The following is a 72,089-nucleotide window of genomic DNA, read 5'->3' on the forward strand; positions in this document are numbered from 1 at the left end:
ATTCAATTTCCCCTTCTTCTCACTCCTGTCCAGGTCTGGCGCCGGAACACCGTTCATATCCCCAAGCAGGATTAGTTTGTGAGCTTCCAGTTCTAGTAGCATGCTTTCAAGTTTCTCAAAGAACTCTGCTCTATTTGTATTCGGAGCGTATACCGTCACAACATTAATCCCCCCCCCCGGAAATTTAATTGAATCCCTAGGATTCTTCCTTCCTCATCTTTACAGATCAGAGTCGGTTCCCACTTCTCTTTAACATATATTACTACTCCTTTTTTTTATTAACTTCCGAATTAATAAACTCTACTCCAAGTTTTTTATTCACCAGGATATGTTTGTGTTTCTTAGCAATATGAGTTTCCTGAAGGCAGATTACGTCATACTTCTTATTTTTCACAACTTTCTCAATTTTATTCCTCTTGGCTTTCTCGTTCAGCCCATTTACATTCCAGGATAAAAATTTTAGTGTGTGTGTTATTGTTTACCTTTATCTGTTTCTGTACCTTTGACCGGATTCACAAACTATAATCTATCGCCTTTGTTTCCTGAGAGCTCCTCCTCTTCTGCCGTCTCCACTCCCACTACGGCCTCATCGTCATCCTCATCTGATTCCACTACCCCCTCCCCTACTCCCCTCTCCACCTCCTGTCTACTCCTTATTTCCCCTTCCTCCTCCTCCTCTCTACTCCTTGGTCTATTCTCTGCCTTTCCCAAATCTTTTTCATATCTTCTCAAAAACTTATCCGCCTCCTGTGTGTCCAACAATCTGAATTTTTTCTCTTTATAGAAGAAACCAATCCCTTCCGGGAACTCCCATCGAAATGGTATCCCGTTTCTCTTCAAAGCTGCTGCCACTTGTTTATATCCATCTCTTTTGCGAAGTAGCCTAACCGGTATTTCTTTGTAAATAATAATAGGCCTTCCATCAATTCTTAATCTATTATTATAGCTCTTTCTCAAAATTAGATTTTTCATTTCCAGAGAGTTGAAGATCACCAAGCAATCCCCCAAGAATTTACTCGTTTTCAAATGTTTGGGCCTTGTCATCCTAAATACATTATCTACGGAAGATGCCATCTCTTCCTCACTTAGACCTAGCCAATTAGAGAGTTCTTTGATCATTTTCCCTCTTATGTCTTCATTTCTTTCATCTTTATAGCTGCAATTCGACCCAACAAGGAAAGTTTCAATCTTGACCAAATTTCTAAGTCCTTTTTAATTTCTGACCAACATTTTTCATAGTTATCTTTAAATATTTTTCGCAGTCAAGTTAACCCCTAGGTATTTCACTTTTTTAACCACATTTAAGTCTGTCTCTTTCTGAAACCTTTCTGATTCCAAAGGTGTCAATTTTTTCTCCAAAACCTTAGTTTTTTGCTTGTTCAATTTGAATCCCACCACCCGACCAAACTCATGAATCAATTCCAAAACTCTTTTCGTACTAGATTCCGGCTCCTGTAATGTTAAAACCAGGTCATCTGCAAAAGCTTTAAGTTTATACTGTTTCACTCCGACCTGTATTCCTTCCACCAACCGGTCCTCCCTAATCATGTTCAAAAGCACCTCCAGGACTGAGATGAATAACAAAGGGGATATAGAGCAACCTTGTCGTGTTCCTTTTTCAGTTTTAAACTCTTCTGTCACCACATTATTAACTATCAATTTAGCTTTTTGTTCTGAATAGATTGCCTCTATCCCATTTTCGAACCCCCGTCCCACTCCCATCCCTTTAAGATTTTTCTTCATAAACTTCCAAGATATATTGTCGAAGGCCTTCTCCGCATCTATAAAAATTAACACTGCTTTAGCATTCATATTTGTTTGCAAAAGCTCCAAAATGTCAATAATGTCCCTAGTATTGTCAGATAAATGTCTACCTGGGAGAAAGCCTGCCTGGTCCTTATGAATTACTTCATTCAAGACTTTTTTAAATCTACCTGCCAAAATATCTGCAAAAATTTTGTAATCCACATTTAGGAGTGAGATGGGACGGTAGTTCTTGAGTTGAGTCTTTTCAGTTTCCAGTTTGGGAATCAATGTGATGTATGCTTCTTTCCACGATTCCGGTGCCTTCTTCCCCTCCATAATCTGATTACAAACCTCCATTAATGGTTGTATCAAATAGTCTTTCAATGTCTTGTAGTACTTGGAGGTAAGTCCATCAGGCCCTGGAGATTTGCCTAATTGCATGTTCTGAATGGCACCTTCAATTTCTTGTTGTGTTATTTTGTAATTCAGGATTGTTCTCTTGTCCTGGGGTAATTTTGGTAGTCCATTAATTTTTAAGAATCGGTCTATCTCAGTCTCTTTTTGCGGCCCTTGCGTGTAAAGTTGTTGATGTTGGTTTCTGCTCTCTTCACTGTGCAGCGAAGTGCTTGTCACAAGACAATGTTTACATTCCACAGTCAGAGTACTGTTGGGTTTTCCCACGGGAATGGGAGACTGGATGTGACGTACACTGGTTTCCTGTTTTTCACTGTTCTCTCGGTGTTCTTTTGTTCCGAGGAGAAGGACGGTTGCTTCTCTGCTCCCGCAGAGGCAAGATGCATGTTTGTAATTTCTCAACATTGAACTGTAAATAAAGCAAGTTAAGCATGTGGCACGTACTGCTCATCATTCCGCAGTGTAAAGGACTCTGCAAATACAACATTTTTGGTTCCGGGCCCAGAAAGACGCAATCAAACTGAAGAATGGAGACTCCAGAAGCCGAGTCGGAATGCCGGCAGAGGGACAGAGAAACGGATCGGCGTTATCTGCTCTGCGCGTCAAGTTTGATTGATGAGAAGGTATGTGCTCATGCTCCGGGCAGCCTGCCAGCTCCTAGGTTATGGTTTTATGGCTGGACTTTGAACTTTTAAAGCCGTTTTGCCGCGATACAGGCAAAGGCTCTAAGGCACAAGCTCACAGGCTTGGGAGGCTTGAAAACCAAAAGTACCTTTACAAGCGCTTTTGGAAGCAGCTGTACACAGACACAGCTTGTTTAAAGCAGCAATGATGGCTAATGCAAAGCTGGCTGATGCTTTTGGGATTCCTAAGCTCAATAAGAAAAACTATACGGACTGGGTACTCTATGCAGAGGCAATTCTGCGGAAAGAAGGTCTGTTTAATGTTATTACCGACAACCCCCCAGCTCCAATTACAGCTGAATGGGCTACTAAGGATTCCAAAGCAAGGGGAACACTTACATTGATAGTATCCCCAGAAGAGCTCTGTCTGTTGCGTGGAAAGACCACAGCCAGAGAAATTTGGGACACTTTAAGAGAGGCTCACTTGAGGACAGAAGCTGGTTCCTCAATGTACTACTATGCCAAGCTGCATGGTATGGCTCTTGCTGAAGGTGGAGATGTGCGTACACACCTGATGGAGATGCAAAATCTGAGACATGAGTTGCAACAGAGAGGACTCACCTTTCCAGAGGCTGTGTATTCCTTCATGATAATACATTCTTTGGGTCCACGTTGGGAGTCCGTTGCCACTCAGATTGCTGTTCAGCCAACTGCTCAGCTCACAGTAGCCTATGTTACTGCCGTGATCCAGAATGAAGCTGATCGCCGGGGTGCTAGCTGCATGGGAAAGGGGGAGTCTTCACAGACGTCATCCCTGAGTGCAGTGGAACCACCAGAGGGCGCCAAAGCTTTGAAGGCAGTGAAATGCTACTTGTGTGGATGTCTAGGCCATATGAAGAGGGAATGCAGATATCCCAGGGCCAAGACAGAGCAGCGCAGCAGAAGTTCATCGCGTGGAAAAGGCCAAAGCAAAGGCAAAGGTCCGGTCTCCAGGACAACGCAGCACAAGGCAATGGTCTCACGCTTCACTCCAAACGTCGCAAAGGTCCAGAAGACGTCTAGATCTTTCTTCGTTGTTGATTCAGCAGCTACCCACCACATGTGCAACGATAAGCGACTGTTCGTGTCTTTTACACCGCAGGAAGGTGCGATTCACCAGGCGGATGACCACACGATCCCCAGTCAAGGCTACGGAACTGTTGTTCTTCACAGTTTGGACTTATCGATACAAGATGTGCTTTACGTACCAGATGCAACACACAATCTACTCAGTGTTATGCAGCTGAATGAACGGAACATTGACGTTTCCTTCAAGAACAAGAAATGCACCATCACAAAGAAAGACGATTATGTATTGCATGCTGAATGCGTTGATCATTTGTTTGTTTTGTATTATGATGATGTTGTGCAGAATGAGACTTGTTGCATTGCAGGTTCTAACAAAAGTTTGCATGCAGGATGTATTCACGATTTTCACAGGAAATTTGGTCATTTGCATTTTGAGGCAGTATCTAAAATGCCTGCCTTGGTTGAAGGTATGACTATTAAACCCTGCAAGTACCACATGAAGTGCAAGGCATGCGCAGCAAACAAGGTGAAAATGGCTGCGAAAGGTAAGGTGTCTAGTAGGCAGGCTACAGAACCATACCAGGTTGTTCATGCTGATTTAGTTGGTCCACTATCACCCTCTTTGGGTGGAAATAGGTACTTCATGGTTCTCATTGATGCATTTTCCAGGTATATTTATGTGTACAATCTCAAGCAGAAATCAGAGGCTTTTCCAAGGTTCAAGGAATTCTGTGCTTGGTTGGAAAATGTGCATGGTAAAAAGATAAAGACTCTTTTCACTGATCGCGGGGGAGAATTCACTTCTCAGCAGTTTGAAGCTTTTCTGACTGAGAAAGGAATTCAACACGATTTGTCCAGTCCTCGCTCGCCATGGCAGAATGGACTTTGCGAAAGGGCAAATCAGACATTGCTTCAAGGGTTAAAAACCTTGCTGCATGATGCCAATCTTCCAGAGAGTTTTTGGGCCGAATCTCTCTCGTGTTTTGTTTACAGTTACAATCGCAGGTTATCTTCAGCGATTGGTTGTACCCCCTATGAGAAGATGTTTGGCAAGAAACCATACATCAAACACATGAAAATTTTTGGTTCTGACATGTGGGTTCACTCACCACAAAGCTCCAAGTTAGGCAAGCGTGGATTGCATGGTATCTTTCTAGGTTATCAGAAAGGTTCTTACAGAATAATGATGACTGACTCCAAGACTGACTGACTGACTCCAAGAGTGCTCTGATGGTGTTTCCTGCTTGGCAGGGGGTTGGACTCGATGGCCCTTGTGGTCTCTTCCAACTCTATGATTCTATGATTCTATGACAATTAAGCTCACAAGAAGTGTTGAGTATAATGCCAAGTGGGGGGAGAATGTGGGAATTTTCCAATGTTATCCTGATGACAGTGATGAAACTGAGGATAAGCAACAGCAAAAGCAGCCGCAACAACCCACACCCACAGATAAAAGTTCTGATTCTGAGTCTGAAACTGAATCGGATAATTCAGAGGATTTCAAGATTGCGAAAGCCTCTATGCGACCCTCTGAAAGCTCTGATCAAGAATTGGAAGAACCATTGTTCACAATAGGCCACTTTTCTCCTAAGAAGGAAGAGGAAAGTGTTGAAGACCAAAGGCTGATTCGCAGGTCACAAAGAGCCACAAAAGGCAGACCTCCAAAGAGATTTGCTGATGAATTTGCTAAGACAGCAGTAGCAGCTGTTAAAAGCTCCAAGAAGGTATTTGAACCTTCAAGTTTCCAAGAAATCCAGGATTTGGATTCTAAGGAAGCTGAGCCATGGTTAAATGCCATGAAGGCTGAGCTTGATTCCTTAGAAAGGAACAAAACATGGGAGCTAGTTCCAGTAGTTCCAGGAATGAAACTGCTTGGAAGCAAATGGGTCTTCAAAACGAAGACAGATCAAAATGGCAAGATAGTCAGACACAAAGCCAGATTGGTAGCCAGAGGTTTTGCACAGGTACCAGGTGAAGACTATCACGAGACCTACTCACCCACTGTGAGGTATGAGAGCATTAGGCTTATGCTCAAGCTAGCTGCAGAGGAGAATCTACACATTAGTCACCACGATGTGAATACAGCATTTTTGTACGGCTCTCTAGGTGAATCACTTTATATGCTTCCACCTGATGGCGTACAGGTAAAACAGGGATTTGTTTGTGCTCTAAAGAAGTCCCTTTATGGTCTCAAACAAAGTGCACGGTGTTGGCACACAAAACTCACTGCAGTATTGTTTTCTCTAGGTTTTCAACAAGGGAAAGCTGATCCATGTGTATTTGTCAAAGAGGAGGGGCAAAAGAAGCGGTATTGTTTGTTTTATGTTGATGATATTTTATTCTTTTGGAAAGATGTCACAATGTACAATAACGCCCTAGCTCAAATGAAAGAGCACTTTGACATGAAAGATCTTGGTGAGGTAAACAACTACCTATCTCTGGAAATAGAGAGAAATCAAAGTGGTAACATTCTAGTACACCAGTCACGGAAAATTGCTGATGTGTTAGACAAACTGAACCTGATGGATGCTAACCCTGTAGACACACCGATGACAACAGGTTATCAGGTAGAAGACACTGAAGAAGCATTTTCTGACACTACACTGTACAGAAGTGTGCTAGGCAAGCTAAACTTCATTGCCAGATAGAATCATAGAATCATAGAATCATAGAGTTGGAAGAGACCACAAGGGCCATCGAGTCCAACCCCCTGCCAAGCAGGAAACACCATCAGAGCACTCCTGACATATGGTTGTCAAGCCTCTGCTTAAAGACCTCCAAAGTAGGAGACTCCACCACACTCCTTGGCAGCAAATTCCACTGTCGAACAGCTCTTACTGTCAGGAAGTTCTTCCTAATGTTTAGGTGGAATCTTCTTTCTTGTAGTTTGGATCCATTGCTCCGTGTCCGCTTCTCTGGAGCAGCAGAAAACAACCTTTCTCCCTCCTCTATGTGACATCCTTTTATATATTTGAACATGGCTATCATATCACCCCTTAACCTCCTCTTCTCCAGGCTAAACATGTCCAGCTCCCTTAGCCGTTCCTCATAAGGCATCGTTTCCAGGCCTTTGACCATTTTGGCTGCCCTCCTCTGGACACGTTCCAGTTTGTCAGTGTCCTTCTTGAATTGTGGTGCCCAGAACTGGACACAGTACTCCAGGTGAGGTCTGACCAGAGCAGAATACAGTGGCACTATTACTTCCCTTGATCTAGATGCGATACTCCTATTGATGCAGCCCAGAATTGCATTGGCTTTTTTAGCTGCCGCGTCACACTGTTGGCTCATGTCAAGTTTGTGGTCAACCAAGACTCCTAGATCCTTTTCACATGTACTGCTCTCAAGCCAGGCGTCACCCATCTTGTATTTGTGCCTCTCTTTTTTTTTGCCCAAGTGCAATACTTTACATTTCTCCCTGTTAAAATTCATCTTGTTTGTTTTTGCCCAGTTCTCTAATCTGTCAAGGTCGTTTTGAAGTGTGATCCTGTCCTCTGGGGTGTTAGCCACCCCTCCCAGTTTGGTGTCATCTGCAAATTTGATCAGGATGCCCTTGATGTTCAAGACCTGACATTGCTGTTAGCTGTAATTTGCTAAGCAGACAAGTTAACAACCCCACTGTTAAGGATTGGAAAGCTCTGAAACGCTTAGCACGCTATTTGAAAGGCACTATGCATTACAGACTGAGATTTAATAATCAGAAGTCTGGTGGTCTTGAGATTTTTGCAGATGCAAGTTTTGGAAGTGACACTACAGACAGGAAAAGTATGTCTGGAGTTTGCTACATGTACAATCAGGGTCTATTTGATTGGTCATGCAAGAAGCAAACAACAATTAGCTTAAGTACTTGTGAAGCTGAATTGAATGCACTGTCTTATTCACTTAAGGATTGTGAATGGTTGTTACAATTGTACAAAGACATGAAAATTCCTGTCAAATGTCCAATCCAGGTTTACCAGGACAACAAAGCATGTTTGGCTTTGCTGAATTCGGAAGGTTGTAAGCAAAGCACGAAGCACTTGCAATTGAAGTTGCATCATGCTAGGGAACATATTCAGAAGGGACTCGTAACGGTGTCCTATATGCCAGGTAATGAAATTCCTGCTGATGTATTGTCCAAGATTGCATCAAGGGATCAACACTGTACCTATGTACAGAAGTTGGGTTTGTACTGATATTGTACGAACACGCTGCCCAGTGATGTTCACAGAAAGGGGGAGGATGTTGGTTTCTGCTCTCTTCACTGTGCAGCGAAGTGCTTGTCACAAGACAATGTTTACATTCCACAGTCAGAGTACTGTTGGGTTTTCCCACGGGAATGGGAGACTGGATGTGACGTACACTGGTTTCCTGTTTTTCACTGTTCTCTCGGTGTTCTTTTGTTCCGAGGAGAAGGACGGTTGCTTCTCTGCTCCCACAGAGGCAAGATGCATGTTTGTAATTTCTCAACATTGAACTGTAAATAAAGCAAGTTAAGCATGTGGCACGTACTGCTCATCATTCCGCTGAGTACAGGACTCTGCAAATACAACAGTTTAAAGTATCTCTGGAAGCATTTTCTAATTTCCTCAGGGTTCTGGATGTTTCTCCCTTCATTCTCTAAGTTTGTAACCGTATTCAGTTTTTGTCTCTTTTTCAACTGCCATGCTAGCAGTTTCCCACATTTATTTGCTGATTCAAATGACCTTTGTTTCATTAATTTAATTTTCCACTCAACTTCTTGATTTATCAATTTAGCATATTGTGCTTGGTGGAATTTGATTTCTCTCAGAACCTCCTGTGATTTTGGTTTTGATCTTAATTTTTTCTCAGCATCTCTTATCTTCTCCAAGATCTTATCCTTTTTCCCATTCCAAAGTCTTTTCTTTATCGTATTCTGTTGTATCAGAAACCCCCTCATAACAGCTTTGCTTGCATCCCAGATTACCGTATTTTTCGCACCATAGGACGCACTTTTTCCCTCCTAAAAAGCAAGGGAAAATGTGTGTGCGTCCTATGGAGCGAATGCAGGCTTTCGCTGAAGCCTGGAGAGTGAGAGGGGTCGGTGCGCACCGACTCCTCTCGCTCTCCAGGCTTCAGGAAGCTATCTGCTAGCAGAGGGAGACCCAGCTCTCCCACCGCTAGCGGAGCGCTGCATTAATCCCGAAGCTTGGGGCGTGCGGAGCTCAGCACGCCCCAAGCTTCTGGGTGCCGGCAAGGTCTCCGCTAGCCCTGGGAGAGCCCCGCGACGTCGCACGGCTCTCCCAGGGCTAGCGGACCACTGCGCTAATCCCGAAGTTTGGGGCGTGCGGAGCTGAGCGCGCCCCAAGCTTCTGGGTGCCGGCAAGGTCTCCGCTAGCCCTGGGAGAGCCCCGCGACGTCGCGCGGCTCTCCCAGGGCTAGCGGACCACTGCGCTAATCCCGAAGCTTGGGGCTTGCGGAGCTCAGCACGCCCCAAGCTTCTGGGTGCCGGCAAGGTCTCCGCTAGCCCTGGGAGAGCCCCGCGACGTCGCACGGCTCTCCCAGGGCTAGCGGACCACTGCGCTAATCCCGAAGTTTGGGGCGTGCGGAGCTGAGCGCGCCCCAAGCTTCTGGGTGCCGGCAAGGTCTCCGCTAGCCCTGGGAGAGCCCCGCGACGTCGCGCGGCTCTCCCAGGGCTAGCGGACCACTGCGCTAATCCCGAAGTTTGGGGCGTGCGGAGCTGAGCGCGCCCCAAGCTTCTGGGTGCCGGCAAGGTCTCCGCTAGCCCTGGGAGAGCCCCGCGACGTCGCGCGGCTCTCCCAGGGCTAGCGGACCACTGCGCTAATCCCGAAGCTTGGGGCGTGCGGAGCTCAGCACGCCCCAAGCTTCTGGGTGCCGGCAAGGTCTCCGCTAGCCCTGGGAGAGCCCCGCGACGTCGCGCGGCTCTCCCAGGGCTAGCGGACCACTGCGCTAATCCCGAAGCTTGGGGCGTGCGGAGCTCAGCACGCCCCAAGCTTCTGGGTGCCGGCAAGGTCTCCGCTAGCCCTGGGAGAGCCCCGCGACGTCGCACGGCTCTCCCAGGGCTAGCGGACCACTGCGCTAATCCCGAAGTTTGGGGCGTGCGGAGCTGAGCGCGCCCCAAGCTTCTGGGTGCCGGCAAGGTCTCCGCTAGCCCTGGGAGAGCCCCGCGACGTCGCGCGGCTCTCCCAGGGCTAGCGGACCACTGCGCTAATCCCGAAGTTTGGGGCGTGCGGAGCTGAGCGCGCCCCAAGCTTCTGGGTGCCGGCAAGGTCTCCGCTAGCCCTGGGAGAGCCCCGCGACGTCGCACGGCTCTCCCAGGGCTAGCGGACCACTGCGCTAATCCCGAAGCTTGGGGCGTGCGGAGCTCAGCACGCCCCAAGCTTCTGGGTGCCGGCAAGGTCTCCGCTAGCCCTGGGAGAGCCCCGCGACGTCGCGCGGCTCTCCCAGGGCTAGCGGACCACTGCGCTAATCCCGAAGCTTGGGGCGTGCGGAGCTCAGCGCGCCCTAAGCTTCTGGGTGCTGGCAAGGTCTCCGCTAGCCCTGGGAGAGCCCCGCGACGTCGCGGGGCTCTCCCAGGGCTAGCGGAGACCTTGCCGGCGCCCAGAAGCTTGGGGCACGCTGAGCTCCGCACGCCCCAAGCTTCGGGATTAGCGCTCCGCTAGCCGTGTCTAGGCTGCGGATAGCAGCCTGCTTCCCGGAGCGTCGGGCGCCCTGAAAGCAGAGCTCCCGGCGCTTTGGGAACACATCCGCAGCATGGGGACCCTTGCAGGAGCTCCCCGCAAGCTTCCCCACGCTGCGGATAGCAGCCTGCCGCCCGGCGGGTGGGGCACCCTGAAGCAGAGCGCCCCTCGCGCCAGGCATACATCCGCAGCGTGGGGAGCCCTGCAGCAGTTCCCCACAAGGCTCCCCAAGCTGCGGATAGCAGCCTGCCGCCCGGCGGGTAGGGCGCCCTGAAGCAGAGCGCCCCGCGCGCTAGGCAGACATCAGCCAGCCCCACAAGCTCGGGGGACAGCAGGGAGGCGCAGCGCCACTATCCCGCTGTTCCTCGACCTGGTTCGGTTTCCCTGACCTGCTTTTGGGGGGGAAATAAAGGGAAAATTTTTTTCCTTTATTTCCCCCCAAAAAAACTAGGCGCGTCCTATGGTCCGGTGCGTCCAATCGTGCGAAAAATACGGTACTCTTTTTTCCACTGTAGTATTCAAATTTATTTCAAAACAGTCTTTTAGAGTCTTTTGGGCCTTCTTCACAATCTCCTGATCTCTTAACAAGGTGTCATTCATTTCCATCTGAAGGAACCGATTGGAATTAGTCTCATTTCCATTTTCATAGCGTTATGGTCGGAGCAGGTTTTTGGGCAGATTTCCACTTTTCTAGTCTTAGGTGCCAGTCCTCTAGTTATCCATATTTGGTCAATTCTTGTCCATGTCAGATGTGCTTCAGAAAAGAATGTTCCTTCTTTTCCTAGGGGGTTCTTTGTCCTCCAGATGTCAATCAAGTCCAAATTGTCAGTTAGCTCAAAAAAAGTTTTAGGTAGTCTGCCGTCTTTCGTCAAATTTTGATTTTGTGACTTATCCATGTTTGTAGAGACCACCCCATTCATATCTCCCATCATAATGATGTTGGTATAGTCCAGATAGTCCAGCATTGTCTCATGCAGCTTCCTATAAAATTCTGATTTCCCCTCATTCGGTGCATAGATTCCTAATATTAATTTTTTTTCTCCTTGAGTCTGTATCTCGATTGCCAAGATTCTTCCTTGCTCATCTTTAAATAAGAATTTTGGTGACAGGCTCTCCTTTGCATAAATCACCACTCCTCTTTTCTTGACTCTGTCCGATGAAATAAATTCTTGGCCTAGTCTTTTATTAATTAGCACTTTTCTATGGAGCCTAGTCACATGCGTTTCCTGCAAGCAAATAATGTCCAACTGTTCTTTTTTCAATACATGAAATATTCTTCTTCTTTTTTCCGGGGAATTCCCACCATTAATATTCCAGCTAAGGAGCTGCAGAGACATCCTGGATCAGTCTGCTATTCCTTTGGTGGTGGCGTCTCTTTCTTTTGATCCTCTGGTCCCAAAGGTGCAGGAGCAGGTACAGGTACAGGTGGAGGTGGTGGCCAAGACCCAGGTCCTGCTATTCCTTTCTGAAGGTCCTCTCCGTGGTCGTTCAAAAACTTGTCTTGATCTTCTGCTGTTTTAATTTTCATTTTCTTTCCTTTAAAGCTAAAGGATAGTCCTTGAGGAAATTCCCACCTAAAGGGAATTGAATTACCTTTCAGTAATCTTGTTAATTCTGTATATATAGATCTAAGGTCCAAGAGTTGCTTCGGAATATCCTTGTAAATTTCTGCTCTAATGCCTTGAATAACCAGTGATTTTTCAAAATGAAGGCTTAATATTTTATCTCTCTCTTGCTTGGATCTCAAAATAATCAAACAGTCTCTGGATCTATCTTTCTTCACCAATCTTCCCAGTCTGAAAGCACTTACGATTTTAAAGTCCTTGTCTTCTCCAATAGCCCAAAACTTTGAAAATTCTGATGTCAGATAGCCTATTAAGTCCCCCTGTTCAAGTTCTGGGATGGCTCTCAGTCTGAGATTATTCTCCCTATTTCTCAGTTCGATCATAGACATCATAGACAGGTAGGCCTGCTGTTCACTTATCTGTTTGTGCAGAGGTTTTACCTCCACCTGTACTGCTTCGGCCTTTCGATTGGCTTCCGCGGCTTTTTGATTCGCTTCCTCAGCTAATTTACGGTTTTCTGCAGTTACTTCCTGTAAATTCCCAATTGCTTGTGTATGTTGAGCAACTTGTTCAGTCAATTTACTGATACTGGCTGTAGCTTGATCAATTTTGGCTGAATGCTCGTCTGCTTTCTTATTTAAACTTTCCAATTGTTCTAAAATTTGTTCTAAAACAGCTGCAGATCCTCCTGTAGCCATATCTTCTAATGATGTCTGCTCGGTTTCTCCTTCATGTATCTCTAAAACAGCTGGGACAGATGATCTGCGTGGCTGAGAAGTCAAAGTTGTTTGCACTAAATGTTTAGCTTTCGCTTTAGCCAATCTTGTTTTGCCCGTACCACTCATTCCAGTCCTGTCTACGTGCCAAGGTCAAGCTGTGTAAAGTCCCATGGGAATCACAATTCCAGAGAGTAAACAACAAAGTATGGGAGTTGGAACTTAAGAGGTTAAGTTGTTCCCATGATGCCTCAGCATTCTGACGTCACTTTTGGAAGCTGGGAGGAGTTTTCCTGTCTGTTCCTCTCCAGTCGTTGAGAGAGAGAGAGACGCAGTTCGTCATGGCTGCGAGGAGTCCTGGAAATTTCTGAGAAAATGATGAAATAAAGAGCTGTAAATGGACATTACTGTGCTCTGTGTGTTTGTGGGAAACTAAGTGACAGTTTGCTGCTGTGTTTTACTCTGCTGAGGCTTGACTGAAAGAAGGAGCAGATCGCGCAGAGGAAGTGTGCCGGACCTGCCGAAGCTGCCATAAAGAGCTAATTGCGGATAATAAAACAATTAGCACGTCAAGGACTAAGCAAATTCTACAGGTTATGGACCCTAAATCACCGCTTGTAAACCTGTCACTAGAGGCTGCCGGAATGCTTTGAAGTTGCGTTCGGATGGCAGTGGAGTTGGCGAAAGCGGAGGCCTGTCTTTGAGGCAAGCAGCTAGCTGAAAGACGCAAAGGTTTGCCTGTGCTGAATGTAGCAGAGCTGAGAACAGCGGAAATCGTTTCTCCACGCAGCAGGAGCCGAAAGAGCTCGTGTTTTTGTAAGTACAGCTTGGGGCCCCTTGGGAGAACGGGAGACCATGGCAGAAGGCCACGATTCATATTCCGTACCTTTCGAAAAATTGGACGGAAAGAATTGGCAAGAATATAGCAGGAGGCTGAAGGCTTGGCTGGTGGCGAAGGGTCTGTGGGAGGCCGTGCAGGGACCGCCACTTCCTACACCAGGGGCTGGAGCTACAGCAGCTGAGATAGCAGACGCCCGTAATTCCCAGAGGAGGAACCAGAGGGCCCTGGGAGCAATCGTGCTTAGCCTGGATGGTTCGCAGCTACCTTTGGTTGAGGGCCTGGAAAATGCTTGTGAGGCTTATCAGGCGTTGGAACGGGTGCACCACAGAACCACAGCTGGGGCAAAGATCCACACCACCAGACGCTTGTTTGAGATGAAGTTACGTCCTGGGGATAGCATCAGGAAGCATGTAACTGATATGCTGGCCGTGTTTAACCAGCTGAGACTGTTGGGTATTGATTTTCCAGAGGAGCAGAAAGTGTACATTTTGCTCAGCTCTCTGGACAAGAGTTATGACAATCTGTGTCTAACTCTGGAGTCTATGGATCCGCAACAGCTGACGCTTCATTACGTGACAGGACGCTTGCAGGACGAACAAGAGAAACGCCAGAAAGAGGGCAGGGCTGGCACCGGGAGCTCTGGGTGTAAGGGCGGAACCAAGCCAGCGGAATGCACGGTTCAGGCGTTTTCCACTGTTCGTCGGTGCTACGTTTGTAATTCAACAGATCATCTGCGTCGAAATTGCCCCCACCGGAGCAGAGAGGCAAGGCAGGATGTTTTCAAGGACACTTCCCATGGGAATCAGTCGGGTTTCCATGGCAACCAGCCTGGAAAAACAACCAGGCGTGGGACTGAGGCTGGTGGACGTGCCAGGTGCCAGGAGGAGACGTATCAGATCACGGCTAGTCTGGCGTTGACTGAAGACAGCTGTGGGACAGAGCTAAGTTTCATTATTGACTCTGCAGCTAATCGCAACTTGATTCCAGAGACCCCTGCTGTCGAAATGTGGAATTGCAGGGCAATTCCGGCCGGGAAAACTGTACTGTTTGCAAATGGACAGAAAAAATATGTGACTAACGTTACAAATCTCTTTGTGTCTATTTTACAGGAAACGTTGGAGTGTTGTACCGTTCCTGGGATGCACCACTGTCTTTTATCTGTGCCTTATTTGTTAAAAAAGGGATTTAAGGTTTCTTTTGAGGATGACGTCTGCACAATCTCCAAAGGAGGGAGGATGCTTGCCAAGGTTAAAAAGGGGCAGAATGATCTTTTCATTCTTAAAACGTCTCTGGAGGGTGAGGGGAAGGTTGAGAAAGCACAAGCCCTGTGTGCTAAAATTCCCGCTCATGTGCAATGTGCCCATGTCTGGCATGCTAGGACGGCTCATGGTTCTGTAGAAGAACTACAGATTCTACCCGAGGTCGCTAACGGTTGCCACATTGTAGAATGTGGATGTGCAATGGATTGTGAAGCATGCAGACATGCAAAGGTAAAAGGGTGCAGTTACCCAAAAGTGGATAGGGTGACCGAAAAACCTTTTGAGCTGATTCACATAGATCTGTTGGGTCCTGTAAAGGAACCAAGTCTGGGAGGGTCAAGGTTTCTGCTCTCGATGCAGGATAATTTTACGCAGAATTCCTGGACCCATGGTCTCAAATCCAAGGATGATGCAGCACAGCTGATCAAAGGGTGGATTGAGGGGGTGGAACAAAGGTTTTCCACCAAAGTGCAAGCTGTCACAAGTGACAGAGGTGCTCAATTTACAGGTTCTGCTTTGCAGAAGTTCTTTCGCAAGAAAGGGATACGTCACACAGTGACTTCACCCAATCAGAGGGGGGAGGCAGAGCTCAAGTGTCAGGCTCTGGTTAAAACTGCACAGGTGTTGCTGAAGGATTCTGGGTTGCCACCAAAGTTTTGGCTGGAGGCAATCAGGTATGTGAGCTTCACCTGGAATCGGACCTACAATCCAGTGGTAGGTGACACACCGTTTAGTTTGTTGCATGGCAGGAAACCCCAGGTTCATTTTTTGCGCAGGTTTGGATCGCATGCATCTGTGCCAGTGCCTAAAGTTTTGCAAGGGCCAGATGGATCCAAGTTCCGGAAAATGATCTTCTGTGGGTATGAGCCAGCAGCGCGTGCATGGAGGTTTGCGTTCCCATCAGGTGATCAGAGTAAACTGCTGATCAGCAAACACGCTGAGTTCTATGAGGAGGATGGAAGGTCAAAGACTCCTGTCAAGCGTGATGTTCTTTCAGAATGTCTTTCTGATTCAGAACAGGAAGATTCTGAGGGGGAGGAAGGAGAGGCTGAGTCTGATGATGACGATCAGGTCACTGACCAAAGTCTGGAGCAGGGTGGGGCATCTCCACAAGGTGTAAAAAGAGAGGTTAAAAGTGAACCTAGTTCTCCTGTGAGTGTAATGGAGAGGATTCAAAAACGTGTTAAGTCAGAGGGGGAATCCAGAGATGCTGAGGACACACATGATAGTGATGGTGAGCCAGGAGAAGCATCTGGGTTTGTGCCCAGGCGATCCAGTCGCACAACGAAGGGTGTTCCACCGGAAAGATACCAAGCCACAGGTGCGTTGGTAAGTTTCGCACAGTGTGAACCTGAGAGTTACGTGGATGTTCCACAGGTATTGTCAGAATGTGTGGCAGAGGGGGTATGGGAGTTGGAACTTAAGAGGTTAAGTTGTTCCCATGATGCCTCAGCATTCTGACGTCACTTTTGGAAGCTGGGAGGAGTTTTCCTGTCTGTTCCTCTCCAGTCGTTGAGAGAGAGAGAGACGCAGTTCGTCATGGCTGCGAGGAGTCCTGGAAATTTCTGAGAAAATGATGAAATAAAGAGCTGTAAATGGACATTACTGTGCTCTGTGTGTTTGTGGGAAACTAAGTGACAGTTTGCTGCTGTGTTTTACTCTGCTGAGGCTTGACTGAAAGAAGGAGCAGATCGCGCAGAGGAAGTGTGCCGGAGCTGCCGAAGCTGCCATAAAGAGCTAATTGCGGATAATAAAACAATTAGCACGTCAAGGACTAAGCAAATTCTACACAAAGCAGTAGAGAATAAAAACAAAAAGCAGGTCTCAGACAGCTGTAAGTCCAAAATCCTCTAGGGGGAGTGTAATGATGCCTCAGAAAAGAAAATAGAGTTGTTCCGCCATTAAAATCCAAACAGTTTTAAACCGCAATGAAAGGATCCTTCAGCTCCCTTTTAGCATGCAGAGCTTTCCCAAAATTGAAACAAAGTCTCTAAAGAGGTGCGAGAAACAGTTTTCCCATTTGTATCCCGACTATAACGCTCCAATGTAACACTTTCAGTAGTTAAACAGTCTCAGCAGTTTGACAGTTCTTTTTTAAACTGGCAGCCCGTGAATTTGGGCTTCTCCGTCATTTATAAATCCACAAAAGGGGGAGGAAAGTCCAGTCCAAAGCCAACAAAAGTAGAACAAAAGTTAACTCTCTTAATCTCTTAGAAACCAGTTCAAATGTTGCACAAAAGTCCAAACTTCTAAAGTCACTTTAAAAAGATTCCAGCTTGTCAAATTCTTTGCTTTAATTCTTTAAGCACTGCAGGGAGACGGACTTCCTGGTTGCGTCTCCTGCTTTCACCAAATTTAGTCACTTTAGTCCCGAAATTCTTAAATTCCCCTTACTCACGGGTTTGTAGTTTTGAATCAAATGTTCCAGGAAAAAAGGTCGGCGCTCATCGGCAGCAGCTGCACGGCTTCACTTCTGCAGAAAGAGCGATGAACTCACAGCACCGCGCCAGCCCTTCCACGTTCCGGAGCCCCTTACGGGGTTCCTTCTTCGTTTTGGGGGGCGCTTCTGGTGCCCGCCGAGTCCCACGGCCACAGGATCACTCTACCTGTGGTTTTTCTTTATGGGTCTCCGCTTCGCCGTAGCGGACGACCCTTTTCTGCGGAGCTCCCCTTCACAGCGCAAAGGGGACCGCCATTACCGTTTTGCGCCGCCTCCAGAAGTCCATCCGTAGTCATTTTTTAAATTACGCATTTCATAATTTATATTGACATTATTTGACTCCTTACTTCCATTTCTCTTTAGACAATACTCCTACATTTTTCACAGTGCTCTTTTAAACCCCACTAGCATTATCTGTCCTTCACTTATATTTTCCAGATGTTCCACAAATTTCCCCCAGTCCTCAATGAACCTCTGGTCTCTTAAGTATCTAATTTTTCCCGTCAATCTATCCAACTCCGCGTAATCTAACAGTTTCATTCTCCATTCCTCAACTGTCGGTATTTTCTGTTGTTTCCAGTTTTGGGCCAGGAGGACTCTTGTTGCAGTCGTTGCATATTGAAACAATTTACAATCGTTACTCTTTATCTCCCTTCCTAATATTCCTAACAGGAAGGCCTCGGGTTTTTTTTTCAAATGTATACCTTAAAATTTTCTTCATTTCATTATATACACTTTCCCAAAAACCTTTTACCTTTTTGCATTCCCACCACATGTGGTAGAAAGACCCCTCTTTTTCCCTGCATTTCCAGCATTTATTACAAGTTTTTTACATTTTTGCCAATTTTGCAGGGGTTATATACCATCGGTAAAAATCTTCATTATATTCTCCTTCAGCGTCATACAAGCCGTAAATTTTAGGGTTTTTTTCCAAAAAATTTCCCACTCTTCAAAATGTATATTATGTCCGATGTCCCTGGCCCAATGTATCATGACCGACTTTACTTCCTCATCTATCAGATTCCACTCTAGCAGCAAATTGTACATTTTGGATAAAATTTTATAATCGTTATTTATTATTTCAATCTGGAATTTGGAGTCTTTATCATAGAATCATAGAATCATAGAGTTGGAAGAGACCACAAGGGCCATCGAGTCCAACCCCCTGCCAAGCAGGAAACACCATCAGAGCACTCCTGACATATGGTTGTCAAGCCTCTGCTTAAAGACCTCCAAAGTAGGAGACTCCACCACACTCCTTGGCAGCAAATTCCACTGTCGAACAGCTCTTACTGTCAGGAAGTTCTTCCTAATGTTTAGGTGGAATCTTCTTTCTTGTAGTTTGGATCCATTGCTCCGTGTCCGCTTCTCTGGAGCAGCAGAAAACAACCTTTCTCCCTCCTCTATGCGACATCCTTTTATATATTTGAACATGGCTATCATATCACCCCTTAACCTCCTCTTCTCCAGGCTAAACATGCCCAGCTCCCTTAGCCGTTCCTCATAAGGCATCGTTTCCAGGCCTTTGACCATTTTGGTTGCCCTCCTCTGGACACGTTCCAGTTTGTCAGTGTCCTTCTTGAATTGTGGTGCCCAGAACTGGACACAGTACTCCAGGTGAGGTCTGACCAGAGCAGAATACAGTGGCACTATTACTTCCCTTGATCTAGATGCTATACTCCTATTGATGCAGCCCAGAATTGCATTGGCTTTTTTAGCTGCCGCGTCACACTGTTGGCTCATGTCAAGTTTGTGGTCAACCAAGACTCCTAGATCCTTTTCACATGTACTGCTCTCAAGCCAGGTGTCCCCCATCTTGTATTTGTGCCTCTCATTTTTTTTTTGCCCAAGTGCAATACTTTACATTTCTCCCTGTTAAAATTCATTTTGTTTGTTTTTGCCCAGTTCTCTAATTTGTCAAGGTCGTTTTGAAGTGTGATCCTGTCCTCTGGGGTGTTAGCCACCCCTCCCAGTTTGGTGTCATCTGCAAATTTGATCAGGATGCCCTTGAGTCCATCATCCAAGTCGTTGATAAAGATGTTGAATAAGACCGGGCCCAAGACAGAACCCTGTGGCACCCCACTAGTCACTCTTCTCCAGGATGAAGAGGAACCATTGATGAGCACCCTTTGGGTTCGGTCAGTCAGCCAGTTACAAATCCACTGAGTGGTAGCATAGTCAAGACCACATTTTACCAGCTTCTTTACAAGAATATCATGGGGCACCTTGTCAAATGCCTTGCTGAAATCAAGGTAGGCTACATCCACTGCGTTCCCTTCATCTACCAGGCTTGTAATTCTGTCAAAAAACGAGATCAGGTTAGTCTGACATGACTTATTTTTCAGAAATCCATGCTGACTATTGGTGATCACAGCATTCCTTTCTAGGTGCTCACAGACTTTTTGCTTAATGATCTGCTCCAGAATCTTCCCTGCTATTGATGTCAGACTGACTGGGCGGTAATTATTTGGGTCCTCTCTTTTCCCCTTTTTGAACATAGGGACAATCAAACACATTTTCTTTAACCTGTTCGTACGGTTTCATTTTCCATTTCCCCCCTTCTTTGAATAACAATTGATCGTAAGTAATCCAGTTGCCTCTCATATTGATCTTCTTGACGCTCATAACTTCTAGTGGGGATAGCCAGTGTGGAATTTTAGGTTCTAATAAATATCTATTCCTTTTCCACACTTCAATCAGGGGACCTCTAAAGATGTGGCTTTCGAAACCCTTATGGATTTTCTTCTTCTCATGCCATAAGTACGCATGCCACCCAAACCTGTTGTCGAATCCCTCCAGGTCTAACAGTTCCTTCTTTTCCAATTTTATCCATGCTTTCAACCAGCAAAGGCACGAAGCCTCATAATATAGTTTCAAATCTGGCAGGGCAAAACCTCCTCTTTCTTTTGCGTCTGTTAAAAGCTTAAACTGAATTCTCGGCCTTTTGCCCTGCCAGATATATTTTGAGATTTCTCTTTGCCATTATTTGAATATCTTAGTTCCCTTAATTACAGGGATAGTCTGAAATAAAAACAACATTTTTGGGAGCACATTCATCTTAATTGTAGATATCCTACCCCAAAATGACAGTTTCAACTTTCCCCACACCTCGAGGTCCTTTCTTATTCCTTTCCATGCCGGCTCGTAGTTATTCTTGAATAAATCTATATTTTTCGGGGTTATCCATATTCCTAAATATTTCACCTTTTTGACCACCTCTATCTCTGTTTGTTGTTGCACTTCTTCAATTACACTTAAGTCTGTATTCTTCGTCATTATTTTAGTCTTTTTCTTATTTAATTTGAAGCCTGCCACTTTACCAAATTGTTCGAATTCTTCCAGTACCTCATTTATTGAACTCGTCGGGTCTTCTATCGTTATTACCAAATCATCTGCGAACGCTTTGACTTTATATTCATTTTGGCCAATTGTTATTCCTTTTATCTTCTTATTTTGTCTTATTGAATTCAGGAGGACTTCCAACACCGTTATAAACAACAATGGGGAAAGTGGGCATCCCTGTCTTGTTCCTTTTGCTATCTTTATTTCTTCTGATACCACATTGTTTATAATCAGTTTTGCTTTTTGTTCTGTGTAAATTGCCTTTACTCCGTTGAAAAATTCTTTACCAACCTCCATATATTCCAGATGCTTTAACATAAAGTCCCAAATTATATTGTCGAATGCCTTCTCTGCATCCACGAACATCATTATAGCTTGCTTCTCACTCCTGGCAGACAGATATTCTACTATATTATGTTTCTTATATTATCTTTCATTTACCTGCCAGGTAAGAAGCCCGCTTGATCCCCGTGGATGCTTTCTAACAATATGTTTTTCATTCTTTTCGCCAGAATTCCTGCAAAAATTTTATAATCTATATTTAATAGTGAGATTGGCCTATAATTTTTAACTTGCAATAAATCTGAGTCCTGTTTCGGAATTAATGTAATAAATGCATCTTTCCATGTTTCTGGTATTTCTCTTTCTTTTAAGATGTTATTCATTACTTCTTTCAATGGTGTCATCAATGCGAATTTCATTTCTTTGTAGTAGTTAGCGGTGAATCCGTCTGGACCTGGAGCTTTCCCCCTTTTTAATTCTTTTATTACTTCTTTTATTTCTTCTATCTCTATTGGGGTATTCAGTTGTTCTTTTTTATCTATCGGAATCATCTGCATCTTTTTTTCTTTCAGAAATCTTTCTATTTTCCTCAAGTTGTTTTTCTCTCTGTTTTTATATAATCCTCTGTAATAATCCAAGAAACCCTTCCTTATTTCCTTAGGGTTTCATTTCATTTCATTTATTTATTTACGGCTATTAGCCCATAAAATATGTACAAACATAAAAAAAGCACAAAGGCTTAAAAACCGAAATATCTGACAACAGAAGGTGAACACTGCGATGCAAGGGTGGGCCATTGGGCAAAGCCAAATAACAGGATGTGGCCCGGGGAGCTCCAAGGGACGGTTCACAGAAAAAGGAAAACTGGAGACGAGATCCGACATGCACTCTCATCATAACTGTCCGATTAGATTTTGATGTTGTTGTTTTTTGGTGGTTTTTGCATGTGAGATAACCGCATTCAGGAATCTCGCCACCTGCAGAGTAACAGAAGGATCTGTATCCTGCAAAAGCAGTGCGGCGTGTGACTCAACAGGCCTGCTAACCAAGCGCAGTAAAGCAGGGCCCAGGAATTTAGTCCTGGCTATGCTATGTAGGGGACAGTTGAACATTATATGTGGAAGAGATTCAACTGTTTTCCCATCACACACGCATAGCGGAGACACCAAACCCTTGGAAAATCTGTGGCTCAGCAGGTTCGATGGAAGGACATTGAACCTTGCACGAATAAATGCAAGTCGGTGTGGTACTGATGAAAGAGATGACATGTATGATGGAAGGTCAAGTGGTGGGGTTATTCCGTGATACCTGGGGGAGCAGACACCCCCACCTCTGGCAAGGTTGTGTTGATTTTCAATGTCTGCTAATCTTTGCTCAATGAGGCTTTTAGCTGAGCGTAAGTTCATCTTTAGGGAGTCCGCTGGGGAAATTCCGATGCTCAGAAGTTTGGCATGGATTTTTCCTACCCACGGATTAACAAATTCGTCCCGCCAGAGGCACTGAAAAAGGTAATGGTCGGGAAGCCTATGCCAGCTGGACAGCCAATAGCCAAAGACTCGCTTCCAGATGACAGTCTCCAATGTTGCAATCCTTAACTCCAGACGCATGGCTGCGTTGCTCACACACATGGGGAGTTTCAGGAGGCGACGGAGAAACTGATTCTGCAATGTCTCCAGCGATGTTAAATTGGACCCAGGGGCCCAGAGCGGGGCAGCATAGCAGAGGGTGGAAACCACTTTTGCGTGGTATACCTTCAATGCAGAGGGGATGTGGGAGGCTCCGTCAGCCGCAAAAAATTGGAGTAGAGCATAAAGTATTGTTTTCCCTTTGTTTAGTAAATACTGTATCTGCGGCTTCCAGCTTAGGTTGTAGTGAAAAAAGACTCCCAGGTATTTAAATTTGAAAACCTGTTCTAATTGGACTCCATCTAACTTCCAGCTGTAAGTTTTCCGAGACCTGGTAAAGACCAGGACTTTAGATTTCCCATGATTAATTGTCAGATGGTTGAGTTTACAATAAGCCGCAAAAATCTTTAGAGCTCTGCATAAACCGACTCTAGAGTAGGAAAGGATCGCTGCATCATCGGCGTATAGGAGCAAAGGGCAGCGAAAATCGGCTAGGCGGGGGGCATGAATGTTGGCTTGAGACTCATTCAGAAAGAGCTTCATATCGCTAATAAACAGGTTGAAGAGGAGTGGGGCCAAAATGCAGCCTTGGCGCACACCTCTATTTATTGGGACCTCGTTGGATAGGTTTCCCGCAGGTGTGAGTCTCACTCTAGCCGACGACCCGTGGTGTAATTGGGTTATAAGCCATAACAGTCTCCTATCTATGCCCCATCTCTCTAGTTTCTTCCATAGACAGTTTCTTGGGATACTATCGAAGGCGGCCTTTAGGTCTATGAAAGCGACACATAGGCGCCCCCGCCTCGGGGCAGAATATTTTCTGGCAAGATGATACATAATTACCATATGGTCAGAGGTCGAGTAATTGTTCCTAAAGCCCGCTTGCTCATGGCCAATCAGATTTGAGTCGTTTGCCCAATGAGACAGCTTAGACAGCAAAAATTTTGCATAGATTTTCCCGATGATAGACAAAAGGCTGATGTTCCGATAGTTCTCCGGGTCAGCAGGGGGACCCTTTTTATGGACTGGCACGATCACAGCCTCCTTCCATGACCTAGGGATAAGCCCCGTAGAATTAATTGCGTCAAAGACTTTGGCCAGAATTTCAGCCCACCACCTCGGTTGCGCAACAATAGCCTCAGCAGGGACTAGATCCGGCCCGGGGGCTTTGCCCGTTTTCAAATCTAATATCAAGTCCATTATCAGGTCTGGGTCGGTAGAGGGCCACAAAGGTAGGTGGTCGGCTCGGAATTCCGTGGATGAGTTGGATTCCTCTGCCAAGGAGAAATATTTACTCAAGAATTTTTCCCATGTGGGCGCAGGGATAATCGTCAGTGGGTACTTCCTTCCTCTTATGTTTATCAGAGCCCAAAATTCCTGTGGTCTGCGGGATCTAGAGGCCGCTATCAAGGCTCGCCAACGCTTTTGATGCCACTCGCGTTTGGCCAGCTTTAAAGTCTGTTTGTATGCTCTTTTGACTTGTAAATAGGAGGATGGTAGAGCTTGAGCATTAGAGTTTTTGTATTCATTATAGATGGAACGAAGAAGGGATCTTGCTTGTTTGCAAGAGGTGTTAAACCAAGGGGCCCCAGCACTGCAATGCGCCACTTTCGCCTTTTGAGGAGGTGATGTAAAAAAAGTGGTAAGGTTTGTTGTAAGAAGGTTAAAAAGTTTCAAAACCGAATTGGAATCTTGTAAATCAGTAGTTATTTGAGGTAGATAGGCAGTGATTTCCCTATGGAAAAAATCCTGGTATTTTTGGGCCACAGCCTCCGACCATTTGATCCCTCTTATTTGGACCGATGATGAGGTTTCCAGAAGGACTGAGTGTTTATAGTCCTTCTGGCGCCGGAACAATGACAAAGTGGTCACTACTGGGAGGTGATCACTGAAATGTTGATTTTCAACTTGGAAGGAAAGTACATTAACGGCCAAATTTGCGGAGATCAAGAAGTAATCGATAACACTGTTAGATGTTGGTCCCAGGTGAGTGAACTCCCCCGGTATATCGGGGGGGAAGGTGCCGTTCAAGAATACTAGATTCAAGCGAATGGCCATTTGGTAAAGGGTCACTCCTGCTTTGTTTACTCTGTTGTCCTTTGAAGTTCTAATTCTGGTGTATTCCAAGTCAAAGTTGTCCAAACATGGGGGAGTCCACCATTTGGACTTGGTTAGTAGGTCCCAATTAGTGGCAATACGAGCATTAAAATCTCCCCCAATTAAGGAATACGAGTTAGGGCATTTGGTATGACATGACAATAGGTGATTTTCAAATGATTCCCATCTCCAATCAAGATCAGGTGCTGAGCCTTCGGGGGGGAGATAAACATTAGTAATTAGTAATGAGGACTTCCCTTCTGTGATCAGTCCAGATAGAGCAAAAGGCGGGGAAGCCCGTACCAGAGTGAATTTGGCGCGAAGTTGGAGTGAGATCCCAATCAAAAGACCCCCTTTGGGGCGACCTCCTTTCAAGGAAGGGGAGGCCGGAAGTGTTAGAAGATCGAAGCCATCTATGATAATCTCTTCCTCATCCCACGTTTCTTGGAATAGAATGATATTAAATGAGTTTATGTACTTCCTGAATTCGGGGTCTGATTTTTTGGTTCTCCAACCAGCGATGTTCCAGCTAAGTATTGATAATGTCGGGTCCTTGTGCTGTCCCGGTAATTGTCACTTTGAGTTGTTTAATGGGTTCTTGGAGGTAGAACGAGGACCTATAAGAAAATCGGTAATTTTAGTTTGTGTGGATAAGGTCTTCTTCTGTGTCGATTGAATCCATGATTTGGTAACATTAACAGGCAGGAAGGGTTTTGCCGGGGAGGAAGAATTAGGCAAAATTGGTGAGGTTGGATGCTGTTCATTGAGGTGAGTAGTAGCAAGTCTTTGATGGGCTCTACTAGTAGATCCGTCGGAGTTGTCAGTCTTAACCAGGGTAGCGCTAAGAGGTGTTCCAGCCTTCACTTGTAGTTGCTGCGCAGATGGGGAAGAATTATCACGCAGATGTATAGAAGGACGTGAACGTGGGGATGGTGCATGTGTAGTCATTTCCTGGTGATCTTCAGGCAGGGATGATTCTAGCTCAGGCATTGAGGCAAAGGAATCATCAACCTCCATATTTTGAATGGACATAAGGTCTGAAACGGGAGTATTGAGTTTATCAACTTCCTCCACGGTAGAATGGTGCTGTCGGTCAACAGGTGACTGCTGATTCAGATCAGTAGGGGGTAACAAGGTAACAGGTTGAGAGATTATCAAGGTATTTGATGGAGACGCCTTGTGGGACGTGGAGCACCTGCTCTCCTCTCTCATCGGCATAGAGGGGTCTCCTTGCGATAGGAGTCTTTGTTTGAGTAGATCCAATCGATCGAGAATAGCCTGCTGTTCTTCCGAAGGGAGTTTTCCATAAGAGGAGATAAGATTTCTCTCTTCCGGGATATTCCAATCTCCGCTTGCAATTGGATCACTCCTCAGCTTAGCTAGATGGTCACTTGCGGTCGCAGGTGGAACAGGGGGTACCCGGCTAGGTGTTTTTCCCTTTATTATAGGGACAGAGGAAGGAAACGGGCGTTCATTGCCGGTTAAAATGTTGGGAAAAAGAGGTTTAACACTCGTGTCCTTAAAGACTCTTGTTGTTACAATCTCCCAGGGTGCCAGCCGATCTTTTTGTCTTGCAAGAAGATGTGGGATCCTTGCAGACTGGAAGGAGAGCATAAATTTCCTTGGCCAGGGCGTGGCATTTAGGGGTACTACAGACAGAAGATCTATCCGGGAAAAAGGAATATTTAACAAATCACGTAGGTACCCTTTAGCCATCATCAGGTTATTCCACCTAAGTCTGGGGGCGTCACGGGAAAAAATGGATAAACATATTTTATTAGGTTGAAGAATCAAGGATTGCTTATTCCTTTGGGGCAGTGGTAGCCTGCATATTGAGCCCTTAAGGAGAGATTTCTGGTCAAGTTGTCTCTTTAAGGTACTCACAAGCTGCACAGGAGATTGATGTAAATTAGATAGCTCAGTTGAGGAAGGTAGGTGAGCTAGAAAGGCCCGTGTAAGTTTATTCAATGACGAAGAAATCCCCTCCAATTCCTTGAAGATGAAGCTTAAAGGTTTCCAGGCCTTTGACCATTTTGGTTGCCCTCCTCTGGACACATTCCAGTTTGTCAGTGTCCTTCTTGAATTGTGGTGCCCAGAACTGGACACAGTACTCTAGGTGAGGTCTGACCAGCCGCTAGGGAAACTCATTTTCCTTAGCCGCTAGGGCAACTCACTTTCCTTTCTCCGCTCTGCAAATCACTTTGCGTCCGTGCTGATTCCGGATAATAGCTGAACTCCGCAATATTCTTGTTTTTTCCTCCGGGTTTCTTTTATTCTTTTATTAATCGCCAATTTCAGTTTATTCCCGGATTTCTTTTATTTTGAGAGCAAGGCGCTTTCTCTGCAAGACTTCGCTACTTGGGGGTAGATAATGGCTTCCCTCGACCTGCCGCTCCGCTCCTCCGTTCTCTTCACTTCTTTCGGAAGCTACCTGACAGCCGGGCGAGCCGCTTCTGGTCCCGCTGGGATCCTGACGTTCCGGACACCCACCAGAGGTATTTTGAGGGGCCTCCACGCCCTTTAGCACACCCTTTCCCCCCGAAGTAGCTCAGGATTTCCCTCACGGAAAAATCCCCTCTTGCGATGAGATCACGCTCCACCGGAAGTCTCAACCCCAACCCTAACCCTAACCCTAACCCTAACCCTAACCCTAACCCTAACCCTAACCCTAACCCTAACCCTAACCCTAACCCTAACAGAAACCCTAGCAAAGCGAAGTGTAATAAGCCTAAACAAAGCCAAACAGGTTGTTTTGTGTTCCAGCTACATAGAAAGAAGATGATAAAAGTCTGATTGGGCTTATTTCAAAATGGTGTTTTGGGGTTAGAATGCACATTCACTCAAAAATCGCAGTGACATGTTTGTTATCAGCCCAAATCAAGCATAGTTGTTTTGGTTCCATCTCAATAGAAAGAGGACGAATAAACTTGGATTGTTCTTTCGGTGGTCATTCACCCTAACCCTAACCCTAACCCTAACCCTAACCCTAACCCAGTGTTTCCCAACCTTTTTTGGGCAAAGGCACACTTGTTTGATGAAAAAAATCTCGAGGCACACCACCATTACAGCCCCGTGACGTCAGCGCGCAGCGTCACGCCGGGAGGGACGCACGAAAGTGTAAGTTTCAATTTTTTCCCCTCCCCCTTGCCGGGGAACCTCCAAGCTTTGGGGGTGGGGGGGGGAGGAGGCAGCAAAGCGAGGGACTGAGGGACTCCTCCAACGACAAGGGTTGGGGAAGAAGAGAAAGGGCTATTCCGCTCCAGTCCTTTCTGAAGGAGCTGAGGGTGGGGGTCCTCCGGCGCCTTCGGCGAAACGGCGCCGGCCCAGAGCGCTTCTAGGAGGCTGCCTTTGTGCGCGACGTAAAGCCCTCTTTCCCTCCCTCCAGCCCCGTGTCACCTGTGGAAAAGGGGGCTGGATCCAGTGACGCAACTCGGAAAACTGTTAGGGAAGCCAGAGCAGGAAAGTGAGTGGGGGGCGGCGGCGCCGCTTTAACCCACGTTTCCTTTTTGAAAGAGAAACTTAAAACTAGATGACCCTTGAGACCCCTGCCAACTCTACAGTTCTATGGCCCTTTGTGGAGGGGGGGCAGCACCTGGAAAGACGGGCTAGGGGATAATTGGGGCGGCCGCCTTAGGCACACCAGAAGCGAAGCACGTCCTGAGCTACAAAAACAAACCCAATTCCTGCCTCGTTTTTTGCAGTTTCTGCAAAGCGAGGGAGTCTCCCCCGCCTCCATTCCTCGGTGCCTCCTCCTCCCCCTGCTCCCCACTACGGGTCTCCCCTGCACTTGGCCAGGCCGCCTCACCCTCCTTCCTTTCCCAGAGCAGTGGCTCAGAGCGCCTCCTTGCACCGCAGGTACACTCCGTGGGGAGGGGAGGGAGCGGAAGCCCAGACCAGCCCCCAACCTGCTTAGTCCGACCCCTCAAACCTTCCCAAAATAAGAACACTGCGTTCTACAACGTCACCCCCCAGCGGGGCCCCCTTTATTCCCGGTGAGAGGGGGGCGGCGGAGGGAAAAAGCTGCTTCCCACACTGACCCGCTGCCATCTTGACTTCCCGCAATGAGCCGGATGCGGCGCCTAAGCTCCCTGCCGTCGCTTCTCCGCCTCCTCTACTTTGCACAAGGCTTCAGGGTCGCTGGCCGATTCATCCATCGGCCGCTCTTTCAAGCCCACTCGGAGGAGGAATGAGTCAAAAGAGCCAGAGACGCAGCCGCAGTGGAAGCCCCGTCCCTCCCTTCCAGTCTCGGGGCGGGGCAGAGGCCACCAGGCTGGCAAGCAGAGCGCCAAGAGCGAAGAAGCTGATGCAACGCGGAGGCAGACCCCGGCTGGCGTGTGTTTCCCAACCTTTTTTGGACTCGCCCGCCTCCCTCCAGGCAACATCTCGCGGCACACCAGGCAACATCTCGCGGCACACTAGTGTGCCGCGGAACACCGGTTGGGAAACACTGCCATAACCCTAACCCTAACCCTAACCCTAACCCTAACCCTAACCCTAAACGCAACCCCAACCCTAACCCTAACCGTAGCAAAGTGAAGTGTAATAAGCCTAAACAAAGCCAAACAGGTTGGTGTTGTGAGAGCTGCCCGAGGTCCCAGCTCACAAAGGACCAACGCCAGTTCGTTGTTATGTAAAAAAGTCTTTATTGAAGTTCAGTTTTTCTTTCATAGCCGCGGCGCACAGCTCTACGTCTGAAACTCTAGACCGCCGAAGCTCCGTCTGAGTCCCCTCCCCCCAGACACCAGTTTAAGACCCTAGCCTTGCTCCACCTCTTCCTTTGCTCTTTCCTCCTCTGGCTCCGCCTGTCAGCTGGGGTCCCACTCTTCCGAGACTCATCTGACGCTGAGTCCCCTGAGTCTTCCCCCTGCCTCCGGCGGGCTTTAGGACCTGGTTCCCAATCCGGGTTTTCTGCTGTCCCACGTGCCTCTACATTTGAACTTGGCGCGCGCGCCCAGCCGGCAACCTTCCTCCTGACCGTTTCACTGCTCCTGTCACTGCTTCCCCCTTCGGGGAGGCTAGCTAGACCTGACCTCCCCTCCGTTCCCCCACTCTCCGATGGAGGTGTGGTCAGCCCAGACTCATCTTCTCCTCCTGCTGGAGGAGACGCTGGCCCTGACACATGGGACTCTTCCCCCCCACTCTGCTCTGGTGGGGAAGCTGGTCCTGATTTCCAGCTGCTGCTTTGGGAGTCCCCACTGGCCCCTTGTTTCTGGTGTGTCTCCCCTGGGACCCCCCTTGCCCTGACCATCGGCGCCTCCTTCTGGGAATCTTCTGATTCGCTGGAGAAGCTCATGGAATCTCTCGGGTCACTGTCATACTCCCCTACGCTGCCCTCAGATTCTTCCCCTTCGCTCTCCATTTCCTCTCTCCCCTGTACCTCTGTTCCTGAGCCCCTGACAGGTGTTAATGCACATTGACCTAGAAATCGCAAAGTGTGTGTAATGAAACCAAAATAACACAATACCGTCTTTCGCTTCCATATGCGTAGAAAGAAGACGCATAAGCTTTGATTGGTATTATTTCAATTTGCATGGTGTTTTTTGGGTGTGCACCAGAATCACCCCCAACGAAAGCAAAAAAAATTTTTGGGTTCCATCTTCATAAAAAGAAGATGATAAAGCTCTGATTGGGTTATTTCAAATTGGTGGTTTTTTGGTTAGAATGCACATTCACCCAAAAATCGCAGTGACATGTTTTTTATCAGCCTAAATCAAGCTAGGTGTTTTGGTTCCACCTCAATAGAAAGAGGACAAATAAGCTTGGATTCACCCTGACCCTAACCCTAACCCTAACCCTAACCCTAACCCTAACCCTAACCCTAACCCTAACCTTAACCCTAACCCTAGCAAAGCGATGTGTAATAAGCCTAAACAAAGCCAAACAGGTTGTTTTGTGTTCCAGCTACATAGAAAGAAGAATCTTGGATTTCACTTACTTCAAGTCGTGTTCTTTGGTGTTAATGCACATTGACCCAGAAATCGCAAAGTGTGTGTAATGAAACGAAAATAACGCAACACCGTTTTTCCGCTTCCATATGCGTAGAAAGAAGCCGAATAAGCTTTCATTGAATCATAGAATCATAGAGTTGGAAGAGACCACAAGGGCCATCGAGTCCAACCCCCTGCCAAGCAGGAAACACCATCAGAGCACTCCTGACATATGGTTGTCAAGCCTCTGCTTAAAGACCTCCAAAGTAGGAGACTCCACCACACTCCTTGGCAGCAAATTCCACTGTCGAACAGCTCTTACTGTCAGGAAGTTCTTCCTAATGTTTAGGTGGAATCTTCTTTCTTGAAGTTTGGATCCATTGCTCCGTGTCCGCTTCTCTGGAGCAGCAGAAAACAACCTTTCTCCCTCCTCTATGTGACATCCTTTTATATATTTGAACATGGCTATCATATCACCCCTTAACCTCCTCTTCTCCAGGCTAAACATGCCCAGCTCACTTAGCAGTTCCTCATAAGGCATCGTTTCCAGGACTTTGACCATTTTGGTTGTCCTCCTCTGGAAACGTTCCAGTTTGTGAGTGTCCTTCTTGAATTGTGGTGCCCAGAACTGGACACAGTACTCCAGGTGAGGTCTGACCAGAGCAGAATACAGTGGCACTATTACTTCGCTTGATCTAGATGCTATACTCCTATTGATGCAGCCCAGAATTGCATTGGCTTTTTAAGCTGCCGCGTCACACTGTTGGCTCATGTCAAGTTTGTTGTCAACTCGGAGGACAGATGAGATGACAATTTGTGCATTTAGTTGCTTCAATTTCCTGCCGAGAGCCTCGTAGTCTCTTTCGATCTTCTGGAAGCTATTGCTTGCAGTGTCATTGGTTCCCACATGAACCAAGAGGAAGGGGTATTTGTCAGTGGGTTTTATGATTCCTTGCAGTCGTTCAGTTACATATTGGATCTTAGCCCCGGGGAGACAGCACAGTTCCCGTGACATCTTGTCAGGCCCACAGATCACTGCTTCTGTTCCCTCAGTAGGGAACCCCCTATCACCACTACACGCCTCCTCTTGGGTTTGGTCGGGGTTCTTCCGTGAGCTGTCCATTCCAAGGTCGCCTGCACATTCCCTGAGGACTGACTTTGCTTCTCATCTTCATATACCTGATCGACTGTAATGAGGGAGAGATCCTCAAATGGAGTCTGCTCTTCGTCTTCCATGCTAGGGGAGAGTACCTCAAAGCGATTGTGTATTTCTAAACAATCAGAGCGAACCCTGGGCCTCCTTCTTCTTTGAGTCACATTTCTCCATATATCTGGCTCCTGTGTTGGTGAACTAGCCTCCTTCTCAGGGGAGTCCCCTGTCTCCTCCTTGGTGGAGACGGTGTGCTCTGTTGCTTCCAAGAAGAGCTCCAGCTCTCTAATTCTTTGGAGCGTAGCTACACGTTCCTCCAGTTGCTGGACTTTGTCTTTTAAGAGGGCAATCAACATGCAATTGCTGCAGGTAAAGCTGCCTGCAACCTTTGGCAAGATGGCAAACATTGTGCAGGAACTGCAGGCGACTGCAGCTGTTCCCTCCCCCTCCATCTTGAGAATGTGTCGTTGGGGGTGGCTACAGCGGTCCTCCATCATAAAAAGCGTGAAGACAGGACAAATAACAACTAATCAGCCACAAAGAAACACACACAAACAAGAAAACGCTTTTTGCTCCTTCAACTGCTGCCCTGCTAGCTCTGATAAGCTCCTCCCACAGCTAATCCCCTGCCTCAACAGAAACCCTGCCCCCTCTGACCTTTGCACAGGGAGAACAGTTAATCAGCCACAAAGAAAGACACACACACAAGAAAACCCTTTTTACTCCTTCTTCAACTGCTGCCCTGCTAGGTCTGATAAGCTCCTCCCACAGCTAATCACCTGCCTCAACAGAAACCCTGCCCCCTCTGACCTTTGCACAGGGAGAACAGCTAATCAGCCACAAAGAAACACACACACACAAACACGAAAACCCTTTTTGCTCCTTCTTCAACTGCTGCCCTGCTAGCTCTGATAAGCTCCTCCCACAGCTAATCACCTGCCTCAACAGAAACCCTGCCCCCTCTGACCTTTGCACAGGGAGAACAGCTAATCAGCCACAAAGAAACACACATACACAAGTAAACCCTTTTTGCTCCTTCTTTAACTGCTGCCCTGCTAGCTCTGATAAGCTCCATCCACAGCTAATCACCTGCCTCAACAGAAACCCTGCCCCCTCTGACCTTTGCACAGGGAGAACAGCTAGTCAGCCACAAAGAAACACACACACACACAAGAAAACCCTTTTTGCTCCTTTGTCAACTGCTGCCCTGCTAGATCTGATAAGCTCCTCCCACAGCTAATCACCTGCCTCAACAGAAACCCTGCCCCCTCTGACCTTTGCACAGGGAGAACAGCTAATCAGCCACAAAGAAACACACAGACACAAGAAAACCCTTTTTGCTCTTTCTTCAACTGCTGCACTGCTAGCTCTAATAAGCTCCTCCCAGAGCTAATCACCTGCGTCAAGAAAAACCCTGCCCCCTCTGACCTTTGCACAGGGAGAACAGCTAGTCAGCCACAAAGAAACACACACACACACACGAAAACCCTTTTTGCTCCTTCTTCAACTGCTGCCCTGCTAGCTCTGATAAGCTCCTCCCACAGCTAATCACCTGCCTCAACAGAAACCCTGCCCCCTCTGACCTTTGCACAGGGAGAACAGCTAGTCAGCCACAAAGAAACACACACACACAAGAAAACCCTTTTTGCTCCTTCTTCAACTGCTGCACTGCTAGCTCTGATAAGCTCCTCCCAGAGCTAATCACCTGCCTCAACAGAAACCCTGCCCCCTCTGACGTTTGCACTGGGAGAACAGCAACAAAGAAACACACACACACACACACACACACACACACAAGAAAACCCTTTCTGCTCCTTCTTCAACTGCTGCCCTGCTAGCTCTGATAAGCTCCTCCCAGAGCTAATCACCTGCCTCAACAAAAACCCTGCCCCCTCAGACGTTTGCACAGGGAGAACAGCTAATCAGCCACAAAGAAACACACACAAACAAGAAAACCCTGTTTGCTCCTTCTTCAACTGCTGCCCTGCTAGCTCTGGTAAGCTCCTCCCACAGCTAATCACCTGCCTCAACAGAAACCCTGCCCCCTCTGACCTTTGCACAGGGAGAACAGCTAGTCAGCCACAAAGAAACACACACACACACACAAGAAAACCCTTTTTGCTCCTTCGTCAACTGCTGCCCTGCTAGATCTGATAAGCTCCTCCCACAGCTAATCACCTGCCTCAACAGAAACCCTGCCCCCTCTGACCTTTGCACAGGGAGAACAGCTAATCAGCCACAAAGAAACACACAGACACAAGAAAACCCTTTTTGCTCTTTCTTCAACTGCTGCACTGCTAGCTCTAATAAGCTCCTCCCAGAGCTAATCACCTGCGTCAAGAAAAACCCTGCCCCCTCTGACCTTTGCACAGGGAGAACAGCTAGTCAGCCACAAAGAAACACACATACACGAAAACCCTTTTTGCTCCTTCTTCAACTGCTGCCCTGCTAGCTCTGATAAGCTCCTCCCACAGCTAATCACCTGCCTCAACAGAAACCCTGCCCCCTCTGACCTTTGCACAGGGAGAACAGCTAATCAGCCACAAAGAAACACACAGACACAAGAAAACCCTTTTTGCTCTTTCTTCAACTGCTGCACTGCTAGCTCTAATAAGCTCCTCCCAGAGCTAATCACCTGCGTCAAGAAAAACCCTGCCCCCTCTGACCTTTGCACAGGGAGAACAGCTAGTCAGCCACAAAGAAACACACACACACACACGAAAACCCTTTTTGCTCCTTCTTCAACTGCTGCCCTGCTAGCTCTGATAAGCTCCTCCCACAGCTAATCACCTGCCTCAACAGAAACCCTGCCCCCTCTGACCTTTGCACAGGGAGAACAGCTAGTCAGCCACAAAGAAACACACACACACAAGAAAACCCTTTTTGCTCCTTCTTCAACTGCTGCACTGCTAGCTCTGATAAGCTCCTCCCAGAGCTAATCACCTGCCTCAACAGAAACCCTGCCCCCTCTGACGTTTGCACTGGGAGAACAGCAACAAAGAAACACACACACACACACACACACACACACACACACACACACACACACAAGAAAACCCTTTCTGCTCCTTCTTCAACTGCTGCCCTGCTAGCTCTGATAAGCTCCTCCCAGAGCTAATCACCTGCCTCAACAAAAACCCTGCCCCCTCAGACGTTTGCACAGGGAGAACAGCTAATCAGCCACAAAGAAACACACACAAACAAGAAAACCCTGTTTGCTCCTTCTTCAACTGCTGCCCTGCTAGCTCTGGTAAGCTCCTCCCACAGCTAATCACCTGCCTCAACAGAAACCCTGCCCCCTCTGACCTTTGCACAGGGAGAACAGCCACAAAGAAACACACACACACACAGACACACACACAAGAAAACCCTTTTTGCTCCTTCTTCAACTGCTGCCCTGCTAGCTCTGATAAGCTCCTCCCACAGCTAAATCACCTGCGTCAACAAAAACCCTGCCCCCTCTGACCTTTGCACAGGGAGAACAGCTAGTCAGCCACAAAGGAACACACACACACAAGAAAACCGTTTTTGCAAATTATTTCAAATTGGTGTTTTTGTTGCACATTCACTCAAAAATCGCAGAGTGACATTTTTGTTATCACCCCAAATCAAAGATGTTTTGTTTCCATCGCAATAGAAGGAGGACAAATAAGCTTGGATTGTTCTTTCGGTGGTAATTCACTTTTACTCTAACCCTACCCCTACCCCTAACTCTAACCCTAACCCCAACGCTGACCCTAACTGTAACCCTAAACCTAACCCTGACCCTAACCCTAACCCTGACCCTGACCCTGACCCTAACCCGAACCCGAACCCGAACCCGAACCCGAACCCTAACTATAACCATAACCCAAACCCAAACCCGAACCTTTGATTGGTCTTATTTCAATTCGCATCGTGTTTTTTGGATGTTTTTTCGGAATCACCCCCGACCAAAGCAAAAAGGTCCTCTGCCATCTACATAAAAAGAAGATGATAAAGCTCTGATTGGGCTTATTTCAAATTGGGTTTTTTGGGGTTAGAATGCACAATCACCCAAAAATCGCAGTGACATGATTTTTATCAGCCCAAATCAAGCATACGTTGTTTGGTTCCATCTCAATAGGCAGAGGACGAATAAGCTTGGATTGTTCTTTCTTTGGTCATTCACCCCGACCCTAACCCTAACCCTAACCCTAACGCTAACCCCAACCCCAACCCCAACCCCAACCCTACCCCTAACCCTAACCCCAACCCTAACTGTAACCCTAACCCTAACACAAGCAAAGTGTAGTGTAATAAGCCTAAACAAAGGCAAAGAGGTTGTTTTGTGTTCCTGCTACATAGAAAGAAGAATCTTGGATATCGCAACCAAAATGGTCAAAGGCCTGGAAACGATGCCTTATGAGGAACGGCTAAGGGAGCTGGGCATGTTTAGCCTGGAGAAGAGGAGGTTAAGGGGTGATATGATAGCCATGTTCAAATATATAAAAGGATGTCACATAGAGGAGGGAGAAAGGTTGTTTTCTGCTGCTCCAGAGAAGCGGACACGGAGCAGTGGATCCAAACTACAAGAAAGAAGATTCTACCTAAACATTAGGAAGAACTTCCTGACAGTAACAGCTGTTCGACAGTGGAATTTGCTGCCAAGGAGTGTGGTGGAGTCTCCTTCTTTGGAGGTCTTTAAGCAGAGGCTTGACAACCATATGTCAGGAGTGCTCTGATGGTGTTTCCTGCTTGGCAGGGGGTTGGACTCGATGGCCCTTGTGGTCTCTTCCAACTCTATGATTCTATGATTCTATGATTCTATGATTCTATGATCGCTTATTTCAAGTCGTGTTCTTTGGTGTTCATGCACATTGACCCAGAAATCGCAAAGTGTGTGTAATGAAACGAAAATAACACAAGACCGTCTTTTCGCTTCCATATGCGTAGAAAGAAGCCGAATAATCTTTGATTGGTCTTATTTCAATTCACATGGTGTTTTTTGGGAATCACCCCCAACCAAAGCAAAAAGGTGTTTTGGGTTCCATCTACATAAAAAGAAGATGATAAAGCTCTGATTGGGCTTATTTCAAATTGGTGTTTTTGGGTCTAGAATGCACATTCATTCAAAAATCGCAGAGTGACATTTTCGTTATCAGCCCAAATCAAGGATAGGTGTTTTGGTTCCATCTCAATAGAAAGAGGACGAATAAACTTGGATTTTTCTTTCGATGGTCATTCACCCTGACCCTAACCCTAATCCTAGCAAAGCGAAGTGTAATAAGCCTAAACAAAGCCAAACAGGTTGTTTTGTGTTCCAGCTAAATAGAAAGAAGAATCTTGGATTTCGCTTATTTCAAGTCGTGTTCTTTGGTGTTAATGCACATTGACCCAGAAATCGCAAAGTGTGTGTAATGAGACCAACATAACACAACACCGTCTTTTCGCTTCCATATGCGTAGAAAGAAGCCGAATAAGCTTTGATTGGTCTTATTTCAATTCGCATGGTGTTTTTTGGGTGTGCACTGGAATCACCCCCAACCAAAGCAAAAAGGTGTTTTGGGTGCTGTCAGGGGTACAGGGACAGAGGCACAGGGAAGGCAGGAAATGGAGAGCGATGGAGAGGAATCCCAGGAGAGCGAGGAAGAGGATAGCAATGACGCAGGGGATTCCATGAGTCTCTCCAGCGAATCAGAGAACAGGTTGGCGTTGGTCTTTTGTGAGCTGAGACCTGAGGCAGCCCTGACAGTAAGTACCCTCCCAAAAGTACTCAAATTTTTTTTTTTTGCGAAGCTCACGAAGTTTGGCGGCCATGAGTATGGAGGAGCAGATAGCTGATCTACGCAACGCAGTCTCCCAGCTTACCACTGCGGTAGTGGTCTCCCAGAAGAAGGGGGAAGAGGCGGAAAAGCGATGCCAGGATCTGCAAGCCAGGTGGGATCATGCATGCCAAGTGGGATTCCCGGGGTCCAGATCTGCAGGCGTAGGACTGGGCAGAAGGGGAGGCAACTTGGTAGCCCACTTTGATGGGAACCTGAAGCAGTACCCCAGTTTTCGAGCAGACGTCGAATATGCGTTGCATTTGCTTCGCGACGACTTTAAAGATGAGGAGGAGAAGGTGGGGTTCATTGTGTCCCACTTGCATGGGGAAGCGAGGGCTTGGCTGCGCAATCTGTGGCGCGAAGATTGTCCTGCTCGAAGGGACTCAGATGAATTTATCAAAGCCATGGACGCTTGCTTCCAATCTACCGTGGATGTGGATATAGCACGCAAGGAGCTGCATGGTTTAAGGCAAGGCAAGGCTACAGTACGTCAGTATCATGCTAGGTTTTTTGCCTTGCTGAATGTACTGAAATGGGAGAAAGATTCCCTGGCAGTAAGAGACTTGTTTTGGGAGGGGTTGTCTGGCCCTGTAAAAGATGAATTGGCAAGGGGGGTCAGACCTCAAACCCTAGCAGAACTTGTGCAGCGGGCGCTCGCCATTGGAGTGCGCCACGAAGAACGCCCTTGGCGCAATGAGGAGGGTCGCCAGCTTCACACACCCTCTAGAGCGCCTCCTTTCCTTCCCAGGGATCTAGGACGTACGCGTCCCTCACCTCAGCTGCAGGCAGGGGAGGAACCAATGGAACTTGGTGGTGCACAGGCTCAGTCAGCTGCCGGAGCCCCAGCGTCCGGAGCAGTCAAGACGAAGCCTCCTAGAGGGAACAGGAAGTGTTACATCTGTGACAGTGCGATGCACATGGCCAAAGAGTGTCCCCAGAGGCTCCAAAAGCACACTGCAGCCTTAGCAACAGTAACTGCAGCAGCACTACCTGAAGAGCAATTTCAGGGAAACGACAATGCCTGGCTGGAAGCAGAAATGCTGGGGCACAGCCAGGCGAGTCAGTAGGACAGTCCCCAGCGCTTTTGCAGCATACAAACCCCCTGCCACCCAAGCCAGTGGTGCAGCTCACTGCAACTCTCCAGCTACCTAATGGACGCACCCTGGAAGTCCCCATTACAATTGACAGTGGGAGCAACGCAGACTTCGTGGGGGTGCACTTCGTCAAGCAGCATCGCATAGAGCTCCTACCAGCCACGCTGCCATTGAACGTCGTCACAGTGGATGGCAGGAAGCTGCTGGGTGGGCAGGTGGTACAACAGACGCCACCCATGGTAATGCAGATTGGCAATCACCGAGAAGTCATCAGTTTCAACGTCACCCGCCTGTCAGACACACCTATAGTGTTAGGCATGAGTTGGCTGGATAGGCACAGCCCAACCATGGCGTGGTACCAGCGGCAGCTCACTTTCGGCTCGTCCTATTGCGCGCAGCATTGCATCCAGACCGGTCAGGAGGAGGAGGGCCAAGAGGAGGGGCAGCAGCTAAGTCTCAGCATGGCGCAAGCAGTACCCCTCAAGTACAAGGGGTTTTTGGAGGTCTTCTGCGAAAAGGAGGCTGACCAGTTGCCACCCCACCGGCCCTACGATTGCGCAATTGACCTCTTGCCAGGGACAACGCTGCCGCCTGTGAAGCTGTATTCCATGTCCGAGGATGAGCTGCAGGAGCTCAGGGAGTTCATAGATCACAACCTGCAGCGGGGATTCATCCGAGAATCAAAGGCTGTAGGGGGCAGTCCTGTGTTTTTCGTGAAGAAGAAGGACACGCCCCAAAAGAGGCTGATCGTAGACTTTAGATTCATAAACTCGAAGACAAAGCCCGCGGCCTTTCCCATGCCCAAGATTGACGACCTGCTCGCGACGGTGCGGAAAGGGAAGATCTTCACCAAGTTGGATCTCCGCGGAGCTTACAATCTCATACGCGTGCGAGAGGGTGATGAGTGGAAGACGGCCATGTTCACGCCGTTGGGCACCTATGAATACAGAGTTATGCCGTTTGGTCTCCAGAATGGCTCCCACTATTTCCAAGCTTTTATGCACCACGTGCTAGCGGGACTCCTCTACAAGAAGTGCGTATGTTTCCTCGACGAAATTCTGATCTTCTCGGAATCGCCGGAGGCTCACGAGAGCGACGTTAAGGAGGTCCTGCAGAGGCTACGGGAGCACAGGCTTTACGCCAAGCTGGAGAAGTGCCAATTCGACGTGACGGAGGTGGATTTTCTGGGCTATAGGCTGTCCGACAGGGGACTAGCCATGGAGAGCGCCAAGGTCCGCGCGGTGTTGAACTGAAAAAGCCTGCGAAATCGGAAGGAGGTCCAGAGGTTCGTCGGCTTCGCCAACTTTTACCGCAAGTTCATCAGGGGTTTCACCAGGGAGACGGCAGCTATCACGGACACTCTCAGCTCCAAGAAGAAGAAGTTCACCTGGACGGACCAGGCGGAGCAGTCCTTCAGGAGACTTAAGAGTCTCTTCGCGTCCGAAGAACAGCTGCTACACGTGAATCCCGGCAGGCCCATGAGGGTTGAGACTGACGCATCTGACAGAGCGGTGGGGGCCGTCCTTTTACAGGAAGACCCGCAGGGGAACTGGAGGCCCTGCGCTTTCTACTCCCGGAAGCTCAGCAAGTCGGAACAGAACTACACCATCTGGGACAGGGAGTTGCTGGCCATCCACGCGGCTTTCAAGGCGTGGAGGCACTTCCTCATTGGAGCCAAGCACACCGTGCAGGTCCGCACGAACTACAAGAACCTAGAGTACTGGCGCACGGCGAAGCTACAGAGCCAGAGGCACATACGCTGGGCAGAGTTCTTTGCGGACTTCGATTTCAGGATTGAGTACATCCCAGGCGACAACAATGTCATAGCAGATGCGCTCTCCAGGAAACCGCAGTATCTCGAGGAAGCGGCACCTGTGGGAGCCAAGCACATTTTTGCACCGCAGGCGTGGGCGTGCGCTTCAGCCACCGTGGACCTGGAGGCGGTGCGTTGCGCGCTGCAGACGGATCCGTTCGCACAGTCCAAGATGGAAGAGGTGCAGAGAGGCACAGCGAGGGACGACGAGTTCCAGATACGCGACGGCCTGCTAACCCGTAAAGGTGCTCTCTACATTCCGGGAGACGATCTCCGCGCGAAGGTTCTGCAGCAGTTGCACGACGCACCCAGCGCTGGCCACTTCGGCAAGGAAAAGACGGCGGAATTAGTGGCCAGAGACTTTTGGTGGCCCCAGATGCGAGGGGAGGTCGCGGACTACGTCGCCAGGTGTGACACTTGCCAAAGGTCCAAGCCAGTGCACCAGAAACCAGCGGGACTGCTGGAACCATTGGAGACGCCACTGCAACCGTGGGAGAGGGTGGCGCTGGACTTTGTCACTGATCTGCCCAGTTCGCGAGGCAAGACGGCGGTGCTTGTGGTTGTAGACCTGTTCACCAAGATGGTGCATTTCATTCCTTGCGCGAAGGTGGCGACTGCGGAGCAGACCGCCAAACTGTTCATAGACCACGTGTTCAGGGTGCACGGCTTGCTGCGATCCATCCTGTCCGACCGCGGTCGCCAGTTCGTTTCCAGTTTTTGGCAGAAGCTCCTGGGTATCCTGAACGTCAAGATCAACTTAGCGTCGGCGAGACACCCGCAGACCAACGGCCAAGCGGAAAGGGTCAACGCCATCATGCAGCAGTACCTGCGCTGTTACGCCAATCAGAAGCCTGCGACTTGGGTGGACTACTTGCCGATGGCCGAGTTTGCCTACAACAACACGAAGCACGCGTCCACGGGGGTGACGCCGTTCTTCGCCAACAATGGGCGGCATCCCAGAACCTTTCCGGGAGTGGAGACGACGGTGCAGGGAGCGACGCAGGGAGCGGAGCATTTGGCCGCAGAATTGCAGGAGGTCCACGAGGAGCTCCGACGGCACTTAGAGCTGGCTAAACACGCCTACAAGGTGCAGGCAGACAGGCACAGGAGGGCAGGGGAAGACATACAGGTGGGGGACTGGGTATGGTTGGCAGCCCAGGCGGCGCCTACCAAGTCGTTAGCCAAGAAGAAGCTAGGACACAGACAGCTGGGGCCATACCAAGTTGAGGCCAAGATCAACCCCGTAGCTTATCGGTTGACCCTCCCAGAAGGTTCCCGAATGCACCCGGTCTTTCATAGGTCGGTGCTTACGCCCTACAAAGCCCCACACAGGTTTCAGGAGCCAGGGACGGCACCGGACCCACGCAGGGAGTCCCCAAGGGGGGGGGGAAGTCACCGAAGGCCGAGACACTCAACGAGGTCACAGAAATTCTGGACTCGAGATGGGGGGAGGAGGGAGTAGAATACCTCCTCGCCAGAGAGGGTACCCCGGCCAGTGCCAACAGTTGGGTGCCGGGCTATGCTCTGGAAGAACCCCTTCTTAAGGACGAGTTCCATGCACTCTTCCCACACAGGCCCATGCCAGCGGAATTTTTCGACGACTGGCTTTTTACGCCTACACTTTCAGGCAGCACCTTCCGGGGGTTCTCCTCAGCAGAGGAGACCACGCCAGAATCGAGTCCTCCAAGGGGATCGTGCTCGGGGGTGGACACGGATCGCTCTTACTGGTGGGACGACCAACCAGAGGATGAGTGGCGCAGGAGATTGCTGAGGGGGCCCTGGCAGACAGCAACGTCCAAAGAGACAGGGGGAGGACATGGACGTGTTAGGAGAGGACCTTGGTTTCGAGCACACAAGCAATGAGCTGGAAGCAGAGACGATTGACGTCGACGAACTGTATCCAAGATCTACCCCAGCGACTGAGGAGCTTCCAGAACCTGCACCCGAGCAGCGGGAGGGGGGAAGGGGGGGCTTCGAGGGGGGGATGGATGTCAGGGGTACAGGGACAGAGGCACAGGGAAGGCAGGAAATGGAGAGCGATGGAGAGGAATCCCAGGAGAGAGAGGAAGAGGATAGCAATGACGCAGGGGATTCCATGAGTCTCTCCAGCGAATCAGAGGATTCCCAGAAAGGGGCGCCTGTGGTAAGGGCAAGGGGAGCCCCGGGGGGAAAGTGTCAGGAGCGGTGGGCCAGCAGGGGACCCCAAAGCGGCAGCTGGGAATCAGGGCCAGCCTCCCCACCAGAGCGCAGCGAGGGAGGGGGAGGGTCCAGTGTGTCAGAGGGAGCAGCTCCGGCGACAGAGAAAGGGGAGGGATCAGAGCAAGCCGTTCTCCCGGAAGGGGAGGAAAGCAGTGAGGGGAGTAGCATAACTGTCAAAAGGAAGGTCAGAAGTTGGGCGCGCGCGCCAAGTTCAAATGAGGAGGCGCGCGGGAGAACAGGGAGCCCGGAGGAGGAGGGGCCAGGACCCAAAGCCCGCAGGAGGGGGCAGGAGCAGTCTGGAGACTCTGCTTCAGGAGAAAGCAGGAGGGGAGGAACCCCGACGGGCAGAAAGACCCTGCGGAAAAGGAAAGAGAGAAAGAGGTGGGGCAGCGTTAGCTTATTAAACTGGTGTAGGGGTGGGACCGATTCAGAGGGGACTTCTAATGTCTAGGAGAAAGAGACGCGGGGCTGCACGCCTCGGTTGTGGAACCAATAATGAACTGCAATAAACACCCTTGTATATAAGAAGAGGTTGGCGTTGGTCTTTTGTGAGCTGAGACCTGAGGCAGCCCTGACAGGTGCCATCTACATAAAAAGAAGATGATAAAGCTCTGATTGGGCTTATTTCAAATTGGTGTTTTTGGGGTTAGAATGCACGTTCACTCAATAATCGCAGAGTGACATGATTTTTATCAGTCCAAATCAAACATAGGTGTTTTGGTTCCATCTCAATAGAAGGAGGACAAATAAGCTTGGATTGTTCTTTCGGTAGTCATTCACCCTGACCCTAACCCTAACTCTAACCCTAACCCTAACCCTAACCCTAACCCTAACCCTAACCCTAACCCTAACCCTAATAATAATAATAATTTATTATTTGTACCCCGCCCATCTGGCTGGGTTTCCCCAGCCACTCTGGGCGGCTTCCATAGAAACCAAAAAAACACTAAAATATCATACATTAAAAACTTCCCTGAACAGGGCTGCCTTAAGATGTCTTCTGAATGTCAGGTAGTTGTTTATCGTTTTGACATCTGATGGGAGGGCGTTCCACAGGGCGGGCGCCACTACCGAAAAGGCCCTCTGCCTGGTTCCCTGTAGCTTTGCTTCTCGCAATGAGGGAACCGCCAGAAGGCCCTCGGCGCTGGACCTCAGCGTCCGGGCAGAACGATGGGGGTGGAGACGCTCCTTCAGGTATACTGGGCCGAGGCCGTTTAGGGCTTTAAAGGTCAACACCAGCACTTTGAATTGTGCTCGGAAACGTACTGGGAGCCAATGTAGGTCTTTCAAGACCGGTGTTATGTGGTCTCGGCGGCTGCCCCCAGTCACCAGTCTAGCTGCCGCATTCTGGATTAGTTGTAGTTTCCGAGTCACCTTCAAAGGTAGCCCCACGTAGAGCGCATTGCAGTAGTCCAAGCGGGAGATAACCAGAGCATGCACCACTCTGGTGAGACAGTCCACGGGCAGGTAGGGTCTCAGCCTGCGTACCAGGTGGAGTTGGTAGACAGCTGCCCTGGATACAGAATTGACCTGCGCCTCCATGGACAGCTGTGAGTCCAAAATGACTCCCAGGCTACGCACCTGGTCCTTCAGGGGCACAGTTACCCCATTCAGGACCAGGGAGTCCTCCACACCAGCCCGCCCCCTGTCCCCCAAGAACAGTACTTCTGTCTTGTCAGGATTCAACCTCAATCCATTAGCCGCCATCCATCCTCCAACCGCCTCCAGGCACTCACACAGGACCTTCACTGGTTCTGATTTGAAAGAGAGGTAGAGCTGGGTATCATCTGCATATTGATGGACACCCAGTCCAAACCCCCTGATGATCTCTCCCAGCGGCTTCATATAGATGTTAAAAAGCATGGGGGAGAGGACGGAACCCTGAGGCACCCCACAAGTGAGGGCCCAAGGGTCTGAACACTCATCCCCCCCCACCACTTTCTGAACACGGCCCAGGAGGAAGGAGCGAAACCACTGTATAACAGTGCCCCCAGCTCCCAACCCCTCTAGACGGTCCAGAAGGATGTTATGGTCGATTGTATCAAAGGCCGCTGAGAGATCCAGCAGAACTAGGAAACAACTCTCACCTTTGTCCCTAGCTCGCCGGAGATCATCAACCAGTGCGACCAAGGCAGTTTCAGTCCCATGATGAGGCCTGAACCCCGATTGGAAGGGATTCAAATGGTCCGCATCCTCCAGGCGTGCCTGGAGTTGTTCAGCAACCACACGCTCAATCACCTTGCCCAAGAATGGAAGATTTGAGACTGGGCGATAGTTGGCCATACTGGCCGGGTCTAAAGATGGTTTTTTAAGAAGCGGTTTAATGACTGCCTCTTTCAGCAGATCTGGGAATGTTCCCTCACAGAGGGAAGCATTCACCACCCCGCAGAGCCCATCGCCCAGCCCTTCCCGGCTTGCTTTTATTAGCCAGGATGGGCAAGGATCAAGGAGACAGGTGGTTGGTTTCACGAGTCCAAGCAGCCTGTCCACATCCTCGGGGGTAACGGATTGAAATTGATTCCATGCAACTTGACCAGACAGAGCTCCAGCACTCTCCCGCCCCAGCCCTGCTCCCACGGTGGTGTCTAGCTCCTTCCGAATATGAGTGATTTTATCTGCAAAAAACTTTGCAAAATCGTTGCAGGAGATCTTGGGGTCTTTACAAGGCCCCGGTGGTAAAGGTGGTTCCGTTAAATTGCGGACCACCTGAAAGAGTCTCCTGCTACTATTTTCTGCAGATGCAATAGAGGCGGTGAAGAAAGTCTTCTTCGCCGTCGCTATCGCCACTTGGTAGGCTCGACGATGAGCTCTAACCTGTGTCCGGTCAGATTCGGAGTGAGTTTTCTGCCACCGACGCTCTAGACACCTCAGCGATTGTTTCATCGCCCTCAGCTCCGGGGAAAACCACGGGGCTGTCCGGGCTCCATGCAATCGGAGAGGGCGCTTCGGAGCCAGACAGTCGATAGCCCTGGTTAACTCCGCATTCCAGCGGGCCACCAGGGAATCAGCTGAAAGGCCATCAACATGGGATAAAGCATCCCCTACCACTCTCTGGAAACCATTTGGATCCATTAAGTGGATAACCCTAACCCTAACCCTAACCCTAACCCTAACCCTAACCCTAACCGTACCCGTAACCGTAACTGTCAGAGCTACCCTAGGTCCCAGCTCACAAAGGACCAACGCCAGTCCGTTGTTATATACAAAAGTCTTTATTGAAGTTCAGTTTGTCTTTCACATTAGCAGCGTGCAGCTCTACGTCTGAGACTCTAGACCGCCGAAGGTCCGTCTGAGTCTCCGCCCCCCATACACCAGTTTAAGACCCGAGCCTTGCTCCACCTCTTCCTTTGCTCTTTCCTCCTCTGGCTCCACCTGTCAGCTGGGGTTTCGCCCTTTCTAGACTCTTCTGACGCTGAGTCCCCTGATTCTTCCCCCAGCCTCCGGCGGGCTTTAGGACCTGGTTCCCGATCCGGGCTGCCTGCTGTCTCGCGCGCCTGTACATTTGAACTTGGTGCGCGCGCCCAGCCGGTAACCTTCCTCCTGACCGTTTCACTGCTCCTGTCACTGCTTCCCCCTTCGGGGGGGCTAGCTGGACCTGACACCTGGGACTCTTCCCCCCCACTCTGCTCTGGTGGGGAAGCTGGTCCTGATTTCCAGCTGCTGCTTTGGGAGTCCCCGCTGGCCCCCTGTTTCTGGTGCGTCCCCCCTGGGACCCCCCTCGCCCTGACCATCGGCGCCTCCTTCTGGGAATCTTCTGATTCGCTGGAGAAGCTCATGGAATCTCTCGGGTCACTGTCATACTCCCCTATGCTGCCCTCAGATCCTTCCCCTTCCCTCTCCATCTCCTCTCTCCCCTGTGCCTCTGTCCCTGAGCCCCTGACATCCATCCCCCCCTCGAAGCCCCCCTTCCCCCCTCCCTCTCTTCGGGTGCGGGTTTCGGGTGCTCCAGTGCTGAGGGGGTGAGTGTTGGATACAGTTCCTTCCCCCTGGCGTGCAACCGCCCAGTCGGATCCGGCCCATCCGTAATGGGCTCGTCGACGTCGATCTCCTCTGCTTCCATCTCCCTGCATTCGTGTTCGAACCCAAGGTCCTCCCCTAACACGTCCATGTCCGTCTCTCCCCCTGTTACCTCAGGTGATGCTGCGTGCCAGGGCCCCCTTATCAATTCCCTGCTCCACCCCACCTCCGGTTGAGTGTCCCACCAGTAAGAGCGATCTGTGGCAGACCCCGAGAGCGATCCCTCCGGGGAGCTTGTGTCTGGCGCCGTTTCCTCAGCGGATGAGAACCACTGGAACCTGCTGGTTGAAAGTGTGGGTGTGAAAAGCCAGTTGTCGAAATAATCTGCCGGCATAGGTCTGTGCGGGAAGAGTGCATGGAACTCGTCTTTGAGGTAGTGCTCCTCCAAGGCATAGTCCAGCACCCACCTGTTGGCGCTGGCCAGAGTGCCTTCCCCGGCGAGGAAATATTCAACTCCCTCTTCCCCCCATCTCGAGTCCAAAATCTCCGTGACCTCGTTCAGTGGCGCCGCCCTCGGTGACCCCTCCCCCGTTTGCGACTTCCTGAGTGGGTGAGGTGCGGTCCCTGGCGCCTGAAACCTGTGGGGTTCCTTGTAGGGTGTGAGGACTGACCTATGAAATACTGGGTGCATTCTGGAACCCTCCGGGAGTGTTAACCGGAAGGCTACTGGGTTGATCTGTGCCTCGATTTGGTAAGGCCCTAGCTGCTTGTGTTTGAGCTTCTTCTTAGCTAACGTTCTGGCCGGCACTGCCTGGGCTGCTAAACAGACCCAGTCCCCCACCTGGATGTCTTCCCCGACTCTCCTGTGCCTGTCTGCCTGCACTTTGTAGGCGTGTTTTGCTAGTTCCAAGGTCCTGCGGAGTTGCTCGTGGACCTCCTGCAACTCTGCTGCCAAGTGCTCTGCTCCCCGTGGTTCCCCCTCCCCCTTCGTCTCTAACCCCGGGAAGGTTCTGGGATGCCGTCCATTGTTGGCGAAGAACGGTGTCACACCTGTAGACCCGTGCTTCGTGTTGTTGTAGGCGAACTCGGCCAACGGAAGGTAGTCCACTCAGGTCGAGGGCTGTTGATTCGCGTAGCATCTCAGGTACTGCTGCATGATGGCGTTGACCCTCTCCGCTTGTCCGTTGGTCTGCGGGTGTCGTGCCGACGCTAAGTTGATCTTGACGTTCAGGATGCCCAGCAGTTTCTGCCAGAAGCTCGAGACGAATTGGCGCCCCCGGTCGGACAGGATGGACCGTGGTAAGCCGTGAACTTTGAACACGTGGTCTATGAACAGCTTGGCGGTCTGTTCTGCTGTGGCCACCTTCGCGCAGGGAATGAAGTGTGCCATCTTGGTGAACAGGTCTACGACCATGAGTACCGCTGTTTTGCCTCGCGAGCTGGGCAGATCTGTGACAAAGTCCAGGGCCACCCTCTCCCATGGTTCGAGCGGCGTCGGTAGCGGTTCCAGCAGTCCCGCCGGCTTTTTGTGCACTGGCTTGGCCCTTTGGCATGTGTCACACCTAGAGACGTAATCCGCGACTTCTCCCCTCATCTGGGGCCACCAAAAGTCCCTGGCCACCAATTCCGCCGTCTTGTCCTTGCCGAAGTGCCCAGCAGTGGGCGCTTCATGTAACTGCTGCAGGACCCTCGCTCGGAGGTCGTCTCCAGGCACGTAGAGAGCTCCTTTGCGTGTGAGCAGTCCATCGCGTATCTGGAACTCGTCGTCCTTCGCTGTGCCTCTTCTCAACTTGTCCATCTTGGATTGTGCGAAGGCATCTGTCTGCAGCGCGCGACGCACTGCGTCCAGGTCCACTGTGGCTGAAGCGCATGCCCACGCCGTTGGTGCGAAAAAATGTTTGGCCGCCACCGGTGCCGCTTCCTCGAGATACTGCGGTTTCCTTGATAGTGCATCTGCCATGACGTTGTTGTCTTCGGGGGGGGGGGGGGCTAGCTGGACCTGACACCTGGGACTCTTCCCCCCCACTCTCCTTCCCCTTCGCTCTCCATCTCCTCTCTCCCCTGTGCCTCTGTCCCTGAGCCCCTGACAGTAACCGTTACCCTAACCCTAACCCTAACCCCAACCCCAACCCTAAACCTCACCCTAACCCTAACCCTAGCAAAGCGAAGTGTAATAAGCCTAAACAAAGCCAAACAGGTTGTTTTGTGTTACAGCTACATAGAAAGAAGAATCTTGGATTTCACTTATTTCAAGTCGTTTTCTTTGGTGTTTATGCACATTGACCCAGAAATCGCAAAGTGTGTGTAATGAAACCAAAATAACACAACACCGTCTTTTTGTTTTGTTTTTTTAAATAAATATTTATTAGGATTTTACAAATTATAACAAACATATCAATACACACAAACACAAACAAAAATAAAATAATAAAAAGAACAAGTATGATTTCAATACCTTATTTTCATAAAACTTCTTTCACCGACCTCCTCATACCTCCCCTTTCTGCATTCCCATTTCAAAAATTTAGTTCAGCAAATCCTCACCCTTAATTTTATCTAATTATCATCCTTACTTTCCTTTCACTTTATCTTTACAGCTGTACTCCATTTGATTTTAAAAACCATATCATTCTAAAATTCATAAATTTTACAGTATTTCTTAAGATAATTCTTAAATTTCTTCCAATCTTCTTCCACCGTCTCTTTTCCCTGGTCTCGGATTCTGCCAGTCATTTCTGCTAGTCACATATAGAATCATAGAATCATAGAATCATAGAGTTGGAAGAGACCACAAGGGCCATCGAGTCCAACCCCCTGCCAAGCAGGAAACACCATCAGAGCACTCCTGACATATGGTTGTCAAGCCTCTGCTTAAAGACCTCCAAAGTAGGAGACTCCACCACACTCCTTGGCAGCAAATTCCACTGTCGATCAGCTCTTACTGTCAGGAAGTTCTTGTTGGGAAACTGCCAGGGAGATAACATCCATCGTGGCCCCCAAGCCGGAGTTCGAAAGCTCCATTGGCCTCCCGTAGTCACGCAGATCCAACAGTTAGGGGCACAAAGCCTTAGAAATAGACAGGCTGCATTCCAGGCTTGTGCACCCTCTTTCAGCAGAAAGCACAGTCAAAAGCTTGCACCGCAGAAGAGCAGAAGAGCATTATTTACAGACTTTATTTGCGTTTAACAGAACAAAAGAAAACGCGACCGTTCTGTGTCAGCATCTCTGGCCGTCTGACAAAACGAAAGGAATATCAGAACAAAAACATCCTGTGATCAGGACATGCGCAGACTCTGTGACTCCCCAAAGCCTGCTCCCTTTAAGGTGGAACGGAAATATCCTAACATCCTCCCCCTTTCCGTGTAACCTGTTGTACCTGTGGTTCACCCAATTGCAACCTTTGTACATAAACCTTAAGTTGTTCTCTGTTAACAACCTTAGACAACAGATCAGCAGGAATTTCATTTCCTGGCATGTAGGACACCTGAATCAGTCCTTTCTGAATACACTCTCTTGCACGATGTAGCTTAATCTGCAAGTACTTGGTTCTCTGCTTGCAACTCTCCGAGTTCAGCAAAGCCAAACACGATCTATTGTCTTGATACACTTGTACAGGACATTTCACAGACACCCTGATGTCCTTAAACAGTTGCATCAACCATTCACAATCCATGAGTGAAAATGACAGAGCATTGAGTTCTGCTTCACAGGAACTTAGGCTCACTGTTGTCTGCTTCTTGCACAACCAGTCAAACAGGCAGTGGTTGTACACGTAGCATACTCCAGAAGTGCTTGTACCATCCGTGGTGTCACTTCCAAAACTTGCATCAGCGAAGATTTCAAGACCTCCAGTCTTCTGACTGGTGAACCTCAGCCTGTAGTGCATAGTCCCTTTCAAATAGCGGGCTATGCGCTTCAGAGCTTTCCAATCCTGAACCGTAGGATTGTTGGCATGTCTGCTAAGCAGATTACAGCTTACAGCTATGTCAGGTCTTGAACATCTGGCAATGAAATTCAGCTTGCCTAGAATGCATCTGTACAGCGTTGTGTCAGAAAACGCTTCAGCAGTACTGTCTACCTGGTAACCTGTCACCATCGGTGTGTCTGCTGGGTTTGCATCAACCAAATTCAACCTGGTTAATACATCAGCAATTTTCTGTGTTTGGTGTACCAGAAAATTACCTGCTTGGTCCCTCTCCACCTGCAGAGAAAGATAGTTGGATACCTCACCAAGATCCTTCATGTCAAAGTGCTCCTTCAGCTGAGCTAGGGTGCTTTGATAAAAAGCCTGATTCTTCCAAAACATCAGAAGATCATCAACAAAACATAAACAATACAGTTTGTTTTGTCCCTCCTCCTTGACAAACACACATGGATCAGCTTTGCCCTGGTGAAAACCTAGAGAAAGCAATGTTTCAGTGAGTTTTGTGTTCCAACACCTGGCACTCTGCTTGAGACCATATAAGGATTTCCGCAGTTTACAGACCATTCCCTTCTGTATCTGCATCCCATCAGGTGGAAGCATAAACAGCTCCTCCCCCAAAACCCCGTACAAAAAAACTGTATTAATGTCATGATGGGTAACATGCAGTTTCTCCTCCGCAGCGACCTTGAGCATCAGCCGAATGCTCTCATATTTGACTGTGGGAGAGTAGGTCTCGTGGTAATCCTGTCCTGGTACCTGTGAAAAACCTCTGGCAACCAATCTGGCTTTGTGTCTGACTACCTTGCCATTCTGGTCTGTCTTGGCCTTGAAGACCCATTTGCTGCCAACCAGTCTCATTCCTGGGACTACCGGTACCAATTCCCAAGTTTGGTTCCTTTTCAAGGAATCAACTTCAGCCTTCATGGCATTAAGCCAAGGCTCAGCATCTTTAGAGGTTAACTCCTGAACCTCTTTGAAGCTTGAAGGTTCCCATACCTTCTCTGAGCTACTAAGAACAGCAGTTGCTGTCTTAGCAAACTCATCAGCATACCTCTTTGGAGGTCTGCCCTTGGTCGCCCTTTCAGACCTACGTACTAGACGCAAGTCTTCTGGACTCATCTCCTCTTTCTTAGGAGAAAAGTGACCAATGGTGAACAGTGGTTCTTCCAGTTCATTGTCAGACGCATCAGATGGTCTGACTGAGGCCTTTGCGCTCTCGTAGTCTGCTGTGTCATCACTGTCACTGACACCAGCAGCAGCGCCGCCCACTGAACTGGAATCCGAACTCTGATCATCATCATCATCGTCGTCATCATCATCCTCATCCTCATCCTCATCGTCTTCAGCAGCTTCCTCAGCTTTAGCTGCTTGCTTGACATCACCTTCATCCTCCTCTGGGTAACTCTGGAAAATTCCCACATTTTCCCCCCACTTAGGATTGTACTCAACACTCCTTGTGAACTTTATGGACTTAGAGTCAGTCATCCATACCCTGTATGCACCTTTTTCGTACCCCATGAACAAACCATGTGCCCCACGCTTCCCAAGCTTGTTGGTTTGTTGTGTGCGTACCCACATGTCCGAACCAAAGATTCTCATGTGTTTGGTGTTGGGTTTCTTGCCAAACATCTTCTCATAGGGGGTACAACCAATGGGTGATGACAATCTGCGATTAAACGCGTAAACAAAATTCCCCAGAGCCTCCCCCCAAAACTTATCAGGGAGATTGGCATCATGCAACAAGGTTTTTATTCCTTGCAGCAATGTTTGATTTGCTCTCTCCGCAAGACCATTCATCCATGGCGATCTGGGCGTTGACATGTCATGCTGGATTCCCTTCTCAGTCAGGAAAGCTTCAAACTGCTGAGAAGTAAACTCCCCGCCCCGATCAGTAAACAAGCAAGAAATACGTTTACCGTGCACATTCTCCAACCAAGCACAGAATTCCTTAAACTTCGGAAACGCTTGTGATTTCTGTTCGAGCAAATACACATGAATGTACCTGGTAAAAGAATCAATCAGAATCATGAAGTACCTTGCTCCTCCTATAGAGGGCGCAAGTGGCCCAACCAGGTCTGCATGCACTAGCTGGTAGGGTTTAGAAGCCTGCCTGCTAGACTCCTTGCCTTTTGGAGCAACCTTCACCTTGTTCTCTGCACAAGATACACATTTCATGTGAAATTTACAGGGTTTGATGTTCAAACCTTCAACCACCTCTGGCATCTTGGCCAGTGCCTTCCAAGAGAGGTGACCAAACCGTCGATGCGCATCATGAATGCAACCTGCATGAAGAACTTTGTTAGTTTGTGCAACACAACAAGAATCAGCATTAGATACAACAACAGTGTCATCATAAGTTATATGGAACAAACCATCCATAAACTTTGCATGCAAATAGTCCTCTTTGCCTTTACTGATGACACAGACGCTCCTCTTGAAGGAAATCTGAAAACCACGTCCAGTAAGCTGTGGGACGCTCAACAAGTTGCTCGCCGCTCCTGGAACATAAAGTACATTACTGATGGTAGTGTGCAGACTTGCAAGTTTCACAGTCCCTTCTCCTGCAATTTGCAACGTCCTTCCATCAGCCAGGTGGATCTCACCTTCCTGAGGCTTGAAGGAGATAAAGAGATGCCGATCCTTCGAGACGTGGCGATTCGCACCTGAATCAACAATAAATCTGCCTTTGGCTTTTGGAGCAGTCTTTACAGCAAGCAAACCCTTGTTTTCCTGCGGCGTGGGCTTTTGCAGCTTGCCCCCCTGCTTCTGGTCAACAGACGTGCCTTTAGCCTTTGGTGAAGCTGTGCCAGCAAACAATGCTTTGTTTTTCCCTTGCGCGGGCTCTTCACCCTCCCTCTGCTCTTGGCCATCTGCAGGTGTCTGCCTGTGGCTCTGTTTACCTTTGCCTTTCCGGCCTCTGCAAAGGCGATGGCCTTGGTTCCCATGAGAAACAGAGCTCTCAGCTGCCGACTCCTTGGCTCCCCCTGGAGGCTGGAATGCTGCCTGGGATGACGTGACGGTCAGCTCCCCCTGCAGCTTGCAACCGGTGCCCTCAGCATCCCTACATTCATTCGCATTCTGGGAAACAGCTAGGACCTCCGATGCAGTCAAACTCTGGGCTGGGATTATTGGCTTGTGAGCTTTTTTCAAAGCAGACCACATTCCACGTGCAGTGGTGTTGCCAGCCAGCGTCTTAATTTCCTCAAGAGATACGGATAGGACAATTACGTCTATCGCTTTCGAATTATGCGATTTCCATTTCTCTGTCAGAGGAACTGGGGGGGGGGCTTCAGAAACAACATGCCACACCCCAAACTGACGCAGCAAACTCTCACACCATTTTGCCCAGGGTTCATAATTCTGCCCATCCAACTTAGGGCATTCAGCATCTCCAGAAGCTTGGAAAAACTCCATTCCAGCTTTTGGCATTAGCCGTGAGTCTTATTTTAACTCGAGAGACTCCTTATCTTGGCAGCCATTAATCACGAAGCCTTTTTGGCTCAGCTCCCAGGCCAATTAAGCCTTGCCGGAGATCAAAGGCTCTTTGCCGAGGTAAAACAGAAAAAGCGTCCGTCCCTTTCGCTTTTTCCCCCTTCATACCTCTCAAACGCAGTCTGTTGCAGCTTTACTCTCCTGTAGGTGCCGTGAATCTGGGCCCATAACCTTGTTGTTGGGAAACTGCCAGGGAGATAACGTCCATCGTGGCCCCCAAGCCGGAGTTCGAAAGCTCCATTGGCCTCCCGTAGTCACGCAGATCCAACAGTTAGGGGCACAAAGCCTTAGAAATAGACAGGCTGCATTCCAGGCTTGTGCACCCTCTTTCAGCAGAAAGCACAGTCAAAAGCTTGCACCGCAGAAGAGCAGAAGAGCATTATTTACAGACTTTATTTGCGTTTAACAGAACAAAAGAAAACGCGACCGTTCTGTGTCAGCATCTCTGGCCGTCTGACAAAACGAAAGGAATATCAGAACAAAAACATCCTGTGATCAGGACATGCGCAGACTCTGTGACTCCCCAAAGCCTGCTCCCTTTAAGGTGGAACGGAAATATCCTAACAGTTCTTCCTAATGTTTAGGTGGCATCTTCTTTCTTGTAGTTTGGATCCATTGCTCCGTGTCCGCTTCTCTGGAGCAGCAGAAAACAACCTTTCTCCCTCCTCTATGTGACATCCTTTTCTATATTTGAACATGGCTATCATATCACCCCTTAACCTCCTCTTCTCCAGGCTAAACATGCCCAGCTCCCTTAGCCGTTCCTCATAAGGCATTGTTTCCAGGCCTTTGACCATTTTGGTTGCCCTCCTCTGGACACGTTCCAGTTTGTCAGTGTCCTTCTTGAATTGTGGTGCCCAGAACTGGACACAGTACTCCAGGTGTGGTCTGACCAGAGCAGAATACAGTGGCACTATTACTTCCCTTGATCTAGATGCTATACTCCTATTGATGCATCCCAGAATTACATTGGCTTTTTTAGCTGCCGCGTCACACTGTTGGCTCATGTCAAGTTTGTGGTCAACCAAGACTCCTAGATCCTTTTCACATGTACTGCTCTCAAGCCAGGTGTCACCCATCTTGTATTTGTGCCTCTCATTTTTTTTGCCCAAGTGCAATACTTTACATTTCTCCCTGTTAAAATTCATCTTGTTTGTTTTTGCCCAGTTCTCTAATTTGTCAAGGTCGTTTTGAAGTGTGATCCTGTCCTCTGGGGTGTTAGCCACCCCACCCAGTTTGGTGTCATCAGCAAATTTGATCAGGATGCCCTTGAGTCCATCATCCAAGTCGTTGGGTAGATCCTGTGTCTTCCATTACTTTGTTATGAGTATTCTTGCCGCTGTTGTAGCATACATAAAAAATGTTCTGTCTTTCTTTTGCACCGATTGGCCGACAATGCCCAAGAGAAAGGCCTCTGGTTTCTTAGGAAAGGTATATTTAAATACCCTTTTCATTTCATTATAAATCATTTCCCAGAAAGCCTTAATCCTTGGGCACGTCCACCAAAGGTGAAAAAAAAGTACCTTCAATTTCTTTACATTTCCAACATTTATTGTCAGACAAGTGGCAAATTTTTGCAAGCTTGACCGGGGTCATGTACCACCTATAGATCATTTTCATAATATTTTCCTTTAAGGCATTACATGCCATAAATTTCATACCGGTGTTCCACAACTGTTCCCAGTCAGCAAACATAATGTTATGACCAATATCTTGTGCCCACTTTATCATAACTGATTTCATTGTTTCATCTTGTGTATTCCATTTCAACAGCAAGTTATACATTCTTGACAAATTCTTAGTATTGGGTTCTATCAGTTCTGTTTCTAATTTTGATTTTTCCACCTGAAAGCCAATTTTCCTGTCCAACTTGAAAACCTCCATTATTTGATAATAATGGAGCCAATCTTGCACTTTGTCCTTTAACTTTTCAAAACTCTGCAATTTCATTTTATCCCCCTCCTGTTCCAAAATTTCCCAATATTTCAGCCATTTGGCCTCCATATTGAGTTTTCTCACAGCTTTAGCTTCCATTGGCGACAACCACCTTGGGGTTTTATTTTCCAACAAGTCTTTATATCTAATCCAGACATTATATAGTGCTTTCCTGAGAATATGATTTTTAAAAGCTTTATGGGCCTTAACCTTATCATACCATAAATATGCATGCCACCCAAAAACATTGTTGAAGCCTTCTAAATCCAAAATGTCTGTGTTCTCAAGAAGCAGCCAGTCTTTCAACCAGCAGAAAGCTGCTGATTCATAGTAAAGTTTAAAGTCTGGCAGGGCAAATCCCCCTCTTTCTTTGGTGTCAGTTAAAATCTTAAATTTTATTCTGGGTTTCTTGCCCTGCCACACAAATTTCGAAATATCTTTCTGCCACTTCTTGAAGCAATCCATCTTGTCCACAATTTGCAATGTTTGAAACAAAAACAGCATTCTAGGCAATACATTCATTTTGTTTTTTTAAAAAATAATATTTTATTGCTTTTTTCCAGATATAAATGTAAAGTCAAATACATGATAGAATCCACAAAAAAGAAAAGAAAGAAGAAAAAAGAAAGAAAAACAATAGAACAGAAAAATTCATTTTTCCAAAACATCTTTTCATAACCATCTGGACTTCCCCACGTCTCCCTCTCCCTGCATTCTTTACAATAAAGATATCAGCAAATTGTTACCTTGTTTCATGCGTTTTTTGTACTTTCAAATAGTTATACTTTAAGTTTAAAATACTTGTTGTCAAATTGCCTTTATCCTAAAATAGACATAAAGATTAGTTTAAACTTTAGTTCCTTCCTAATTTATAACTTAATTTCCCAGATCATCAAATTTTAATTGCTGAAGCTAGACTTTCCCAGCCACGCAAACCCTTAACATTCATATAGCTTATGTTGTTTTTGTAGGTAGTCTTTAAATTTTTTCCAGTCCTCCTCCATTTTTTCTTCACCCAAGTCTCGGATTCTGCCAGTCATTTCAGCCAGTTCCATATAGTCCATCAATTGCATCTGCCACTCTTCCAGCGTGGGTAGATCTTGTGTCTTCCAATGTTTAGCGATAAGAATTCTTGCTGCTGTAGTTGCGTACATGAAAAAAGTTCTATCCTTCTTTAACACTTTCTGGCCGACAATGCCCAGAAGGAAGGCCTCTGGTTTCTTGGGGAAGGTATACTTAAATACCTTTTTTAACTCATTGTAGATCATTTCCCAGAAGGCCTTCACTTTCGGGCAAGTCCACCAGAGGTGAAAGAATGTCCCTTCAGCCTCCTTGCATTTCCAACATTTATTATCAGACAAATGATATATCTTAGCAAGCTTGACTGGGGTCATGTACCACCTGTATATCATTTTCATAATGTTTTCTTTCAAGGCATTACATGCCGTAAATTTCATACCGGTGGTCCATAACCTTTCCCAGTCTTCAAACATGATGTTGTACCCAATGTCTTGAGCCCATTTTATCATGGCTGATTTGACTATCTCATCCTGAGTGTTCCATTTAAGCAGCAAGTTATACATTCTTGATAGAATTTTAGTCTTTGGTTCCAATAGTTCTGTTTCTAACTTTGATTTCTCCACCTGGAAACCTGTTTTTTTATCCATTTTAAAGACCTCTTGAATTTGAGCATAGTGCAACCAGTCTTGCACCTTGTTTTTTAATTTGTCAAAGCTCTGCAATCTCCAATTATCTCTGGTTTTTTCTATTATCTCCCAGTATTTTGGCCAACCAACCTCCATATTGAGTCTTTTTCGGGCCTTAGCCTCCATTGGTGATAGCCACCTCGGGGTCTTGTTTTCTAACAAGTCCTTATATTTAGTCCAGACTATAAATAAAGCTTTTCTGACAATATGGTTTTTGAACATTTTGCGAATTTTTACCTTGTTGTACCACAAGTATGCATGCCATCCAAAAGCATTATTAAACCCTTCCAGATCTAGGACATCAGTGTTTTCTAATAAGAACCAATCTTTCATCCAGCAGAAAGATGCAGCTTCGTAATATAACCTTAAGTCCGGCAGGGCAAACCCCCCTCTTTCTTTTGCATCAGTTAATATTTTAAACTTTATCCTGGGCCTTTTGCCCTGCCAGACAAACTTCGAAATATCTTTCTGCCACTTTCCAAAACATTCCACTCTGTCCACGATCTGTAGGGTTTGAAACAAAAACAACATCTTTGGCAATACATTCATCTTAACAGCAGCAATTCGTCCCAACAAGGAAAGTTTAAGTCTTGACCAGATTTCAAAATCCTTTTTGATTTCTGACCAACATTTTTCATAATTATCTTTGAATAAATTCAAGTTTTTAGCAGACAAATTAATCCCTAGGTATTTCACTTTTTAAACCACATTTAACTCTGTCTCCTTCTGAAACCCATCTATTTCTGAAGGTGTCAAATTTTCCCCCAAAACCTTGGTTTTTTGCTTATTCAACTTAAATCCTGCCACCCGACCAAACTCCTAAATCAGTTCTAGAGCTCTTTTTGTACTAGGTTCTGGCTCCTGTAGTGTTAACACCAAATCATCTGCAAAAGCTTTCAGTTTATATTGTTTCACTCCGACCTGTATTCCATGCACCAACCGGTCCTTCCTAAGCAAATTCAAAAGCACCTCCAGGACTGAAATAAATAACCGAGGGGAGAGAGGGCACCCCTGTCGTGTCCCTTTTTCAATTTTGAACTCCTCCGTCACCACATTGTTCACTATCAATTTGGCCTTTTGCTCTGAATAAATTGCTTCTATACTGTTTTGAAACGCCTGTCCCACTCCCATCCCTTCCAAGTTTTTCTTCATGAACTTCCAAGAAATGTTGTCGAAGGCTTTCTCTGCATCTATGAAGATTAAAACTGCTTTCGTGTTGATATTGGTCTGCAATAATTCCAAAATGTCAATAATATTCCTAGTGTTATCAGACAAATGTCTACCAGGGAGGAAGCCAGCCTGGTCCTTATGAATTACTTCATTTAACACTTTTTTAAGTCTATTTGCCAAAATATCAGCAAAAATTTTATAATCCACATTAAGGAGTGAGATGGGACGGTAATTCTTAAGTTGGGTCTTTTCAGATTCCAATTTAGGTATCAATGTGATGAATGCTTCTTTCCACGATTCTGGTGCCCCTTTCCCCTCCATGATCTGATTACATACCTCCATTAATGGTTGAATCAAGAAGTCTTTTAATGTCTTATAATACTTGGAGGTAAGTCCGTCTGGGCCTGGAGATTTCCCTAATTGCATATTCTGAATGGCACTCTCGATTTCCTGTTGTGTTATTCTATAATTCAGGGTTGTTCTCTTCTCTTGAGATAATTTTTGTAATCCATTATTTTTTAGAAATTGGTCTATCTCAGTCTCTTCCTGTGGCCCTTGCGTGAACAGTTTTTTGAAATATCTCTGGAAACACTTTCTAATTTCTTCTGGTTTCTGAATATTTCTCCCTTCAACCTCCAGATTGGTGACAAAGTTCAATTTTTGTCTCTTTTTCAGCTGCCATGCTAGCAGCTTTCCACATTTATTCGCCGATTCAAAAGATCTTTGTTTCATTTGTTTGATTTTCCATTCCACTTCTTGGTTTATCAATTTCGCATATTGTGCTTGGTGGAATTTAATCTCTCTTAAAATTTCTTTTGATTTTGGTTTTAGTCTCAACTTTTTCTCTCCGTCTCTTATCTTCTCTAATATCTTATCCTTTTTTCCACTCCAGAGTTTTTTCTTAATCGTATTCTGTTGTATCAGAAACCCTCTCATCACAGCTTTGCTTGCGTCCCAGATTGTTCTCTTTTCAACCGAAGTGTTTAAATTTATTTCAAAATAATCTTTCAAGGTTTTTTGGGCCTTCTTCATGATCTCCTGATCTCTTAACAGAGTGTCATTCATTTTCCATCTGAAGGAACCGGCTGGAGTAAGTCTCAATTCCATTTTCAAGGCGTTATGGTCGGAGCAGGTTTTTGGGCAGATTTCCACTTTTTTAGTCTTAGGTGCCAGCCCTCTAGTTGTCCATATTTGGTCGATTCTTGACCATGATAGGTGGGCCTCAGAGAAGAATGTTCCTTCTTTCCCTAGGGGGTTCTTTGTCCTCCAAATGTCAATCAAGTCCATACTGTCAGTTAGTTCAAAAAAAGTTTTAGGTAGTCTGCCATCTTTAGTCAAATTTTGGTTTTGTGACTTGTCCATATAAGTAGAGACCACTCCATTCATGTCTCCCATCATGATGATGTTATTATAGTCCAAATAATCCAGCATTGTCTCGTGCAGCTTCTTGTAAAATTCCGATTTCCCCTCATTTGGTGCGTAGATTCCTACTATCAAGAATTTTTCTCCTTGTGATTGTATCTCTATTGCCATGATTCTTCCTTGCTCATCTTTAAACAGAAATTTCGGCGACAGGTTCTCCTTTGCATAAATCACTACGCCTCTTTTCTTAACTTTATCTGAAGAAATAAATTCGTGACCTAATCTTTTGTTAATTAGCACTTTTCTGTGGAGCCTAGTCACATGTGTTTCCTGCAAGCAAATAATGTCCAATTGTTCTTTTTTCAAAATATGAAATATCTTTCTTCTTTTCTCCGGGGAATTTGCGCCATGAATGTTCCAACTAAGCAGCTGTAGAGACATCCTGAATCAGTTTGTAAGTCCTAATAGGGAGTCGACTTCCTTTTCGTCCAGACCTGCAGGTGGCCCTGGTGTTGATTCAGGCGAAGGTGGTGGCCAGACTCCTGCCACTCCTTTCCGAAGGTCCTCCCCGTAGTCGTGTAGAAACTTCTCTTGGTCCTCTGCTGATCTGATTTTTACTTTTTTCCCTTTGAAGTTAAAGGATATTCCTTGGGGAAACTCCCACCTGTAGGGAATTGTGTTGTTTCTCAACAGTCCTGCTAGGTCTTTATATGTAGTTCTTAAATCCAAAAGTTGTTTCGGAACATCTCTGTAGATTTCTGCTTTCTTGCCTTGAATCACCAGTGGATTTTTGAAATGTAGGCCTAGTATATTATCTCTTTCTTGCCTAGATCTTAAAATGATCAGGCAGTCTCTAGATCTATCCTTCCTCACCACTCTTCCCAGTCTGAAAGCGGTGACGATTTTAAAGTCCTTATCTTCCGCTATACCCCAGAACTTTGAAAATTCTGCTGTCAAAAAGCCAATCAAATCTTCTTTTTCAAGTTCTGGAATTGATCTCAATCTAAAATTGTTCTCCCGATTTTTCAATTCCACCATGGACAGATAGGCCTGTTGTTCGTTGATTTGCCTGCTCAGTGGCCTTACTTCCTTTCTTACTTCCTCAATTTTCTTATTGGCTTGTTCTGCTTTTTGATTCGCTTCTTCAGCCAGTTTGCGATTCTCTGCTGTTGTTGTTTGAATATTCCCAATTGCTTGTGTATTTTGGGAAACTTGCTCAGTCAATTTGTTGATAGTGGCTGTCACTTGATCAAATTTTTCCGCCTGTTCATCCGCTTTCCTGTTTAAAGCTGCCAATTGTTCCAAAATTTCTTTAGAGACTGGGTCAAGCCCTCCTGAAGCCATATCCCCTAGGTCTGGCTGCTTGATTTCTCCTTCTTGCAAGCCTAGGACAGTTGGGACAGATGATCTACGTGTCTGCGCAGTCAAAGTTGTTTGCAACAGTTCAGATTGTTTTGGTTTTGATTTGGCAGCCCTTGTTCTCCCTGTGCCACTCATTCCACAGCTGTCTATGTATCAAGGTCAAATTGTAAATCCCATGGGAAAAACAGTCCAGAATAAAAACATCCAGGCAGAAGATGAACAAAACAATAAGCAGTTCTCAGAGACTAAATAATCCACAGTCCTCTAGGGGGAGCTCCTCTGTAGTCAAAAAAAAAAAAAGTAAAAACTTTCCACCATTAAATTCCCAATGGACCAACAAAGAAGAAGAAAATAGGAAGTACCTTCAACATTCCTTTAAACTTGCAGAGCTTTGCCCGAGTTGAAAAGAAAGTCTCAATAATGGTGCATGCAACAGTTCCCTATTTGTATCCCACAGTAAGGCTCAAATGTAGCACGTTGAAACTTTAGATACAGTTTCCGCAAATTGACAGATCTTTATATCCAGGCAGTCCGCAGACTATTTTTTCTCAAAATTTTGTAATCCACCAAGAGAAGGCGCAATCCCAGTCCAAGTCCAGTTCATTTACACAAAAGTAATCCTCTTTACTTATAAGTAGCGAAGTGTCTGGCTCTTGTAATGTAAGTACCAAGTCATCTGCAAATGTTCTATGTTTGTACTGTTTAACTCCGACCTGTACCCCTTTAACTAGCTGGTCCCTTCTAATCATGTTCAGCAAAACCTCCAGGACCGATATAAAAAGCAAAGGGGAAATTGGGCACCCCTGTCATGTCCCTTTTTCTATTCTAAAGTCTTCCGTAACCACATTATTTACAATTAGCTTAGCCTTTTGTTCAGAGTATATTGCACCCATACCATTCTCAAATCCTTGGCCTACCCCCATCCCATGTAGATTCTTCTTCATAAAACTCCAAGAAATGTTGTCAAAGGCTTTCTCCGCATCCACAAATATCAGTACTGCTTTAGTGTTTATATTCACTTCTAGTTTTTCCAAAATATCTATTATATTCCTCACATTGTCTGACAAATGTCTTCCTGGGAGAAAGCCTGCTTGGTCCTTGTGAATCTCTTCCATCAATACTTTCTTCAACCTTTTAGCCAAAATGTCAGCAAAAATTTTGTAATCCACATTAAGTAACGATATAGGGCGGTAGTTCTTAAGCTGAGTCTTTTCAGTCTCTGTTTTCGGTATGAGTGTAATATAAGCTTCTTTCCACGATACTGGTGCCCTTTTCCCCTCTAAAATTTCATTGCAGACTTCCTTCAAAGGTTGTAATAGCCACTCCTTCAAGGCCTTGTGTAATGGGAATTGGGGTTACTTGTGCGTAAACTGCAAACTGCTCCAAGCTGGTCGTATAGCTAAACCTTTCCCTGGTGTGACAGCCCTTACAACGCGACTGTCTTAGTCGCTGGCAGAATCCGTGAGTGGGCGTCTCCTAAACTTCCTCCAACATAGAAATTCTTTGACTCCAAGTCTCCTCCTAGATTCTCTGCGCGGAAGCCTTCTGCGCAGCGTGGGCGTGCCAAGCGGAGGTCCCGCAAATGTGGAGCTGGTGTGGATAGCGCGAAGAGGGATGCGCTGGAGCGAATTCAAGCCAGCCGTGATGGCGAGAGCTGCCTCGGAGGGCCCACCTGATGCCCTGGTTATCCAGTTGGGGGAAAACGACCTGGCGTACCGCAAAGCTATTGACTTGAGATGGAACATTTTTGACGATTTTGCTGATCTGATGGCGGTTTACCCAAACATTACTAACTTGTGGGCCTCGTTGCTTGATAGGAGGACATGGAGGGATTGTGTGAGCCCGGTTGGAATCAATAAAGCAAGAAAGGTCCTGGAGCGGGCTGTGGAACGTAGAGTGGTGGCTCTGGGCGGGTGCGTCATAGGACACCCAGGCATCCAGTACAGCAACGAAGGTGTGGGGTTCATTGGCAGGGGTTCATTGTTATGCAAATGAATGGGGGGAAGGAAGCGCCATCACCTTCCCCCAAGGAAAGGGTAGTCCGGTAGAGGACTCCGGGGGGCGTTGCCTTGTCCGAAACCTAGGGAGGTAAGGGCCTCCGGCACGCCCCCGAGCGGTGACTGTTGCGTATTCCACGCGGCGTTTTCAGCAAAACACTAAGAGTTCCAGGTTTTTCAGTGCAGTCCTTTTTAATGTGAGCTATATACAGGTATTTACAAAAGAAACAGTCCATACAGAGTACTTACAAAAGAATACTCTCCACCACAGCACCACCACACTACAGCACCACCACCACACCCCCTGTTAAACAGGCTTTCCTTTTTAAATCAGGTGATAGCCAATTACACTAATCACACTCCTGCTGAGTCACTCTGACCCAGCAGAGTATTGCATCATCCTGTTGAAGCCTGCAGACTTATCCAGTATCCTGCGAATCCCAACACTCCTCCTTAAGTCAAAGGCTTGAGACCCAATAATTCTCTTAAGTCTCGAAATTTAGGAGCATCCAAACATTTTGTATACAAATCTGCCACATTACATTTTGTGTTACAGTGCTGTACCTTTAATACATTTCTTTCCAAAGCATTTTTCACATTTCCGTATCTTATCGCAATATGTTTACTCTTGCTCTTAAAGTTCTGTTGGTTAGCAAGCTGTTGTGCAGCCATGTTGTCACTTAGCACAGTGATTGGCATTTCAGAAGGTATTCCAAGCTCTTTTGTTAGGCAAGCAAACCACTCTATTTGTGATACACATTCGCTTATGGCTGAGTACTCTGCTTCACAAGTACTTGTGGCAACAAATGTTTGTTTCTGGGATTTCCACTGAACCAGGGCATTTCCAATATATATGGCATAGCCAGTGGTAGACTTTCCATTTTCTCTGTCCCCCCAGCTGGCATCAGTGTATGCATACATTTGCTGATCATGTCCTGTATCCAGCACCAGTTTGTAATCTTTTGTGCCTTTCAGATACCTTAGGATTCTTTTAAGTGCTACCCAATCTCTCTGAGCCGGGTCTGCACTTCTTTGGCTTAACATGTGCACTGCCAATGTTATGTCGGGTCTTGTCCAACAACTTAAATATAACAGAGAACCCAACAGAGAATGAAACGCTGTTGCATTCTCACATTTTTGCCCTTCTGGTTCATTTTTGTACTGGGTAGTTATGGGAGTGTCAACCTCATTTGCCCTCTCCATTCCATATGTCTTCAGTAACTTTTCGATTTTTTCCTTCTGACTCAGAGAGTAAACGCCCTCTTCATTTCTCTGAACCTCTACTCCTAAGTAATTTTGAATCTCTCCCAAATACTTCAGTTTGTATTTGTTACCTAGGCTGTTTATAAACCAAGACACTTGCTTTTGTGCAGTTGTTATTAGACAGATATCATCAACATACAAAAGTAAATAACAAACACTTCCTTGCACCATTGCTGAATATAAACAGGAATCAGCCAGGCTTTGTTTGAATCCCATCTTTTTCAAAGTTGTGTCTATGCATTCATGCCATAGACGTGCACTTTGGTGTAAACCGTATAGTGCCCTTTGCAGCTTTAACACCATGCTGTCTTTTTCTAGCTCATAACCTGGTATTTGCCGTAAATACACCTCGGCGTCAATAGGAGCATTTAAATATGCTGAGGCAACATCAAAATGATTAACTTTTAACCCTCTCAGACTTGCCATTGCTAAAACTGATTTTACTGTTTCAGCCTTTGCTGTTGGGGCAAACACTTCATCATAATGTATCATTTTCCTCTGTGTAAAGCCCCGTGCAACCAACCTGGCTTTCCTCTGACAACTACCATCAGCCAGCTTTTTCACTTTAAAAACCCACTTACAGCTTATGGGCTTTTTACCTTCAGGCAATTCTGTAGGTACAAACACATTGTTGTTTAGCAGAGAGTTATACTCTGCCTGCATTGCCTTTAACCACGCCTCTTTCTCTAGAGTAGGTAACTCTTGCACTTCTTCAAAGTTTTCTGGCTCAGTTACACAAACCTGGTTTATGGTGGCTGGGAACCCATAACGGTCTGGAGGTTGACCTTTATTACTTCTTGCAGACCTCCTTGGTTCATTAATCTCACCCCCTGGGCTACCTTCAGGACTGCTTTTGGGGTGGATTGACTCTGTAGATCTACCTCCTCCTGTCCCTGTTGCACTTTCTTCTCTCCCCTGCTCCATACTAGCAGCTGGAGAAAAATGCTCAACCTTTACTTCCTCCCTTTCAGTTTCTCTGGGAGAGCTGCCAATTCTTAGCTTTGTTTCAACTGCCTTATCAGGTATGCTCGGCAGTAAAACTTTTTCTGGCAGCAGGTTTGCATGTATCTTGGGCCAATTTCTTTGCTCATTAAAGCTGGCTGATCGACTATAACTCAAAAGGTTTTTATCATTTTCAAACCTGTAGGCTTTTGTACCACTTTCATACCCAAGAAATAGCAACTGCTGTGCCCTTTTCCCACCTTTTCTTCGGTTTTTCACAGGTATGTCAACCCATGCCTTTGTCCCAAAGATTCTTAAATGTTGCAAACTGGGACTTTTGTTATAGAGAATTTTATAGGGTATGTCATCTAGTACCCTTGACCACAAGCGATTCCCAATATAATTTGCAGTCTTAATACTTTCAGCCCAGTACTTAATTGGAAGATTTGCATCTGCTAACAATGCTTTCATTTGTGTCTGCAAGACACCTCCCCTACGCTCTGCCACTCCATTCTCCTGAGGCGTGGCCACATTGGTAAGCCTATGTTTAATCCCTTGGGAACGCAACCAGTTTCTTAGGGAGCTTGCCATAAACTCCCCTCCCCTGTCTGATTGAATAGAGGACACCTTTTCACCAAGTTGCCTTTCTACCCTTCTTACCCAGAACTTCAAAGTTTGGGCAACGTCAGACTTTTGCTTTAATGGATAGACCCAGCCAAATCTAGAAAAATCATCCACTAGGATTAAACAATACTTGTTGTGGGAGACACTAGGTGGAAAAGGACCAGTTACATCTGCATGGATCAACTCCAGTGGTTTTTTGGTTTCTCTCTGGCTTGCTCTTGCTACTGGGCAAGCCCTGCTTTTAATCTCCTTGCAGATATTGCAGTCTAAGTAATTATCACAACTTTTTATGTTTTTCATCCCCCCACACAACTCCAACGTTTTGTTTAGCACCTTATAGCTAGCATGAGCTAGACGCCTGTGCAGGAGATGAATACACATATCATGGGTCGGGACATTTTGCACATTTGCAACCTTAGACTCGCACTGCAGTACATACATATTAGTTCTAAGGCTAGCATTTGCCAACACTGCCCCATTTTGCTTTATCTGGCACTGATCTCCCACAAAATTTACTTCAAAGCCTGCTTTTGCCAAATCAGGAATGCTCAGGAGATTGTTTTGCAAACTAGGCACACACAACACATTCCTGAATGTGTGTCCCAGCTGTGGGAGCACAACCTCCCCCTCACAAACCACATTAGCTTTCTGGCCCGTAGCAAGACTTACATGTTTTTTGTTTGAAGCCCTAGCATCAGTTAGCAGTCCTTTTCTTTTACAAAAGGTTTGAGAAGCTCCACTGTCCAGAACCCACAGCTCCTCATTTTCTTGACCATCTGCAGACACCCAAGCGGTAGACTCTCTCTGCTGCCACTTGTACTTCCGCTGTTTTTGTTGCTTTCTCGGGCAGTCCCGCAGCAGATGTCCACTGGACTTGCAGCAAAAACACCTTTTTACTTTGTTGACCACCGGCTGGTCTGCAGCAGCTCCTCCTGGCTGTTTCTCCGGCTCCCGACACCTCTGCTCTTCCTGGCTGTTGTTCCCTCTGGGATGCTCCAACAGCTGGGCTGAGGTCATCTTTCGCTCTGCACGCCTGTCCTCCTCTGCATACAACCGTCCGGTCACGTATTCCAGAGTCAGCTTATCAGTCTCTACAGACTCGAGGGAGTTGACCAGCATATCATAGCTGTCATCAAGGGAACTCAGGACTATAAAGACTTTGTCCTCTTCCCCCACAGGCCTCCCTCTTAAGGCTAGCTCCTGGAAACAGCCTGTTAGGAATTTTAGGTGGTTTACCAGGGAGTCCCCCGGTTTCTTCCGACACCGGTACAGTCTCCTGGTCAGTGTTATCAGTGAGCCAGCTGTCTCTCGCACATGGACAGCCTTGAGCGCATTCCACGCCTCACTTGCCGTCACCTTATCAGCTACGTAGACTAGCTGGCTATCGTCCACTCCAAGGATGATCATAGCCAAAGCTTTCTCATCCTTTTCATCCTCCTCAGGGGGCTGCGGTGGAGTTTCCACCATTTTCCACAGGCCCTCACGCTTGAGGAAGTGTTGCATGCGGACCGACCAGGTGCTGTAGTTCGTGGCCGTCAGCTTCTCCAGTAACACGCCGGTTCTGGACTGCTCCATCTCTGCAGCTCACCTCCAGCACCCACGGCTAGATAACTGCCACCTGTACTCTTGCGCAGCGGAAGCGTGCTGGGCCCATAACCCTGTCGCGTATTCCACGCGGCGTTTTCAGCAAAACACTAAGAGTTCCAGGTTTTTCAGTGCAGTCCTTTTTAATGTGAGCTATATACAGGTATTTACAAAAGAAACAGTCCATACAGAGTACTTACAAAAGAATACTCTCCACCACAGCACCACCACACTACAGCACAACCACCACACCCCCTGTTAAACAGGCTTTCCTTTTTAAATCAGGTGATAGCCAATTACACTAATCACACTCCTGCTGAGTCACTCTGACCCAGCAGAGTATTGCATCATCCTGTTGAAGCCTGCAGACTTATCCAGTATCCTGCGAATCCCAACAGTGACACCCGTGGGATCCTAGTTGGCGTACTTCAACAGGACTCCCACGGCTTGTGGATAACCCTTCCTGGTCTCCATGCCGGGTAGTCGATAGGAGCCAATGCCTAAGGCCAATACCTTTCAATTCTGTAATCAATACAGTTGTGGCCTTTTTATGCCCATTAACCTTATATAATGTGTCCAGTGTCTTCATTTCACATGGGGGAGGGGACTTGCCACGCAAAGCCATTTCCGACCTTGGGAGGAGAGGGGGTTGCGGGTTACCCCTCCCACACACGCGGGGGCTGGCCTTTTGCCCCCGCGAGATCCAGGGAATCCCCGGGCGTGCCTGCGACCTGGCCCGTCAATCGACGGGCTGGGGAGGCGTGGCCTAGCATACTTAAGGCCAGGTACGCCCAGGGACCGCCCTCTTTCCCCTTGCCAGCTGAGCGGTTTTCCGTTCCTTGGACGGCGATGTGGGAAACCCCGGGAAGGAGCTATCCCCTTCCTCAGAAGATTCAAACACCGCTCCCCATCTGCTGCTGTCTCTTTCCGCTGCCCAATCTCCCCAGTTGGATTCCTCTCCCTCGGATACCCCTCCTTCCTCCTCTTCGGAGGCTGGCCACCCCTCAAACTCTTCTTCATCATCCGTGGTGCCAAATTGCTCTTCCCAGAACCTTCCTAGGGGTTTGGGCTTCTTTGGGAACCTGCTATGAAACTCCTCCTGCAGATACTCATCCCTGATCTCTTCTGCAGGAACCCAAGTGTTTTCCGACTCTGGTTCCCCTTCCCAAGCCACCAAATATTCCACCCTTCTCCCTCTCCACCTTGAATCGAGAATTTCCGCTGCGTGACCACTAAATTCCCTTTCCTCCACCAGTGGATGCATGGGGATTTCTCTTTCTCGCCCCTGAAATTCCCTCCCTTCCCGGTACGGTGAGAGCAAGGACCTGTGGAACACCGGGTGTAGTTTCATGTTGGTGGGCAATTTGAGTCTAAAGGTCACAGGATTCACCTGTTGGGTTACCTCGAAGGGTCCCAGTCGCCTTGGCCATAATTTCTTACACCCCCCTTTGAACGGTAACCCTTGGGTTGACAACCACACCTGGTCCCCAACCCTTATTGTCTCCCCTTCTCTGCGGTGCTTGTCTGCCTGCCTCTTGTACACTTCCTTAGCCCTCTCCAGGTTAACCTTAAGTTGTTGATGTAAAGCTTCCATTTCTTCCACAAATTGTTTGGCCGCCGGCACACTCCCCCTCCCCTCCCCCTCCCCTGGGAAGGCCCTGGGGTGACACCCGTAATTGGCCATGAAGGGACTCATCCCCGTGGACACGTGTTCAGCGTTATTGTATGCAAATTCGGCCACCGCTAGTTTTTCCACCCAATCGTTCTCCCTTTCGTTGACGTAGCAGCGTAGGTACTGTTGAAGTACGCTATTGACTGTTTCTGCTTGTCCGTTGGTCTCCGGGTGTCTGGCCATCGAGAAGCTCACTTCGACGTCCAGAACCTGGAAGTAAATTGCCTGCCTCTGTCGGACAAAACCCTCAAGGGGGCGCCATGCAACCTGAAAACGTGATCTATAAACAGCCTAGCTGTCTCCTCCGCTGTCACTGCATGCGAGCAAGCAATAAAATGGCACATATTGGTCATCAAGTCCATATGGGAGTCGGAACTTAAGAGGTTAAGTTGTTCCCATGATGCCTCAACATTCTGACGTCAGCTTTGGAAGCTGGGAGGAGTTTTCTGACTGTTCCTCTCGGTCTTTGAGAGAGAAAGACGCAGTTTGTCATGGCTGCGAGAAGTCCTGGAGTTTTCTGAGAAAGGATGCAATAAAGAGCTGTAAATGGACAATCTGGTGCTCTGTGTATTTGTCGGAAGCTACGTGACAGTTTGCCGCTGTGTTTTACTCTGCTAGGCGTGACGGAACGAAGCAGATTGCGCCGCTAAGTGGGAAGCGTGCCGGACCGCTGTAAAGAGCTAATTGGACCGTAAATCAATTAGCAGGTCACGCACTAATAAATCAACAGTCCACTACCACCATGACTGCTGTTTTCCCCCTGGACTTGGGTAAATCGGTCATAAAATCAATGGATACCACCTCCCAGGGCCTTCCAGGGGTGGGTAAGGGCTCCAGTAACCCCACAGGTGCTGCCTTCTCCCCTTTAGCCCTCTGGCAGTGCTCGCACCCCCGTACGTATTTCCGCACATCTTCCCTCACTCTTGGCCACCAGAACTGCCTGGTGACAAGCAACATGGTTTTGTGTTGACCAAAATGTCCCACCGTGGGGTTATCATGTAGTTGTTTGAGTACTCTTCTCCTCGGGTCCCCTTCTAGTATGTACAATGCTCCCTTATAGTACAGAGCCCCCTCCTTTTCCTCAAAACCCCCCTGATTTTCTTCTGCATCTCGTATCTCCCTGATTTTAGTTTGTGCGTACTCGTCATTCCTCGTCAACCCGGCTAGTTCTTGTCTCCCTACCAACACTCCCACACACACCCATCGGTCCTCGGGTATCACATGTCGTACTTCCGGCACCCCATCTCCTTCCAAGTACTCTGGTTTACGGGAAAGGGCATCTGCCCTGACGTTTTCCTTTCCCGGCACATACTGAATTTCAAAGAAGAACTTGGAAAACTCCTGTGCCCATCGCACCTGTCTTTGGTTGAGAACTCGTGCAGTCCTCCAATATTCCAGGTTCTTATGGTCCGTGCACACCTGGATCTTGTGCTGCGCGCCTATTAGAAAATGTCTCCAACGTCGAAAGGCTTCATGAATTGCAAGCAGTTCCCGGTCATACACTGTGTAGTTCTGTTCGGACTTGTTCAGCTTCCTTGAAAAAAAGGCACACGGCTTCCACTCTGATCGATTTCCCGGCTGGAGCAACACAGCTCCCACCGCTCTGTCTGACGCGTCTGTTTCCAATCTCATAGGCTTCTGCAGATCCACGTGTAAGAGTTGCTCTTCCGAAGCGAATGCCCTCTTTAGCTTTTCAAAAGACTGCTGAGCCGCTTCTGTCCATTCAAACTTCTTCTTGCTGCTGAGACAATCAGTTATGGGTGCCGTTAAGTGGGCAAAGTTCTTGATAAACTTTCTATAGAAGTTTCCAAACCCCAGGAACCTCTGCACGTCCTTCCGGGTCTTGGGAGTCTTCCATTCTAGTACCGCCTGCACCTTGCCTGGGTCCATGGCTAAGCCTTTGTCCGACAACCTGTAGCCCAGGAACTCAACCTCTCGGGCGTGGAATTGGCATTTCTCCAGTTTGACCCACAGCTGGTGCTCCTGCAGCCTCTTCAGCACTTCCCTGACATCCTTAACATGCTGCTCCTCGTTCTCCGAGTAGATTAGCACATCATCTAGGAAGGCCACGCAATTCTTGTACAGCAGGGACCCCAACACGTGGTGCATGAAAGCTTGAAAGCAGGTCGAACCGGATTGTAATCCGAAGGGCATAACTAGGTACTCAAAGGCCCCCAGAGGGGTGAACATCGTGGTTTTCCATTCGTCCCCCTCTCTCATCCTTATCAAATTGTACGCCCCCCGAAGGTCCAGCTTGGTAAAGACCTTCCCTTTCCTTACCCTGGCCAAAATGTCATCAATTCTGGGCATAGGGAAGGTCACTGGTTCTGATACCCGGTTCACCGCGCGGTAATCTACGACCAATCTGGGCTCTTTGGAGTCTCTTTTGTCTACAAAGAACACTGGACTGCCCCCCACCGCCCTTGATTCTCGTATGAAACCCCTCTTCAGGTTCTTGTCAATGAACTTCCGC

The sequence above is a fragment of the Podarcis bocagei genome, assembly GCF_964188305.1.
Source record: "Podarcis bocagei genome assembly, chromosome: W".
NCBI classification, from domain to species: Eukaryota; Metazoa; Chordata; class Lepidosauria; order Squamata; family Lacertidae; genus Podarcis; species Podarcis bocagei.